At 41.6% G+C, this 72,089-nt stretch overlaps 2 protein-coding genes across 2 annotated transcripts in view; one reads left to right on the top strand and one right to left on the bottom strand.

Moving 5' to 3' along the window:
* The window catches only part of wdr46 (WD repeat domain 46), a 25,975-nt gene extending 3,005 nt beyond the window's left edge, over window positions 1-22,970 (bottom strand). The window contains exons 1-12 of the mRNA XM_034172722.1: window positions 22,885-22,970; window positions 22,514-22,666; window positions 20,460-20,540; window positions 20,238-20,350; window positions 20,071-20,158; window positions 13,949-14,010; window positions 12,029-12,133; window positions 11,781-11,931; window positions 6,585-6,820; window positions 6,070-6,223; window positions 2,304-2,451; window positions 1,366-1,556 (exon numbers count right to left, since the gene is read on the bottom strand). Coding sequence (XP_034028613.1) covers window positions 1,366-1,556; window positions 2,304-2,451; window positions 6,070-6,223; window positions 6,585-6,820; window positions 11,781-11,931; window positions 12,029-12,133; window positions 13,949-14,010; window positions 20,071-20,158; window positions 20,238-20,350; window positions 20,460-20,540; window positions 22,514-22,666; window positions 22,885-22,944 — 1,542 coding nt within the window. The 5' untranslated portion in view covers window positions 22,945-22,970. The remainder of the gene's footprint in view (window positions 1-1,365; window positions 1,557-2,303; window positions 2,452-6,069; window positions 6,224-6,584; window positions 6,821-11,780; window positions 11,932-12,028; window positions 12,134-13,948; window positions 14,011-20,070; window positions 20,159-20,237; window positions 20,351-20,459; window positions 20,541-22,513; window positions 22,667-22,884) is intronic.
* Window positions 22,971-25,797: 2,827 nt separating this feature from the next.
* LOC117511487 (cytosolic sulfotransferase 2-like) lies at window positions 25,798-65,157 on the top strand. Its single transcript, XM_034171506.1, has 9 exons — window positions 25,798-25,848; window positions 46,571-46,724; window positions 46,835-46,963; window positions 51,499-51,567; window positions 59,699-59,709; window positions 60,164-60,290; window positions 60,383-60,480; window positions 64,740-64,914; window positions 65,037-65,157. Exons 1-9 carry the CDS (start codon window positions 25,798-25,800, stop codon window positions 65,147-65,149), a joined length of 927 nt encoding a protein of 308 aa, XP_034027397.1. The 3' UTR covers window positions 65,150-65,157.
* The last annotated feature ends 6,932 nt before the right edge of the window (window positions 65,158-72,089 follow it).

Here is a 72,089-nt window from a genome sequence, read left to right as displayed (position 1 = left end):
ATTGTTCAGAAGAACAGCGCAGTTTGAGTAAAAAGTTGATTGGAGAGGGGAAAACTTATATGCAGGTGCAAAAAATTTAAGGCTGTTCATCTACATGGTGGCCAAGTGGTTAATGCGCTTGGTTTCAGTTCAGAAGGTTCAGGGTTCAAATCCCACCCCTGCCACATTTCTCCATGTAATGTGGAGTTGCGTCAGGAAGGGCATCCGGCGTAAAACTTGTGCCAATTCAACATGCAGATCCACCTTGGATTTGCTGTGGCGACCCCAAGTGCAAACAAGGGAGCAGCCGAAGGGACTTACTTTATCTACAATGATCTCCAATACTTTAAAATGGACAAAAAAAAAAAAAAAAGACACGAGGAAGCAAACGGAAAACAACCATCAAAATGGATAGAAGAATAACCAGAATGGCAAAGGCTCACCCATTGATCAGCTCCAGGATGATCAGACAGTCTGGAGTTACCTGTAAGTGCTGTGACAGTTAGAAGACGCCTGTGTGAAGCTAATTTATTTGCAAGAATCCCATCAACTGGCCTAAAGAGAAATGGAGGAATATTTTGTGGACTGATGAGAGTAAAATTGTTCTTTTTGGGTCCAGTTTGTTAGACGACCCCCAAACTCTGAATTCAAGCCACAGTTCACAGTGAAGACAGTGAAGCATGGTGGTGCAAGCATCATGATAAGGGCATGTTTCTCCTACTATGGTGTTGGGCTTATATATCGCATACCAGGTATCATGGATCAGTTTGGATATGTCAAAATACTTGAAGAGGTCATGCTGCCTTATGCTGAAGAGGACATGCCCCTGAAATGGGTGTTTCAACAAGACAATGACCCCAGGCACACTAATAAATGAGCAAAATCTTGGTTCCAAACCAACAAAATTAATGCCTCGCAGATGTGAAGAAATCATGAAAAACTGTGGTTATACAACTAAATACTAGTTTAGTGATTCACAGGATTGCTAAAAAAGCAGTTTGAACATAATAGTTTTGAGTTTGTAGTGTCAACAGCAGATACTACTATTATTGTGAACACCCGCTTTTCTACTTTTTTTTTTTACTAATAGCCCAATTTCATAGCCTTAAGAGTGTGCATATCATGAATGCTTGGTCTTGTTGGATTTGTGAGAATCTACTGGTACCTTGTTTCCCATGTAACAATAAGAAATATACTCAAAACCTGGATTAATCTTTTTAGTCACATAGCACTATTATTCTGAACACTACTATATATATATATATATATATATATATATATATATATATATATATATATATATATATATATATATATATATATATACACACACACATACATACATACATATATTTTTCCCTCAACACGATCCTTTTAGGCACTGACCAGAGCTTGGACCCTGTCTTGGTGCTTCTGTTCATAAGTTGCACAGTCAATCTGACTAAGCTGGGTTGGATCCAGGCTTATTAGCTCCGGTTGGACCTTCTCCAGCAAGGCTTTAACCTCCCATTCCTGCCTCTGTTTGGCACTGCGGTATGGATTAGCATCCAGACCATCAAAGTTAGGCTCACCCGCACCTGCCAATGGAAAGGGAGGATTCAAGTGAATAGAACAAAATCACCATTTTAGCCTTTTTAAAATTCTTCATAGACGCACTCAAAGTGCATTAGAGAACATACACAAAGGACACTGTAACTATAGCACATAAAACTAATAAAGAAAATGGACTGCATTTCTGTTGCACTTTTCCATATAGGAGATGCTCAAAGGGCTTTACAATGATGCTTGACATTTACTTTCCCAACCAAGGCAGGTACCCATAACCTTTGTATTACTTAGTACTCCATCTGTTTGGACTTTGTGGGACAGCCAGAATAGCAATAGGGATGAAATCTAGGCTAAGGTCAGGCTAAATTTAATGTTTTAAAAATGTACTTCACTTTAAAATGTTGAATTTAATTTACCGAGATGCACATTCTGTCTGTTCAGTGGCAACAAGAACCACTTTATTCTTGAGTTCTTTGTGCCTCGTACAATAACAGCAACTAGCCCATTAGCTTCTGCTTACTAACACAGTGTTTGGATTCTAAACAAATAATGCGCCCAGTAAATTTCTTTTGTTTCTTGTTGCATAAAGCAATAGTACCATGTTTCAAATCTAAATGGGACTTATAGACAGGTGTGAGATATACTTTTTTCCTCTTCATGATGCATTTTGGACGATGCATCTACTGGTAATACTCCTGTGTGACATAAAGTCCAGATAATCCAACTATTTATAGTCTCCACCTTCAAGATGTGTGTTATGTGAAATCCAGTCAGACCTGGCACCAGCATGCTGGTGAATCCTTCTCCGTGCCCCACCCCGAGGACATCCTCAAAAGGACAGAAGTGTAATCCCCACACCGCCCCATGCACTCTGTGGGCCATGTAGGGGTTCGTCACTGGAGTATTCCACACATCCCTGTACACCTGCAATCATAACACATTTTTTCAAAGCAGCACAAAAAGTTCACGGAAATGTAAACAGTCATCCTACATATCAGCATTAAAAATAAATTACAGTCTAAGACTCAGTGTTTCATCATAACACAGAGCAGATGGGAACTGTAAATGAGTAAAACTCCAAACTTGGCTAATTTAGGCAGATTCTCACTCAATACATTCCAGACCAAGGTCCAGTTATCCAAAAGAATCTTAAGGAAAAGATGATCATAGGCCACAAACTTTGAAGCCATTAAAATAATCTTGCCCTGAAACTATTTTGGGGAAATGAGGTTCAACTCCACACAACACAGCAAGTTTTATGAAAATCGGCTGATGTCTTAAGAGTAAACATGCTATACACTGGTAGGTAGTAAAAAGAAAACAACTATGGCTCCTTGTGTGGAATTGACAATTCTTCTAAGTGTAAGGTAACAATGACACAGTCAACAATAGTTTAGGCTTGTAAAAATTAGTAGAATAGTTCTTCCAGTAGTCATGAAGATCATTAACAGTCTATAGTACTGATACAGTAGTGCTGGGTTGAAAAGATCGATTCACCGGTATTAAATAGATTTTAATTCCCACAGATCGATTCACACATCCAGAGATCTATATATATATATATATATATATATATATATATATATATATATATATATATGCATGCGTCGCTGGAAAAATGACGCTGCAGTTGGGCCGTTATGTACAGAAATGATCATTTCTCCACATTGACTGTAAACATGCTGGTTCTCATTTAGAAGCAGGTCCACAATTTATTCATCAACCTCTGTCAAAGCTATTTAAAGATGTGAATCATGAAGACCGGGACTCTCGTCTGTTGCGTGCAAGAAACGAGAAAAGTCAGCCGGTTAATTCACATTGTAGTGTTTTTTTTCTTCTTCTTTCTTTCGTTCCTTGCACGAAGGTTCCCTGGTGTGGACTGACGTTTCAGTCAGTGTCCTTCCACCAGCACTCACTGTGAAGCTGTGGGAGAAGAGACTGACTGAAACGTCAGTCTGGGTGGCTGTGGTAAAAGTTCTCCTGCAGCCTGCCGCACAATGAGCACTGCAGACATGAGTGTTGGTAGTGGAGACCGGAACCATTTGCCCACGGACATTTTAAATTTATAACTCTCTGAAACACTATTGCCTGCATTCTGAAGGCCAAATTTTGTGAAGTAAAGCCATAGTTTTTTTTTTCTTTGTTACAGCTTTATATGGAAGGGTGCAGAAATGTACCTGTGACAGGCCCAATTAACCAGATACCTCTGGTGCCCTCTTTTGGCTGCCCTGGATCTGTTCAGTAATTCTACCCTTCAGTATGTTTGTAAAATAAAAACGCTACTCTATCATTCTGGGAGGGAGATGGTCCGTGTCATCAGTCTTAAAGACATCATTATTAACTACCAATACTTCATTAATTTGCTGTCAAATGTCAATATAATACTAGCATTATGTTGCTTAACTAGACAATTAGGTAACAGCTCAAAAACGGTTTTAATAACACTAACCCAAATCAATATTGGATCGAATCGAACTGAATCGAAATAATAGTTTCTGAATCTTATGAATCAGAATCGAATCGACTCTTGAAATTTGAATCGATGCCCACCTCTATGATACAGATTGTAGAATTAATGGATACCCTGAGTACAGCACTTGAGAAGCTGAGTTAGGAACTGGTGTGTCTGGGTTTGCATTTGCCCTGGATCAAGATAATATCCAGACTTTTAATGACTTCTTGGACTCAGCCATCAGCAGTACAGTATAAGAAGATCAAAGACTTCATGTACAGTTGCCACACCTGGACTCTTAACTACTGAACAAACGTGAGGACTGGACATCACTAGGTCTGAGTACACTTGGGTACCTCTGGAATGACTTTGTATCAAATGCATGGCCATGTAGTGAGTCCAAGATGAGGAGTGTCATTTCCATTGTGAGAGAAAATATCAGCTATGACATTCTGCTCAGGTGGCACATTTCTTTGTGTGTCCCAGCACACAGGTGTCTGAGTGTTAAGGACCCCAGTATTTGGAGAAGGCCAAGGGGATGTGTCCCCTTGGCCTTCACACTTCATCTGGCTGTGGGAGATTTAATTTAACCTTTAGTTAACCAGGTTAGTCCCACTGAAATCTCTTTTGCAAAGGAGACCTGAGCAAATATAAAGTTTCCAATTCACCTAACCTTCATGTCTTTAAATGTGGGAGAAATCCAGAGCACTTTGAGGAAACGCCACACAGAAAGGCCATGGGTGGGAATCGATCCCATGACGTTCTTGCTGTGAAGCAACAGTACTAACCACTAAGACACTGCGCTGCCCAATGAGATGTATGGTTACTTTCAAGAGGTGGGGATGGATTGGCTGTCTGTCTGGTTGGTTGCCATCCAGAACTCATGGCAGTTCTGTGTTGTGGTGGATGTGCAATAATAGTGCATGCTCTCGGACATGACTTCTACTGACACAAAGCTGGCAAATGCCCACCAGAAGCAGTATGTGGTCCTACATGCCAACAATTACAACTGGCTTCATTTGGTTTTATTTGTAGCCTTTTGCAGATTTATTTAACCCAATTCCAACCCATAGTTGTAACTTTCTACAGCTAACCATTTGTATGGATGGCATGATGGCTTAGTGGTTAGCACTGTTGCCTCACAGCCAGGTCATGGGATCACTATGCACCTGGTCCTTTCTGTGTGGAGTTTGCATGTTATCCCAGTGTTTGTGTGGGTTCCCTCCAGGTATTCCGGCTTCCTCCCACTTTCAAAAACATGCGGCTTAGGTGACTTGTTGACTAAGTTGACCGCAGGTGTGTATGCAAGTGTGACTGTGTTTGCCTGTCTATATTTGGCCCTGTGATAGACTGGTTTGCTGTCCACTGTGTACCACACCGCACACCCTTTGTCTGCTGGGATAGCCTTAAGCAACCCCCCTCCCCCCAATGACTAAGCAGGTATAAAAAATAATAATAATGAATGAATAATAATTTGAACATGTTTTCAGAAAGATATATATCTCAATCTTTAATAGGTGGTGTCACAGAAACAATTCTCCCTCAAGTTACTGTTTGATAGTTGACTAATTTCAAACATTAACACTGGAGAGTAAAGGCTGACCAGTACCATCATTATGAAATGTTTTTAGCTTAAAATACATTCAAGAACTGCTGAGTTAGTATGTAAAATGTCCATATAAATGCTTGACTAAAAACGAACTGAGACAGCAAATACTGGTCCTCTGTCAATGGAGCAACATTGGCCAGCAGCTTCATAACCTCCGCCAACCTTAAAAGAATAATCTCAAACATGCTGACCTGTTTAAAACTGTGCTGAATACACTATGCTGTAGCCACAGTGGTGTGTGTGTGTGTGTGTGTTGGGCAGTCACTGCTTACTTAACTGTGCAATGCAACAATGTCACCAGTATTGTGATACTAATTTTCTTGAATTAAATCGTTTAAATTCGGACTATTTTTGTTTCCCTAACAGGGGAAATGGAATCCACTGCTGCCACGTCTGGAAATGGTAAATGCATTACTTCCTGCGCTGTAGCTCATTTTTCAATGACATGTCATTAATCATGCAACATGGAGGAGAGAATGACCTGAACGACGTCTGCTGTGGCTGCGGACATCAGACCTCTTTGGCTCAGTGACAAACAAGAAGCTCCAGCAGGGAGGAAGTAAGACTTGAGAGGCTTGAAGGCTCTAATATCATACACTTTCAGTTTTTTGTCCAGGCCAGAAGTCACCATGTATCTGCAAAAAAAAAAAAAAAAAAAAAAACACAACAAAAAGTGCTTAAGTCCACAATACCCTCTTGTGGACACTGAGGGAAGTGCAGGTCTCCACTAACCAAAAGAAAAACAAAGGATATTATTCCAGCCTGTAAAGAAGTCTGCCATGTATAGATTATATCTGACAAGCTCCAAACGAAGACAGTTAGTGATTTATAGGACTTATACCTCAAAGAATGAAGGACAAAATTATAATCCATAACTCTATCCTTATTTGGAAATAACAGCCATCACACCCCACATGACATGATAGCGGCTGAAGACGAGTGAGTGAGCGAGCGCAAGCCATCATATCCTACATGGGTACGATTTTGAAAACTTACGTGCCCGTCTTGTCGACAGTGACTGAGCGCACGCTTCCCTGGTGACAGAGCATCTTGACGAGGGCCTCTTTTTGGTTGGGTGACCAGAGGCTGACTGTACCGTTTGGGTGCCCGAGGTGGATAATGGCATTGTGAGGATTCTGGCACATCACGTCAAGCCGACCAGTCTTTGTGCATGTGGCTGCCACTTCCTTTCCCACAGACACGTCTAAGTACTGCAGAAATCCTGTTGCACTCTAAACACAAGTGTGAAAACAAGACTGTTGAACCAAATGATCTCTCAGGTGAGCCACAGCCACAGAAGACCTCTAAAGTTAAAAGTAGCTCCTGGATCATTTAGGAGACACTCAATAAACAGGTGTCATTTCAAACATAAAGACCCTTTAGATTTCTGCTAAACTCTTTTTCAGGTGTCCAACATCTACATTCCCCATGCTGTGGTCCTTCTGAGGACAAAATGTGGACACTGAGCTGCTCTTCCCCAATAGATCTCGCTTTGAGGACTCAGCTTTTATTTTTGTTTAACTCCAGCATGACTGGACATTTGTTCAGCAATTTTTCCTAATTTGATGCATGTATGATGATCAACTGTACACTGTGTCTGGAATAAAGTCCACCAAGACATTCTGTGGTTCTGGGTACACAAGCAAATCAAAATATATTGGCACCAAAGGCAGCTCTCACAGTAAGTCTTAGTATTTAGGCAAAGACCAAAGGGCTCTGAAGTCACCAAGACTTAAAATCATTTATGACTGGTAGTAGGTTGTACAGATAAGCTTCAAAACACAGCAGGCATAGTCACACTCATGACATGCTGCAAAGTTAGAAATTACGAGCTCCAACACAGACAAGACTATGTGAACATACAGCTGTGGTTGCATTTTTTTTTCTCGGAAACTCGGTGCTCCAGTTTATCAGACTTTATGTCATTATCACTGTCCTTTGTCATGACTGTAAAGACAGCAAAATACTGTGAACAAATCATTTACTTTTGTACGATATGCATTCTTTTATTAGTGAAGTGCCAGGGTTACAGCTTTTTCCAAAGACGTCTGCAATAAATGATAGTCACAGAGTTGAGACTACAGACAGAAATACAGTAGTGTTCAGAATAATAGTAGTGCTATGTGACTAAAAAGATTAATCCAGGTTTTAGTATATTTCTTATTGTTACATGGGAAACAAGGTACCAGTAGATTCAGTAGATTCTCACAAATCCAACAAGACCAAGCATTCATGATATGCACACTCTTAAGGCTATGAAATTGGGTTATTAGTAAAAAAAAAAAAAAAAAAAGTAGAAAAGGGGGTGTTCACAATAATAGTAGCATCTGCTGTTGACACTACAAACTCAAAACTATTATGTTCAAACTGCTTTTTTAGCAATCCTGTGAATCACTAAACTAGTATTTAGTTGTACAACCCCTGGCAAAAATTATGGAATCACCGGCCTCGGAGGATGTTCATTCAGTTGTTTAATTTTGTAAAAAAAAAAAAAGCAGATCACAGACATGACACAAAACTAAAGTCATTTCAAATGGCAACTTTCTGGCTTTAAGAAACACTATAAGAAATCAAGAAAAAAAGATTGTGGCAGTCAGTAACGGTTACTTTTTTAGACCAAGCAGAGGAAAAAAATATGGACTCACTCAATTCGGAGGAATAAATTATGGAATCACCCTGTAAATTTCCATCCCCAAAACTAACACCTGCATCAAATCACATCTGCTCATTGACATTAACCCTATGTCATGAAATTGACCCTATGTGTCTTTTTGCAAGGAATGTTTTCAGTTTTTGCTCCATGGCAAGATGCATTATCTTCTTGACAAATGATTTCATCATCCTTAAACATCAGAAAAGTGTCCAAAATATCAACGTAAACCTGTGCATTTATTGATGATGTAATGACAGCCATCTCCCCAGTGCCTTTACATGACATGCAGCCCCATATCATCAATGACTGTGGAAATTTACATGTTGTCTTCAGGCAGTCATCTTTATAAATCTCATTGGAACGGCACCAAACAAAAGTTCCAGCATCATCACCTTGCCCAATGCAGATTCGAGATTCATCACTGAATATGACTTTCATCTAGTCATCCACAGTCCACGATTGCTTTTCTTTAGCCCATTGTAACCTTGTTTTTTTCTGTTTAGGTGTTAATGATGGCTTTCGTTTAGCTTTTCTGTATGTAAATCCCATTTCCTTTAGGCGGTTTCTTACAGTTCGGTCACAGACGTTGACTCCAGTTTCCTCCCATTCGTTCATTTGTTTTGTTGTGCATTTTCGATTTTTGAGACATATTGCTTTAAGTTTTCTGTCTTGACGCTTTGATGTCTTCCTTGGTCTACCAGTATGTTTGCCTTTAACAACCTTCCCATGTTGTTTGTATTTGGTCCAGAGTTTAGACACAGCTGACTGTGAACAACCAACATCTTTTGCAACATTGCGTGATGATTTACCCTCTTTTAAGAGTTTGATAATCCTCTCCTTTGTTTCAACTGACATCTCTTGTGTTGGAGCCATGATTCATGTCAGTCCACTTGGTGCAACAGCTCTCCAAGGTGTGATCACTCCTTTTTAGATGCAGACTAACAAGCAGATGTGATTTGATGCAGGTGTTAGTTTTGGGGATGAAAATTTACAGGGTGATTCCATAATTTATTCCTCAGAATTGAGTGAGTCCATATTTTTTTCCTCTGCTTGGTCTAAAATAGTAACCATTACTGACTGCCACAATCTTTTTTTCTTGATTTCTTATAGTGTTTCTTAAAGCCAGAAAGTTTCCATCTGAAATGACTTTAGTTTTGTGCCATGTCTGTGATCTGCTTTTTTTCTACAAAATTAAACAACTGAATGAACATCCTCCGAGGCCGGTGATTCCATAATTTTTGCCAGGGGTTGTATAACCACAGTTTTTCAGGATTTCTTCACATCTGTGCGGCATGGCGTCAACCAGCTTGTGGCACCTTTCAGCTGTTATTCCACTCCAAGATTCTTTAACAACATTCCACAATTCATTCACATTTCTTGGTTTTGCTTCAGAAACAGCTTTTTTTGATGTCACCCCACAAGTTCTCAATTGGAATTAGGTTCGGGGATTGGGCAGGCCACTCCAAAACAATTTTATTGGTTTGGAACCAAGATTTTGCTGGTTTACTAGTGTGCTTGGGGTCATTGTCTTGTTGAAACACCCATTTCAAGGGCATGTCCTCTTCAGCATAAGGCAACATGACCTCTTCAAGTATTTTGACATATCCAAACTGATCCATGATACCTGGTATGCGATATATAGGCCCAAAACCATAGTAGGAGAAACATGCCCATATCATGATGCTGCCACCACCATGCTTCACCATAGAGATGGTGCCTGGTTTACTCCAAACATGACACCTGGCATTCAGGTCAGAGTTCAATCTTTGTCCCACAGGACCAAAAAATTTTGTTTCTCATGGCCTGAAGAGTCCTTCAGGTGCCTTTTAACAAACTCCAGGTGGGCTGCCAGGTGCCTTTTACTATGGAATGGCTTCTATCTGGCCACTCTACCATACAGGCCTGATTGGTGGATTGCTGCAGAGATGGTTGTCCTCCTGGGAGGTTCTCCTCTCTCCGCAGAGGAACATTAGAGCTCTGACAGAGTGACCATCAGGTTCTTGGTCACCTCCCTGACTAAGGTCCTTCTCCCCAAACCGCTCAGTTTAGACGGGAAGCCAGCTCTAGGAAGAATCCTGGTGGATCCAAACTTCTTCCATTTATGGATGATGGAGCCCACTCTGCTCACTGGGACCTTCAAAGCAGCAGAAATGTTTTTGCACTCTTCCCCATATTTTTGCCTTGAGACAGTCAGAGGTCTACAGACAATTCCTTTGACTTGATGCTTGGTTTGTGCTCTGACATACACTTATATGTAGACAGGTGTGTGGCTTTTCAAATCATGTCCAATCAACTGATTTTACCCCAGGTGGACTCCATTTAAGATGTAGAAAGATCTCAAGGATGATTAGTGGAAACAGGATGCACCTGAGCTCAATTTTAAGCTTCATGACAAAGTCTGTGAATACTTGTGTACATGTGATTTCTTAGGTTTTTTTTTTTTTTTTTTTTTTTTTTGAGTAAATTTGCAAAAATCTCTAAAAGCCTTTTTTCCCACATCATCATATTGTGTGTAGAATTCTGAGTGGAAAAAAATGAATTTCATCCATTATGGAATAAGGCTGTATCATAAAATGTGGAAAAGTGATGTGCTGTGAATACTTTCTGGATACACTGCAAGTCTTCTTTGGCACTACTATAACTGCATTTTACTAAGCCTTTAAATAAGGGACACATAACATGACTATCAATATGATCAAAATTTGCACTGCCTGGAAAAAAATTAATTTATTCCTCTAAATGGAAGAAATTACAGCGATCAGACAGTTATGAACTACATTTGATAGCAACATCAGACTTGCACAAGCGTTGCTGTGAACCATATGGCGACAGCTAATTGGAGTAAAAAAAAAAAAAAAAAAAAAAAAGTCAGCTGACTGCTCACTCAAAACACTTCTACTGTAAATCTAAAAATGCGGTTCTTGAAACCCGATAACAGTTCTGAAGCAATTTACAAGACATCTTTCGGATGTTATCGTTCATGGGGCATGCATGCACATCACACAAGTGCGTCAGGTCAAAGGTAATCTCAAAACCTCATGCATACTCACACGCTTCCTCCTGCAGACCCCATTAGAAGGGAAAGAAAAATATTCGCTATGGAATTCCCACCAGGTGAATATGTTTGTTTGTTTTTTTTTTATTAAAATGTGATTTTGCCACATTACAAAAATAAACACATTATAATACTTGGATTTTCGTAGAAACTAAATTGTCAATTCTGTAAAATTTGAAAAGTCGCATAGCTTTAAGTACTCTTAGGCTTTATTAAAATTTGCTCTAAGCAATTTTGTAAAAAAATAAAAGTATATATATATGTATATAAAAAACCCAGGAAATTTTAGAGCTGCTTAAAATGATTTGCCGTTAGGACCACAGGATTTTTGAATGCAACCATTGAGGACAACAACAGGCTTCAGCTACAGACTCAGCATTCATTCATTCAAGGGGATGCTTTTGAATTACTAAAGCAATATTCCAACAAAACATTTGTTAAAGACAGCACTTACAATACCTAGAGCACGTCTTAGCAAACTCACCGCTGTGACGAGCAAAAAGTGGTAAGGGAGGAACTGCATACGAAGAATGTCGTTGAATTTGCGGATACAGTGAAGCTCAATTCCCTTGGAGTCATAAATGTACAACCATTTCTTCTGAGCAACTGCATACATGCTCTCACTGTGGAGCCACCTAAAAAGACAAAATTAGCATTTGATGTACAGAAGTTCTTCAGAGTTGTCAGTAGTTGATGCAGGAAGGAGACGAGATGTTTGTGATATAAGCTTACTTGACATCATTGACAGACTCCATCACGTTTATCTCGCACATTAGCTCTTTGGACTGCCAGTCTATACAAGCGACATGGCCTCTCCTGCCACCAAGCAGCAAGTGACTGAGAGGAGAGAGAGAAAACCACACACACACACACACACACACACACACACACACACACACACACACACACACACACACACACACACACAAAAACCATTGCAAACGTTTAAAATAAAGGACACTGTTCATCGTCATATCATCAGCTGCTGTGGCACTCTATCATGAACGAGTTATTTTATGAAAATACTGGTCATCTACCAGTAGGGCTGCCACAAACGACTATTTTGATATTCGACTAGTCAACGATTATTTTTGCGATTAGTCGACTAGTCGGATCATACGTAATTTCCTAAATTTAAGGCCTGCAGCATTTTCCGAGAAACGTCGGGGGATGAAAACATGAACATTTCCAAATCAATGACTATTTCTTAGACTTCATTTACATCAACAATTCAGAAATACAAACAGTGTTGTACTTTATAGTAAATCTGTGTCAGGTAGGCAGTTCTCAAAAACTAAATGTCCATTCTGGAAGGAGACAAGTGAGGGAAACCACCAAGACACAACTCTGGAAGAACTTTTGGCTTCTGTGAGTGGAGAAACTGGGAATAGTGCAACATTTTTATTTTATCTTCATTTTACATATAGTTCCAACTTTTTCTGATTTGTGGTTGTTTCTGTTGCATTTCTAAAATTACAGAACTGCTATGAAGAAAAGTGTGAACATTTTATTGTGTTTTAAAACTTTGTGGAGCAAATGCAAACACCAAACTCTTAGAAAGAAGGAAAAAATACACAGACGTGCAGGCAAACTTTGATATAAACTGAACAGAACAATGCAAGCTGATTTGACTCATATTTTTTGTATAAATAAATCAGAATAAAATAAGAGGTAACTCACTTTGAAATGAATAAAACATATTGCTGCAGCTTATAATAACTTTGAAAAATAACAAAAATCAGCAGCTTGTATTTTTATTCTGACTCCAGTTCATTTTAGTGTGATGAAGTCATTTTTAAAAGTCATTTTTTTTCTCATCAGTCATGTTTTGTGCTTGAACACTACATTAAGCTTAAGACTGAACAAATAAATACCTTCGGAAAATAACAGCTGTTAAAGTTCAGAGTTCTTACCTGCTTCATGTGATCTGTGCCTCTGAACATCACTGCACAGCTTCTCCACATCAGGGTTTTTATCTGTGTATGCGTAATTTTTGCTCCGTTCATTTATTTATTCTCATTTTTAAGGATATTTAACTGTTTATTTCATCTCATGATCTCATAAATTCAGTATACGATGCGCACATGGTGTGAACAGGACGGTGCCATCAGAACTGCACGAGTAGAGAATGTGCAGAGAGAAGTAAAGGCAGCTCCACATTTTGGTTCGTTTTTTTTTTTTTTTAACATGTTCACTCAGGTTAAAATCCTCTCTCTGCTCCGCGCTTGCTGTCTCATGTGCACTGATGGTTCTCAGCAGAATGTAACGTCTCATGCCTCCGTTCAGGAATCTTCTTCCCCCACCCCCTCCCTTGCAGTCTACAATCAGTTGACTCCGTATGCACGCACGCACAGCTCTTTCTGTAAACTGCGCATTTTAAATGGCTTTGAACAAGACGGCCACTGTTTCAATTGGCTTATCCAAATTTGAACATCCAAATGACGGCAGGACGGCTCGCTGCCTAAAACTATGAATGGAGAGAAAAACAAAGACTTAAATAAAATGAACGACTCGTCGACTACTAAATTAGTTGTTGACGGTTTCAACAGTCGATGTAGTCTCGACTAGTTGTGGCAGCCCTATCTACCAGCAAAAGTCAGTCATTACTACAAAACATGTGATACGTGTGGAAGTACAGAGTGTGAGACTGACCGCCCATTCTTGCTGTAATCTAGACGATACGGGCCAAACTGAGACAGTTTAAGGTTGAAATACTGAGGGGGAAGCACAAAGAGAACAAATAATTAGCAAAGCAAAGGTTATGAGGAACATCAGAACTTCAACACTTGTTTCTTCAATTTCTACTTTAAAATGTCACATTAAACAGATTTTTACAAAGGTGACATTATAGGTTTTAGACAAAATACTCCACAAACACTGATCCATCAAAAGAGCAAATAAAAATGCAAGTACATACAGTGCATCCAGAAAGTATTCACAGTACTTCACTTTTTCCACATTTTATTAATGTTACAGCCTTATTCAAAATGAATGGAGTTAGTTTTCCTCAAAATTCTACACATAATACATTTTTTTTGCATATATATATATATATATATATATAAAGAAATCACGTGTACATAATTATTCACAGCCTTTGCCATGAAGCTGAAAATTAAGCTCAGGTGCATCCTGTCTCCACTGATCATCCTTGAGATGTTTTTACAGTTTAATTGGTGTCCATCTGGGGTAAACTCAGTTGATTGGACATGATTTGGAAAGGTACACACCTGTCTATAAGGTGTTTGTGCACCTGTCGGAGCACAAACCAAGCATGAAGTCAAAGGAATTGTCTGTAGACCTCTGAGACAGGATTGTCTTGAGGTACAAATCTGTCCTTAATTAATAAGTCATTAATCCCTAGTTGCTCCTGGTGTGTAGTGAGCGCCTTGTGTGACAGCACCCTGACATCGTGGTGAATGTGAGGCATTATTGTAAAGTGCTTTGAGCGTCTGATTCAGATGGAAAAGCACTATATAAATGCAGTCCATTTATCTGGGGAATGGTACAGAAACATTTCTGCTGCTTTGAAGGTCCCAATGAGCACAGTGGCATCTTTGGTGTGAATGCCAGGCATCATGTTTGGAGTAAACCAGGCACCATCCCTACAGTGAAGCATGGTGGTGTCAGCATCATGCTGTGGGGATGTTTTTCAGTGGCAGGAACTAGGAGACGAGTCAGGATTGAGGAAAAGATGAATGCAGCAACGTACAGAGACATCCTGGTGGAAAACTTCCTCCAGAATGTTCTTGACCTCAGACTGGGGTGACTGTTCATCTTTCAGCAAGAAAATAACCCTAATTATTATATGGCTATGATGATACATGCGCTCTGATTGGCTGATTTCCGGTCTGGTATTTTCCCATATCAAACAGTTACACCATGACAGTCGGTCTGGATCGCGTATCAGATTTGCGGCTCCGAACAGTCAAGAACAAAGCAATTTCTGTCTGCTATTACACAAAGGTTACAACACAAACTTCTACTTCTACTGTGTTTTGGAGTGTCCTAAAGCAGCTTTCATTCACACTATGGCCCACTTTGGCTCCTTAGGGGCTTTCACTGTGGCGTATTCGTAGAGCTGCTCATTACAGCGTATCATGTACGCTGTAATGAGCAGCTCTCCGCCCACTTCACGAGGAGTTTTTTCTCAATACGCAGCAGTATGTTGAGGGCTACGTGCGTAGGATGGAAGAAATTAAACCTGTTTAATTTTCTTCGGTACAGCACAGCATGGAGCCTTCACGCGAGTCCACACAGCGCCGCGCTACTGTCCGCTATTGTGAGCCCGCCCACGCTTCAACACGGTACTGTGCGCCGCTTCACATCTCCCTGTTGTTCTTCTGGAGCTATAAATACTGCAAGATCATTACTTCACTTTATCATACTGGACTAATTATATATGAGGACTGTTTCACTGTGTCACATCGTTTCATAAAAGCACTTGCTCTCTCTCTGTGAGAGAGAGAGGTTTTATTTTGAGGAGTTAAACCCGCTCTTTCTCCTCTATCAGACTCTAAAATAAAATAAAACCGCGCTCTCGCGGGCGCGCTCTCCCTCCCCCTCTCTCTCTCTCTGTGTGTGTCTAATCAGAGCTGCGACTCTTTAAAATAAACACGCACACGCTACATGTTGGTGCGCTCATCAAACGCCCTGTTCGATCAGCCTGATCAAAGCTGAAAAGTGCTGTGACTCTTTAAAATAAACACACACTCGCTGCATGTCAGTGGGCTCATCAAACGCCCTGATCGATCAGTCTGAGCAAAGCTGAAAAGAGCTGTGACTCTAAAATAAACGCGCACTCACTGCATTAAAATATATATATATATATATATATATATATAATAATGTTAAATGACTGTTTTTGAGCCACACCACACCATGCAGTAGAGAACAGAGCGCACTTCCACAGAGGCAGAAAAAAAGCACTGAAACTGGTGCAGCATGGCACACGCGACTGTGTGCACACATTAAAACGCGCGTATTAAATACGGGCGTATTTCGGCCGTATTTAAATGAAACATAACACTGCAATGAGCAGCTCTACGAATACGCCACTGTGAAAGCCAAGAGCCCAGAGCCCTGGGCTATCCAGTAACATTCACATGCAAACTAGTGGAGCAATCCTGATAGTTACACACTCTTTGTTTGAGCATGTGAGATTGTTATCAGAGGCTCTTCACTAATCGCTGTGCGCAATGGCACAGGGCGCACTGGATGTACTCATTGGGGCACCCAGGGGGCTATTCAAATGGGCCAACTAGTAACATATCACTCCTGAAAACGATCTTTGGCTTTTCACGTGAGGTAAATCTGGCCTATGATTGGATTTTGGAAAACCATGTGACGGTGAACCAATTCCGACTGGACACTCACATTGCGCATGTCATCACACAGCTTCTATGAGGAGTACAAAGATGGCCGACGGCTGGTTCAAAAGTATGCGGCGTTAACTTTTCAGCAAAAAAAAAAAAAAAAAAAAAAGTAAGTTTCTATCTCATATCATTAAAAACATATTTATAATTTACTAAAGCTTGGTCGTAGCCATCGTATACGACGGCATCGGCCCCAGAGGGTTAATGTCATTTGATGCTATGCATAGGTCGCAAATGTTTAAAATTTTAAAAACAAATTAATATCAGCTGGATATGGCATTTTTTTTCCCCATGTTCAAAACTTACAATAACTTTAACCTAGTGAGGCATAGAGCAAGCAGGGAGCTGTTTAATTGGTGTCCACCAAATGGTGGTGGACACCAGTGATGGTTCTTGGTCCAGTGAGATATCGGCATCAATTTGACCAGTTAATGCTTAGCCTAGGTTCGTGTGTCATACATCACACTGACAAAGTGAGGAACCTTGGGGTAATTTTTGACCCTACATTGTCCTTTGACCTCCACATTAGAAATATTACGAGGACTGCTTTCTGCCACCTGTGAAATATGGCGAAGATTCGTCTCATCCTGTCTATGGCTGATGCTGAGACCCTGATTCATGCAGTTATCTCTTCTAGATTGGACTACTGCAATGTTCTATTTTCTGGTTTACCATAATCTAGCATTAGGGCTCTCCAACTGGTTCAAAACGCTGCAGCCAGACTTTTGACGCGAAGAAGAACGTTCGACCACATTACACCCATTTTGGCATCCCTTCACTGGCTTCCTGTCCCTGTGAGATCAGATTTTAAGGTTCTGCTACTAGTCTATAAAATTTTTCATGGACTGGCTCCTCCCTACCTAGCTGACCTAATTAAACCCTACGTACCGGCCTGGGCTTTGCGTTCTCAGGGTGCAGGACTACTTTGTGTCCCTAGGGTGAATAAGAAGTCTGCGGGTCATAGAGCTTTCTCTTATCGTGCCCCTGCTCTGTGGAATGATCTCCTGTGTCAATTAAACAGTCAGATTCTGTGGTGACTTTCAAGTCCAAACTTAAGACACACTTATTTTCCCTTTCGTATGGCTAGCATACTGGCATAGTTTTGTTTTACACGTTTACTCTTTTAATTCATTTTATTAGGAAACGGAGCGTGCCGCGGCCTCAACTTTACCTAAATTCTGGGTCTTTTACTGAAGCTTAGGGCTAGTGGCCGGCGATCACCTTAGTATTTCTTCTGTTTTCTTGTTTAATGCTGGCAAATTATACAGCATTTCTTGTCTTTCTGATGCCTGATTCTGTTTTTTTCTCTCTGTTTAAGGTGCAGCTCCATCCAGACGTGGGAGTTGTATTTGTGCTGGCGACCCTCCTGTCCTGTGCACCAACAGCATTTCCTGTATATTCGTTTTGTGAATTGTTCTGTAATTTATGTGTGTAGCATGGCCCAAGCAGAGGGTCACCCTTTTGAGTCTGATCTGCTTGAGGTTTCTTCCTCAGAGGGAGTTTTTCCTTACCACTGTTACTCTGGGGGTTGGTAAGGTTAGACCTTACTTGTGTGAAGCGCCTTGAGGCAACTCTGTTGTGATTTGGCGCTATATAAATGAAATTAAATTGAAAACTGAAATTTTCATAAAATGTTTTTGAATTGGATTACAACTATTAACATTTGCGTAGGATGACATTACTGTGCATACATTTTGTGCATTTTTTTTTTAACGTCCTTTGGCAGACGTCATGCCAGACCACCTTCAATATTTTGTCCATTTGAAGCTTGTTTGATTTTGCACAAGTGATTTCACATAAAACATCACTGCAGATTTAAAATTGTCATAGGCAGTGATGCTATTCAGCAAAGAAGCTCATCCATGAAATCTCACAACAAAATGCCAGCTTCTCCAGTTACAGCAGTAAGATCTCATATGAGGACAGTGATTCAATACAAAAGTGGATCAGTACGCTTTCACTTTTAGGCTCATGTTTCTGAAGAAAAATCTAAGTTAATAAATTCCTTTTATTCTTCCAAACTTTCTGGATGGAAAAATGCATTCGCCTCCCATCAGCTGGCTGACATTCTGTTGCAGCACCTCCCACACAGACAGAAGGCTGAGTGGGTTGACCTCACCTCTTGCAGAGAGCAGGAGATAAAAGGGACAGAAGCAGCGCACATCGCTGAAATGTTGGTAACTTATATTCCGTGATGAAAGTGGGCCAAAGAAAAAAAAAAAAAAACTGAATATTTTTTACAAGGGCTAAAGGAACGAAGCCCCTGGTGGGGGATCTGGCAGTTCTCCCCCAGAAAAATTTGAAATCTCAGACTCATTCCTGTGCATTTTCAGGTCTATTTACCCCCCCCCCCCCCAATCTCCAAAAAATTTAATTTTTTGTTGGGTCAGGTCAGGTTTTCTACCCCAGTCTTTTCACACAATTTGTGTTGTGCGTATTGTGCTTATACTTTAAAAATAAATAAATAAATAAAATAAAATATCCAAGTTATTTAAAGTTGAGACTTTTATTGCAGTTATGGCAGTAACAATTAAAAAACTGTGTAGCTTTAATTGGTAAAAATAAAAATAGGTCAAACACTGCAGCTAAAAGGCTAACATTAGCTGATAAACTTCAGCAGAGCATCAACGTCACGCATCATTTTCAATTACTCACCTCAGACAAATTTTTGTCCATTGCTCAAACTCAATCTTGTGGTTTTGACTTGCAGACAGAGTTAAACTCTCGTCTGAATGCTAACAACGTTAGCATTTTTAGCAGCTGGAAGCAACACCTGTTAGCTCCACTTAATATATCATTACTAGAAGAAATATGAAGCTTTCGTATTTCGCTTTTAATCTCCACAACAAAGTAAACCATTACGAAAACAACCGCGCAGTCCCCCAAAAATATGACTTTGTAAACCAATAACCCCATAGCCTTCCTCCTTCTTTGGAGATTATGTGCATCTTGCAAACCAACACAGCGCATTACTGCCACCAACTGTTTGGGAGTGGAACTGAATGAATGGATTCTGATTAATACTACCAAAAATGACCCAAAAACGTTCACCACGAGTAAAAACCCGGATTTCCTGTATTTTACGGAAGACTTTCATCACTGATATTGAGGCCAACAAAATGATCTTGTTTATCTTTCTAAATTTAACAATATGCCATTACAGTAATTGTCGAGACAAGCTGAGCAGTGCTGGCTCATTGCAGAAAGTGACTGAGCCACAGGGCCAACAAAAACCTGGTCTGAAGTCAAGCATTGAATTTTTCTGTCATTTATATGGTGTAATTGTTAAATAGTCTTACACCAGAGGGTCACCACAAAACTACACTTTGCCTGGACACAAGCATTCGCTTCAGCAATAATCATCATTCCAGCCAAAACGGTAACCAGTCGCTGTCTCACCTTTGACCCAGATGTTATATCCACAGCATTTGCAATGTCTTCCTGAGATATCATACATGTGTCCTCTTCATCATCTCCTTCAAGAAACCTGACAGTAGAGGAAAATTAGTTGACCAAGAACTCTTCTGACTCAGTATTATGAGAAACAAGCAGACAATAGAAATTACCCTGCCTCCTCTGGGAGGAGAAGGTCGACTCTGGCAGCTTGATTCTGGGCCATTTCAGAGTTGCTCTCTGACAGCGCCATCAGGTGCCTGAGCTTGTAGGAATCTCTTCGAGGCTTGTAAGAAAAGAACACAGTGAGATGTTGCTAATGCCTACAGCTAACCGCAGATACCTAAATAAATATTATTAATAAGGAGATGGAAATAACATATTTTGCTGTTTACCAGTTTACTTTTCTCTTTCCTCTTGAACTTCTGGACCCTGTCCTCTGGAACAGGAGCAGGACCCGGAAAAGGGTCAGACTCCTAAAGGACGATAAACAACAATCGCAGAATTCTCTGGATTAACCTTATTAACAATAGAATTAAAAAAAATGAAAGTAAAGGTCCAGAATTTAGGGTGTTCAATATTATGACATAGCCTATATGCCTTCAATGGCTTCTCATGCTGTTGTCATACAGTCAAAGAATAAACCAACTTTCTTCTTAGCTGGTACATCAATGCACTTTTTTCCCCCCATCTGAGACATTATTATAGAAATACAGTGGTTTTATCACAAACTGCATAAACAACTTGCTTTTCACTTTGGTTCCTCAAATTAACTGGTTGCTGTTGCGTTTACCTCACAGCAGCAACATCTGTCACCTGATTCATCAAGCACGTCTCTGGTCACTGCCAAGTCACATACAACTCCTGCCTGCATGAGTACAATTGTTTACCAGTTGCTAAATTAAAGCCACCCACTACAAAAGACATCAATGCTCACAAATGAAAAATATAACACAATGCTAAACTTCCTTCGGCTGTATGAACATGTACCTTTTAATGGCGTCTGTAGGAGGGCGTACGTGTGCATACATGAGCTTTTGAAAAGGCCAGAAGTTTCCTTTGAGCGAATACCCGATGGCCATATTTTGATGGCGTTGAGTAAAAAGAAGAAGAAGAAAAAAAAAAAAAAAAAAATCTGTGAACTTGGATTCATACTCGGTAAAACAAAAACATTCTCACACCAAGTGTACCGCTCAGGCTACTGACTGAGTGAATCAACTACTGTGAAACATTTTGTTTTGGGTTGTTCTAAGGACCCATTTTCAAATACTATCTTTATACTAAATAAATACTAAATACTTCGGCCGCCCAAAGCACCGTTTTATGTGTGCCAAAACACGCAGATACACCTAAATCTGTTCCCATGTGGACAGTGCCCAAAACAACTGCACCAGCCCAGCTGGACATTATTCTAAAAGAGACCTTCCAGAAACATTTCCAACAATGAAGATTTGTAATGATTTTATCTATTGTAAGAGCCACAACTTGAGCCAATTTAATTGAAATATGATGCCCACTTCATATTTCATTATTTTGTTTTATATAATGGCTGAGTGGATTTGATTGGAGCTTTGTATGTCACATGACATGGATTATTCATCCCATCTGTGCTGCATTGCATTTAGAGTGCAATTTGGTTCCATTCAGAGTGCAAATTTGGTTCCACCCATTTGGTACCATTGCACTCTGTACACATGCACACACACACACACACACACACACACACACACACACACACACACACACACACACACGCACCCCGGCACATACATGCGCAGACACACAATACGAGCGCGCGCACACACAATGCAAGCACACATGTGCACACACTCAAAACAAATCCACTGCACTGTAAGCCGTCTGGAGGCTGTTAGCAGGAAGTTACAATGAAAAAAAAAAAAAGTTTAAAATGTTAAAAACACATGAATATTGGATGGATGTCGTGCTTGCTGCTGAGTTCAAAAAAATCAACACACAGTATCTTTACTTTGAGCACAGAGCTGCGTCAGACACTAACACCGTGAGACAGAGTGTAAATGTAAACTTTTTTTTTTTTACATTCACTGTTTATCATTCACGTCAGATGAATTAACTCTACAGCACGTTATTTATTTTTTAACAAATTGTGTGATGTGGAATATAGTAAGGGATGTTGTCTTCTAAAATGTATGATCATCAAAAGGCAAACATTTTGGCTTTTAGGTTCCTAGTTTGTAAATTAAAATATTCATTCTTCCAAACGTTCTGGATAGAGGGGTGCACGCTGGTGTCCACTCAGGATTTCCTTTATTTTTTGTTTTGTTTGCTAGTTTTGTGAGTGCTTGACGAATCAGCTGACAGATGTTGCTGCTGTGAGGTAAACACAACAACAACCAGTGACTCTGAGGGTCAACACCAGCTTCAGTACAACCACCCAAACAAAACACAACAGTTACTCATATTCTTGTACCTTTGATGTGACTTTCATCTCATCATGTTGATCTCCTTTGTGCTTTCTTTTCTTTGCTTTCTGTGTTTGTTGTTGCAGTTTATTCCTCTTCCCCGCCTTTTCCCCATCCTTTTTCTCCTCCTTCTCCGACTCCTGCCAGTAACGGGCCGGAGGCTGGCAATAAAAATTACACAAAGACAAGTTATTGTAAAGATAGTTCATTTAATTAGCTTACTGCTTAAAGACACTAACGCACGTAAAATGTGCAAAATAATAAGCGCACTTTATTCAAAAACTAAGGAACAGCTCCCCTCGCCCCCACAAAAAAAAAAGCTCAAATGCATGATACAGCTGCAATAAGGCCATTTTATTTAGACTTTCTTATAAATTACCTTTTTCGTTTTCTTCTCCACGTGCAAACCTTCAGCCGGGGACTGAACGGCCGACGCCATTTTTGTTGTGGGTAGGGATTTTTCTTCTTCTTTCTTTCTTTCTTTCTCGCTCATATTCTTCTTCTTCTTCTTATGGATTTCCGGCAGGCTGCGCGCCGGTCAGCGCATTGCTGCCTTTCACTGGCAGACCATGACTACTGCACTCTACTCAGACTATGCTGCAAGCCAGAGCTAAACACAAAATCCATCAGGGCTTTGTAGACCTCTTGCTGACGTGCCGACGGATCAAGCAGCACTTTAATAGAAACAGACTCAAACCCAAGATCAAAAAGATGTGAGAAAAGAACTCTCCTCTGCTCAGAAAATCGTTTACACTCCATCAGAACATGAGGGATAGTCTCTTTCTTTGTGCAGGTTTCACACAGTCCATTGTGGTGTTTACCAATTAGACATAGGTCAGCCGCCAGTCCACAGTGTCCCAACCTCAGTCTTGTTAACAGTACTTGCTCCCTTCTGTTATTCCCCCGGGTTGGGCAGTCACCAAAAACAGACTTCTGCACACTATAAAAATGTCGACCCTTATTTCCATTGTCCCAATCCTTCTGCCATTGAGCCCACACTACTTTTTTAATCATGGCTTTATGTTCAGAGCTGCTATGGGCCACCTCAAGATCTACAGTGTCATGTCTTAAAGCATTCTTTGCAACCTGATCCACAATTTCATTACCCCTAACCCCCACATGTGCCGGGACCGACATGAAGCACACAGCTGACCCTCCCTTCTCCACTCTGACTTTCTCATATTGACGGTTAGCATTCATCTTAATTTACCATTACCGCCAACAACTGGACAGAAGGAGGAACAAAAAAAAAAAAAAAAAAAAAAAGGAACGAGGGAGCGACAAAGTAAAATTTTAATCGCGACTAAATTTCCTTTATCAAACCGGTATCACTTAAGATAGTTGTAATAGTGAGTTTTCGCACACGAATATAACAACAGTGCAAAGCCTAAAAGTGATTTGCTGCAGCCATTTTAGATTGTTAAAATGCCAACTGCGTGTGGCCTACCAGCTTTTATTTTTCCTCTGCTTAGCTTTTTTTGTGTGTTGTCCTCTGTAAGTTTACGTTTTATCTATTTTATGAACATGTAACTGTTATGACAACCATCTTAATAATTTATGGAAAGAAATCAGAAGAGTGAATAGTTTGTGAAACATCATTACCAACAAATATTGATGGTGTAAATGGCGTAGAGACATCTGGAGGAAAACCTCTTACTCATTTGTGGCAGAAACATTATTATGATCTGTTTTAACTGTGTTAAAAGTAACTATTTTATCATATTGATAGTAATGAACATGTGATTGTTTCCCCACAAGAAATGATGCAGTTATGATGCTAAAGGATAATAAGGCATGCGGGATATCTGCTCAGCATGTAAAACTTGCAAGTAAAAAACTCTGTCCCCTCCTTGCTATTTGTTTTACTCGCTTTCTAGTTCATGGTTTCTTAACAGACTCTATTTTATTGCTTATTTCAGTGCCTTTTATTAAAGACAAACCTGGCAAGATCAACAGCCTGGGTAATACTGGCCCACTATAGCTCTTCCCACCCAGCATTTTATCCAAGGTCTTTGAAAGGATTTTACTGAATAGGCTTTAACCTGATTAGGCTGACCTTCAATACCCAGTGTGGTCTTAAAGCAAAACACTGCACAGATACGTGTATTTTCACCTTAAAGGAGATTTTAGGCCTGTATAGCAGACATAATTCCACAATTTTTTAATGAGTTTTATTGATGTCTCTAAAGCCTTTGATCATGCACATCATGAGAAATTGTTTTAGAAGTGACACAACAAAGGAGATCCTTTGTTACTGAGACTCCTGGCTTTCTGGTATGCACATCAGTCCATGTATGTTAAATGGGGTAACTACTGCATTCAGTGCAAGCAGTGGAGTTAGGCAGGGAAGTATGTTATCTCCCTTTCTTTTTCATATTTATATGGATGATTTATCCAAACTGTTAAACAGCTGTAGAACAGACTGTAAGGCTGGGAACACCATCATCAACCACCTGATGTACGGTCCATCCAGAAAGTATTCACAGCGTTTCACTTTTTCCATGTTTTACAGCCTTATTCCAAAATGGATGAAATTAATTTTCACAATACCCCATAATGACAATGTGAATGAGATTTTTGCAATTTTATTAAAGATTAAAAAAAAAACAAAAGACTAAGAAATCATGTGTACATACAGTAAGTATTCACAGCCATTGCCTTGGAACTCAAAATTGATCTCAGGTGCATCCTGTTTCCACTGATCATCCTTTGAGATGTTTCTACAGCTTAATTGGAGTCCATCTGGGATAAATTTAGTTGATTGGACATGATTTGGAAAGACACACTCCTGTCCATATACAAGATCCCACAGTTGACAGTCATGTCAAAGCACAAACAAAGCATGAAGTCATATTTTCTGTAGACCTCTGAGACAGGATTGTCTCAAGGTACAAACCTGGGGAAGGGTACAGAAACAGTTCTGCTGCTTTGAAGGTCCCAATAAGCACAATGGGCTCCATCATCCATAAATGGAAGAAGTTTGGATCCACCAAGCCTCTTCCTAATGCTGGCTGGCCGTCTAAACTGAGCGACTGGGGGAGAAGGGCCTTAGTCATGGAGGTGACCAAGAACCTGATGGTCACTCTGTCAGAGCTCTAACATTCTTCTGTGGAAAGAGGACATCCTTCCAGAAGGACAACCATCTCTACTGCAATCCACCAATCAGGCCTGTATGGAAGAGTGATGTTAATAAATACCTTAGAAATATGTATGTCATATGATATTATTGATTTCAAATGCTCTAAACTCACATTGTTGCATTTCTGCTGGGGGTTATGTGAGGTTAAGAATGATGACGGCCAGCAAGTTTGCACTGGGTCAATGTGTTCCTGATATCTGCACAGTAAGTTACTGTACTCTTGTTAAGATATGTGTCTGCACCAAAAGTACATCTTGTAAAAGCTAGCATCTTTCATTATCTTGTTATCATGTGAAAAGATGGAACAGCAGGCAGTGGTTCCACTAACACAAGGACCTGTTTTAATGCCTTTTCAAGTTTGACCCAGTTAGCCACATGGCCTAAACATGGCATGGCATGTTTTGATCACATAAGCACACACATGGGAAGACCACTTCTTTATCAATGATGTTGATGGATGTCTATAAAAACCTTATTGTTAACTGTGTTTGGGGTCTCTTTCCTGAACGAGTTCCTGTGTGACCTCGGGACAGTGAGAACCCCAGATCTGGTATGATTAACTTCACATGAAATAAATAAATTGTCCTTTTTGTAATAACAGTCTCGTTGATCCAGGGCAGACCCAAAGAACCTAGGGTCTAAGTTTTGTTGCCGAATCCGTGGTTTGATCTTGATGCTGTCAGAGTGTTCCATGATGCAAATCACAAAATGGCCGATGCACATCCAAAATGTCCTTGTAACTATCTGATCTTAACCTAAACTGCTTTTCAAAATGGCTGATGCACATCCAAAATGTCCTTGTATTTGGCACGACTATCTGATCTTTTATAACTGTCTAACTGATAAAGCCAAAGTATTCACGTCTATTTGGAAAAGAATCAGCATGATGAAACACTGATTTGTTGCGTGACACGCAGACATACACTGTAAAATTTTTGCATAATGCTTTGAATGCAACGTGAGCACGACACCTGCCTATAACTGCCTACTTCACCTCACTTTGCAGCCAATCACATAGCCACTGAATCATGACAGGCTCAGGACCGCCCACAGGAGGCCGGGCCAGACTCAGGAATCAAAGTTAGTGTAGAGAGAAAATCTAGGCTCTTTGTTCAGATGTTGCATGTGATCTGTCTGAAGACCCCGGCGCTGTTACATGACTGTCTGTTTCAGTGTAGGCACCTTTCAATACAACATCTTGAATATGATGCCACAAGCTTGGTGCACCTATCTTTGGGCAGTTTTGCCCATTCCTCTTTGCAGCACCTCTCAAGCTCCATCAGGTTGGATGTGGAGCATCGGTGGACAGCCATTTTCAGATCTCTCCAGAGATGTTCAATCTGATTCAGGTCTGGGCTCTGGCTGGGGCACTCAAGGACATTCACAGACTTGTCCTGAAGCCACTCCTTTGATATCTTGGCTGTGTGCTTAGGGTCATTGTCCTGCTGAAAGATGAACCGTCACCCCAGTCTGAGGTCAAGAGCGCTCGTAGCAGGTTTTTATCCAGGATGTCTCTGTACATTGCTGCATTCATCTTTCCCTCAGTGCTGACTACTATCCCAATTCCTGCTGACACCATCATGCTTCACTGTAGGGATGGTGCCTGGTTTCCTCCAAACATGATGCCTGGCATTCAAGCTAAAGAGTTCAATCTTTGTCTCCTCAGACCAGAGCATTTGGTTTCTCATGCTCTGAGAGTCCTTCGGTGTCTTGTGGCAAACTCCAGGTGTGCTGCCATGTGCCTTATACAAAGGAATGGCTTCCATCTGGCCACTGTACACCACAGGCCTGATTGGTGGATTGCTGCAGATATGGTTGTCCTTCTGGAAGGTTCTCCTCTCTCTACAGAAGAATGCTGGAGCTCTGACAGTGTTCCCATCAGGTTCTTGGTCACCTTCCTGACTAAGGCCCTTCTCCCCCGATTGCTCAGTTTAGACAGGCAGCCAGCGCTAGGAAGAATCCTGGTGGATCTGAACTTCTTCCATTTACGGATGATGGATGCCACTGTGCTCATTGGGACCTTTAAAGCAGCAGAAATGCTTCTGTATCCTTCACCAGATCTGTGCCTCGAGACAATCCTGTCTCAGAGGTCTACAGACAATTTCTTTGACTTCATGCTCTGATGTGTACTGCCAACTGTGGGACCTTATATGTAGACAGGTGTGTGCCTTTCCAAATCATGTCCAATCAACTGAATTTACCCTAGGTGGACTCCAATTAAGCTGTAGAAACATCTCAAGGATAATCAGTGGAAACAGGATGCACTCGAGCTCAATTTTGAGCTCAGTAGCATGTCCGGTTGTGGTGAATTAACACTGGAGCGTTCAGAAGTCCAGATGAACCATCAGCTGCAGGAAAAAAAGATGACAAATCTCTCTGCCTGATCTCCACCTACATTCGAACGTGCACAAAACTTTCTGACGAACCCCCGGCATTAACTTACAAGGAACTCATTTTGCACTTTATAAAATGCAGTAAATTTGTAAAAAATCCTGGCACACAGCCTCGATCATTGCACACCCGTCGGGAGGCCATGGGGTGCACTGTGAGGTGTTTGTGTGGTATTTGAGCTTCCTCCAGGCTTGGCGACTCCTGTAGAAGTCAGGTGCAGCTTCAGACTTCACGGTGACCATAGTGATCATGGCGGTTTGTGAGCAGATACCTAGTGGGCCTTGTAAGGTCCTGGTGGAAACTGTGCAGCTGTTTGACATGCAGCGTGCAACCCAATTTCATGAACGCACAAAGATTGTAGAATGGACCCCATCCTTGTGTAACAGGGGTATTAGAGCATTTGCCTACCATGCCGGAGATCATGAGTTTGCATCCAGAGGGTGGAGCAACAGACAGTAAGAAACACAACACAACAACACAACACAATGCAGTGGTTACACAAACAGCCTGTCAAGTAATAAGTAAATAATCATGAAAAACAGACAGCAAACAGCTTGACAAGGAATAAATAAAGAAACAAACAAATGATGAACACTGCTAACAGCCCCCTGGCTCTTCCCCCCACCGTGCATACGGTGCTTCCAGAAACTATTCACAGCGCTTCACTTTTTTCCACATTTCATGTTACAGTCATATCAAAATGGAGCATTTTTTTCCCCTCAAAATTCTACTCACAACACCCCATAGTGACAACATGATTTTTTTTTTTTTTTTTTGCAAATTTATTAAAAATAAAAAAACCTACGAAATCAAATTTGTAATCAGAATCAAATTTATTGCTAAGTAACATACAAGGAGTTTGATTTGGTGTTATTGGTGCATAAACAACAATAATAAAAAAGAAAGAAAAAAATACTTCTGTAAGAAGTAAAAGGGTCAAATATTCAAATAGGCAAGACTATGTGTTGTGTGGGCCGCCAGAAGAGGAGGTACTGCTGGCCCACCACCAAAGGGCGCCCTGCCTGAAGTGCGGGCTTCAGGCACTAGAGGGCGCTGCCGCCTCACAGGAACAGCCGAGGTGACAGCTGTCACTCATCAACTGTGACAGCTGTCACCGATCATCTGCACTTCATCCCGGATAAAAGCAGGATGACACCTCCACCACGTCGCCGAGATATCGTTCTTCTAAGGAGGTAATATTCTCTGCCGTACTCAAGGAATTATAACTTACGTGTGTTCTGTTAGCAGCCGTTGTCCTGTGGAGCCTTGTCAGCTGATTGGTGGTTTGTGAGAGTGCCGACGTCTTCGCCTCTCACTCTTTCCAGATAAGTGCTTAAACAGGAGCTGCACGAGTGTGTGATTTGAGGTGGAGGTGGAATTCCCGCCGTTGTTGTTACTGGGTGTACACACACCCACACTTGACTGTCTTTGCTCTTCGCCAGCAGTACCAGATCCGACACGCGGAGACGGTGGCCACCTGGGGGACTCGGGACCTGGCGGCTCCAGTATCCTTCGGGTTCGGTGGCGGAGGAAATCGTGTGGTTCCGGTTCTTCTCTAGACGGACGTCTCCTATCGTCGAGCCTGCCCACACGACACCTTTATCCATTGACTTTGTATCATTCTATAATCTGCTGTGTATGGTTGTGGCATTCACAACAGTAAAGTGTTCAAATTTGACTCCTTCTATTGTCCGTTCATTTGCGCCCCCTGTTGTGGGTCTGTGTCACTACACTTTCACAATACTATGTTCACTGTTAAATAAATCTAATGTAGTGGGACGGGACTGAGCAAAAGCATATGATTGATGACTTTTCTCAATACTTTGTTGATGAACCTTATAGCATTGTTGGAAATCATGTACACAACATAAGCAAGTCCACATATTTTCAAGTTTATTTCGGCTCTAAAGTACAGCGACGAAAAAGTCGGGACTGGAAGGATGGCACTACTCTTCGATTTTGATCACAGTTTGTACCTCCACAGCAAATGTCGGGGTGATAAACAGGCAACTCAAAGTTTGAAGCGATTTTTGCTATTAAATTTCAACACATAAAACCACAGTTATTGAAATCACTTACCTAATGTGGAGTTATTTAAATTGAACTCTTGAACACTGAAACAGTGTGACTGTACGCCAGCTGTGCGCTGTTCACTTCTGCTGTTTAATTATGGTTGCTAAGTAACCCACTCCTAAAATTACGGCCGTAAATATCGCGAGATTTGGCTTCTGTTTCCTCCAGTGTGCCTTAATTGAGAGAGTGCCGCCAACTCAGAATATGGCGCTATTTTGGTTCCAATTGCACTGAACTATTGAATGAACTTTTAATGTTTTCAACATTTTTTTAAATCATTTAACCATATACAGCAACACATCCAGGTACAGGGGCTATGAAAGTAAATATAAAATAGTTAAGCTATCAAATGTACATACATTTAGAATTTATGATGATTTAATTAATTAATTAATTAATTAAAAGCCTGATTTATGCAGCTGCAGCTCTGTAACTCTGTGACGTGTGTGACAGTTTTAAAGTTCTCCGTTACTGGATTGTACTTTATTCTGGACTGACGCTCAACAAGCTTTTCTTTCGACACTCATCACCTCCAAATCAAAGGTATGCTGTACATTTTCCTCTTTTATGACTTTGTGCTGTAAAGTTGTGGACTTTTCTGATCCACTTTTAATCAGCGTGCGCACTGTAAAAACTATTATAATATGATGGGAGATGAAGGACTGAAAGCAGAAAAGTGCCAACAGCCATTTGTGTCTGATTTAACAGGTGCATGTCCAGGCTGTGGGTCCAAGTCTGAACATGGTTTGAAAAAAATACACGGTCAGACTTTTAATCAGGGAAATGACTCCGGTCCCACTTTCCTTAAATTGGTGCGTGTCAGAGTGCTGAACTTTAATTTGTACCTCTGCATATCCAGACTGCTCTGAGTTTTTAATGGAAATACATTGCGATTGGACCAGACATTTTATCTGATGTGAGTGATACGTATGTAACAGATTAGTTACAGTTAGGAGGCACCGAACATCTACGGGGAATCTTGAATCGGGACATGCATCTCATTTAATGACCAGGTCAAAATTTCTTCTGAAAATTTTTTTCTGCCAAATGTATTTAATCCATTATCAAAATGTAATCAGCATGCGCACTGCAAAAAACTATTATAATGTGATGGCAGATGAAGCAATGAAAGCAGCAGAGTGTCAAATCACAGCCTTTTGTGTCTGATTTAACAGGTGCACATCCAGGCTGCATGCTCCGAGTCTGAGCACGGTGTGAAAAAAATAAATGGACAGACTTTTAATCACGGAAATGACTCCGGTCCCACATGCAAGGGGTTTAATGGAAATACATTGTGATTGGATGGGACATTTTATCCGATGTGAGCAAAAATCTGTTGTTACAGTAGTGTTCAGAATAATAGTGCTATGTGACTAAAAAGATTAATCCAGGTTTTGAGTATATTTATATATTTTGAATATATTTCTTATTGTTACAAACTCACTGACTGAATGCCACACTACTATTATTGTGAACACCCCCTTTTCTATTTTTTTTTTTACTAATAGCCCAATTTCATAGCCTTAAGAGTGTGCATATCATGAATGCTTGGTCTTGTTGGATTTGTGAGAATCTACTGGTACCTTGTTTCCCATGTAACAATAAGAAATATACAAATCTATTTATTTGTATTTTCGATTTGTGCAGACGGATTGGCGCATCGGCAGACAGCAGGCGCGGCGCAGCGCCACAGGAAAAACACCTCCGTTGGAAGCCTTAAGGACAAGTTGGAACATGTCCAGCTGTTAAACAGTTTCTCAGATACTCACTCAACTGAAAGCCATCAAAAGCCGCCTGGTTTTTACAAATGGTTATCAACACGGAGGTGTTTTTCCTGTGGCAGCGCACCGCGCCGGCTGCCTGCCGACGCGCCAATCTGTCCGCACGTCTTTCATTACAAAATCTCCTTTAACAGTGGAATGTCCGGAAAACTGCTGATCCCGACCTCTTCTGAAAGTTCTCTGTTCTCTCACGACATCCTGGGTCAACAGAGGCTTAAATTTGGAGGTTTTCAGCTCGAAACAGGCTGACGACAGCGCCTCCGAGTGCGGCGCGACGTCCCGCTCCATGGGAAGTCCTTACGGCGACAGTAACACTCCATAATCTCTCATCAGCCTTTAAAATTTTCACCGAAAACCAGCTGAATTTCTCGAATGGTGTCCACTTCGATGTGCCTCACAGGTTCTGAAAAAATTTTGATCAAGCAAAGCGCCAGTCCCTCTGGAAGAAGTCAGACAAAGGAATTCCGACGAGGGGGGTGGACCACTCCTCACTCAAAGCCTGCCCACAGGCGAATGACGTAACCGACAGGCGTGAAAAAACTCACGCATGCGCACGAGGGTTCAAGGTTGGCTGATGTAATCGCACGTGATTCAAATCCAAATATTTTTATAAAAAAATAAAAAGGTCGGTTTCTTTTCTAATAGACCTCGTACACTTTGTCTTACCAAAATGAAGTGACAATTCATTAGAATCAAACCAATATTTAAAATTTAGTAATTTAGCAATTCCCTCTCCGTCATTTCCAAAAGTTGTCCAAAATTGTCCCCACTACAGAACACAGGTGTGTCATCGGCAAACAAAATACAACGCACAGACTTTGACATCAAACCTATATCATTAACATACAACAACAAAAAAAAAAAAAAAAAAAAAAGAGAATCATCCTCCGTTCGCACAGCTCCAAATGCTGCAGGGCTCTCTGCCGAGTCAAGGTAGAAAGATAGAGTCTGCTCAGAATTAATAACTTCAAAGCCAAATGCCGTTTAAATCAAATGACACCTCTTTCCAAACGTCATACAAACAATAAACTGCAATCAATCAAAATGTTTGTTTTTTTTTCCCAAAATGAGACGTCTTTTGCTGACGTGCAGCAGCTGGCTGAGCTCAGCTCAGAGGTATTGGAGAGACATTCATGCCAAAATGTCTGAAAGCAAATGCTTTTGACAAAAACTACACATTTTGTTTATTTTTATTTATGTCCAGGGATCAAGGATCCAGTGACTAATTTCATATTTATTTACTTTAAGACTCAATAAAATGTTGTTGGCATAGAAAACCTGTAAAGCCTACTTTTCGTATACAGAAAATTCCCAAGAGGTATCAGCAAGGGAATTGATAAGGAATCTGATCAGTAAGTGCACAGGAAATTTTGCTGAGTAAACTTTACTCTGCTGGGATAGCATTGGATCCCAGTCTAAATAGAGTAAATTTCACTTTGTCATGGAATGAATCAGCTCGACAGTTGTCGCAGACTGAACGGCCGGCCCCCTAAATATTGGTCCGCCCTGCCTCCACTGCGCATGTGTAATGATGGAGCCCAGCCGCCTGTGTGACAGTCTTTCCACCCAAAGTGATCAAATGGATTAATAACCATCAGATGACAAAGTAAAACCTTGAATCATTCTAAAGTCAGTTTTAAGCAGAAACGAGTCCGTTTTAAGCAGAAACGAGGCTTTAAACGGTGACACATTGAAATGTCCGACGTGAAATGAACGCATCAGCTTGTGCAGCCGTGCCGCTCTGATCGCTTCCTCTGTCTTTTATTAAGGAATAATGCTGAATTTATGCGGACAGGATTGTTGTACAAAAGCTTCAGATATCTTTCACAGAAATGAGGCGGAGTTGGAACAGTACACAAGGATGAACGACGTTATTATTACAGGAATTCATATTAAACCTCGATCCTACGCACGGGCGGTGTCAGAAGACAGTGGAGGGGAGGCCAGTGAGCAGGAGGCCAGCTCAGTGGAACAACAGGTGGCAGACTTCCTGCAATCTAAAGGTATTCAAATGGACTGTAATAACATTGAAGCGTGCCACCCCCTGCACAGGAGAGAGGATGGAGACAAGCGAGCAGTTATAATGAGGTTTGTCAACAGAAAACATAAAATGGCATTGTTAAAACAGGGACGGAAACTTAAAGGAACAAACGTATTCATCAATGAACATCTAACCAAAAGAAACGCAGACATCGTCAGGAAAGCTCGTTTCTTAAAAAAGCAGGGAAAAATTCAACAGACATGGACATCCAACTGCAAAACATTTATCAAATTGAATGGAACACCAGAACAAGCGAAGGTTATGGTAATCAGGAACATCGAGGATCTGGACAAATATGACCAATAAGGTATGAGGACACAAACACATCACAACACCATGACACAGACCAGAGGAACCTATTCATCTACTACATCATCTACATCTGGAGACAAGAAGGATATAACTCAAAGGATTGCTGATCATGGAAAAGTAGAACTGAGAACATTTAAATACACAGACCACAATGTACTGGACTTGGAGCACGATATAGACCCGGACAATAATTTCTTCTCAAATATCAATGACAGTTGTTGCTATTATACAGATGAACAGTTTAATCGGATCATTAAAATGGATAACAAATTATCAATAATCCATTTCAACAGCAGAAGTCTATATGCAAACTTTAACAACATTAAAGAATATTTAAGTCAATTTAAAAAAATATTTAACATAATTGCTATATCAGAAACATGGATCAATGAAGATAAAGGAATGGATTTTGAACTGGATGGATATGAATTTAACTGTGTAAACAGAAAGAATAAGAGTGGAGGAGGAGTGGCTGTGTATGTGGATAAGAACATGGATTATAAAATAGTAGACAATATGACAACTGTGATTGATAACTTATTAGAATGTATAACTATTGAAATATATGAAGAAAAAAGCAAAAATGTATTAGTCAGCTGTATATATAGAGCACCAGGATCTAGTATTGAAACATTCACTGACTGTATGGGAAAAATGTTCTCAAAAACTAATCAAAAAACTGTGTTCATTTGTGGTGACTTAAATATTGATCTGCTCAATCCAAATAAGCATAAAATAACAGATGAATTTATCAGTATAATGTACAGTATGAAAATCACCAGGCCAAGCAGAATTACATCCCATAGTGCTACCTTAATTGATAATATATTCAGCAATGATATTGAGAATAACACTGTGAGTGGATTATTAATCAATGACATTAGTGATCATCTACCAGTTTTCATCGTTTATAATAGAAACCATCGGCGGAATCAGCCAGAGGAGAAAATAAAATACAGGCGAGTGTGGACAGAGGAAAACATGAACACACTAAAGAAGGATTTACAGGAGCAAAACTGGGAAAAGGTATACAGTGAAAGTGATGTTGATAGTGCATATGAAACTTTTTTTTACAAATAGTTACATCATTATATGATAAAAATTGTCCAATTAAACAAGACTACAGAAAACAAAAAATCCAAGCTCGACCATGGATGACGAAAGGGTTACGAAATGCATGTAATAAGAAAAATACACTGTATAGAGAATTCATAAAACTAAAGACTAAAGAGGCAGAAAATAGATATAAGAAATACAAAAATAGATTAACTAATATTATACGGGTATGTAGGAAGGAATATTATAGTAACATATTATATAATAACAAAAACAATATTAAAGGAATATGGGATATATTAAATAGCATTATCAAAAATGGTAATAAAAAACAGAGTTACCCTCAGTATTTCATTGATAATAATGTCAAGAAGGAAAATAAGGATGAGGTAGTCAACGGTTTTAATAATTTTTTTGTAAATATTGGACCAAGCTTGGCAGAAAAAATTCCCGATTCCCAATCTGAGGATTGGGATAATAATCTTATAGAAAGAAATCCCTGTTCAATGTTCCTCACAGCAGCGGATGGAAAATAAATTATAGACATTGTGAATAATTGTAAATATAAAACATCTACCGATTTAAATGAAATTGATATGGTGGTGGTAAAACAGGTCATTGAATGGATTGTAGAACCATTAACATACATCTGTAACTTATCATTTCAAAACGGTAAATTTCCCAATCAAATGAAAATAGCTAAGGTTGTGCCGCTGTATAAGACTGGGGATAGACACCACTTCACAAATTATAGACCTGTTTCTTTGCTTCCACAATTTTCCAAATTATTAGAAAAGTTATTCAATAATAGAGTAGACAAATTCATAAATAAACATAAATTACTTACTGATAGTCAATATGGATTCAGAGCACATAGTTCAACATCACTTGCATTAATAGAATCAGTTGAGGAGATTACAAACGCCATAGACCACAAATTACATTCAGTTGGAATATTTATAGACCTTAAAAAGGCTTTTGATACAATCAATCATGACATATTAATCAATAAACTTGAACAGTATGGGATTAGGGGGTTGGTGTTGCACTGGGTGAGAAGCTACTTAAGTAACAGAAAACAGTTTGTGAAGTTGGGGGAATATACATCATCATGCTTGGACAATGCTTGTGGCGTCCCACAGGGGTCAGTATTGGGTCCGAAACTGTTTCTAATTTATATAAATGATATTGTCAATGTTTCCAAAATATTAAAATTAGTATTATTTGCAGATGACACAAGCATTTTTTGTTCAGGGGGGGATTTGCAGGAGTTACTGAGGAGGATCAGTATAGAAATGGGAAAATTGAAAATATGGTTTGACAGAAACAAATTATCATTAAACTTAAGTAAAACAAAATACATGTTATTTGGCTATTGTAATACAGACAAACAGGTTCAGTTACAAGTCGAGGGGGTAGATATTGAAAGGGTACATGAAAATAAGTTTCTGGGGGTGATAATAGATGATAAGATAAACTGGAAGACTCATATAAAACATATACAAAGTAAACTGTCAAGAAGCATTTCAGTTCTAAACAAAGCGAAACATATTCTGGACCACAACTCACTCCGCATTCTTTACTGCTCACTGGTTTTACCATATTTACAGTACTGTGCAGAGGTATGGGGTAATACTTATAAAGGTACAACACAATCACTATCAGTAATGCAGAAAAGAGCTATAAGAATTATTCATAATACTGGCTATAGAGATCATACAAATCCACTATTTTTACAATCCAGATTCTTAAAATTCACAGACTTGGTTCATTTTCAAACAGTACAAATCGTGTATAAAGCAATAAACAATTTACTTCCAGCAAATATTAAAAATATGTTTTTTAACAGATCAGGGGATTGCAGTCTGAGGGGGAAATTTAATTTAAAGCATCAGTGGGCACGAACAACATTAAAAGGTTTCTGTATTTCTGTCTGTGGGGTGAGGATGTGGAACAGATTGGGAGTGGGGCTCAAGCAATGTCCAAGCATGAACCAGTTCAAACAGCGGTACAAAAATATGTTTTTTTCTAGGTATAGGGAGGAGGAAGGGTAATGAGGGTTAGGGTGTTTTTATTTTTTGCTTCGGCTAAATATATAGTATTTTGTATGTAAGTAGGTATGTGTAGGTGTATATTTATGTTTGTGTATATATATGTATATATGTATATATATGTGTATGTATGTTGATATATATATATATTGATATTGGTTTAGGTGTGTAGGAATCTATGTGTATATGTGGCAAAGGGTATTACTGGTTGTGGGGAAGAAGGGGTAGGGATAAATAAGCTGATGCTTCACCCTACCCCTTTTCGGACATGTTGGGTACACAGTAGGAACTTTTTTGTTGTTGTCTTTACTGATCTATCTTGTAATTGTTGTTGTATCAAATGTTCGAAATAAACAGTTTTCATTCATTCATTCATTTTCAGTGAACTGTGGCTGATGACGTAAGCGAAGTGAAAGCGGGGCTGAAAGAGGACCGTTCAGTCTGTGACACCATCTGTTCAATGCAAGTGAGTGGTTTTACTCCAATAAGAGTTTATTTTACACTGTTTTGAGTTGATTTAGCTCGGTTGTAGAGTGTAATTCACTGGGATTAAATGCTATCCCAGCAGAGTAAATTTTACTCTGCAAAATTTCCTGTGTGGAATCAATAATGGCATCGATATTGATAAAATCTTATTGATACCCATCCCGAGACGTGATCTTTTATTAATCTTATTAATCCAGACATTTGTAAGTAAGTAAGTAATGTTTATTTATATAACACCTTTCACAGACAAAGAAAGTCACAAAGTGCTTTACAAAAGGCCCACATAGATAAAAATTCTGTGAAAAATACAATTTACATCACAATAAAATAACATTAAAAACACACAATTTCATAAAACAGCCCTTTCACTGCTATGGTTTAAATGCCTGGAGAAACAGAATAGTTTTAAGGTTGCTCTTAAAAACATCAATGGAGTCCAGTGAACGAAGAGACAAAGGGAGATCATTCCAGAGCCTCGGCGCAGCAGCCTGGAAGGAGCGATCACATTGGGTCTTAAAGTGGGTACGAAGGAGCATTAGAAGGTTCTGATCAACTGACCTCTAAAAGCACTGATTTTTGCTTTTATTAAACCGGACATTTGGTATGATATGAAACCGTATGTTTTATGATATGTGACGTGAGCTTTTATTTTGAAATGTAAGCATGCAGGGGGCGTGGCTGATGTTCACCACAAGAGCGCCATGAAACGAAAGTTCATCCTCTGTCGCTCGCCACTGCTCAGAAACTGAAGTGGTCTCTCTTGGTTAGGCCGAACCACCATTAAGACTTTTAATTTTCTGAGTGCATCCGCACTCTGGCCTCATCACCAAGAAGCGATCACTACACCTAAAGTAGTTCCACAACAAATGAATAAATGCACTGCAAAACAACGCATGACTTGCCAATGTATTAATTTGACAATGTTTTAAGTCACAAAAATGGCAAAAATTCCAACGAAATCATAATTACTTATCCTCTCACTGATGCATGCGTGTGGCTTCGCAGAGGTCTACTTTATTCTTGTACTCAATTTTTGCCTTAAATATATTCCCTCTCAGCAGTCTCCTTTTTTCCTGCATTAATTGCACATTAACAGAGCAGGAGGCTGCCTTCTTTTCATTAAGACAGATTTTCAATTTGTTTGGACACCCAGGGTTTGTTATTTGGGAATATTTTCACAGTTTTAGTCTCTGACACGTTATCCTCACAGAACTTAATGTAAGATGTGATGGTGTCAGTGAGTTCATCTCCATCCTGACAGGATTCAAGGAAAATGTCCCAGTTTGTTTCATCAAAACAGTCTCTGAGTTGCTCTTTGCTTTCCTCAGACCACACCTGTACCTGCTTATTAACTGTTTTAATTCTTTTGACCACAGCTTTGTATTTAGGCAAAAGATGAATCACACTGTTGTCAGATTTTCCAAGAGGTGGTCTGCATACCGCTTTATAAGCCTCTGGGATGTTGCCATAGCAACGGTCAAGCGTCCGATGCAGACGTGTGGGACAGTCTACATATTGCTGTAGAGTGGGCAAGCGGTCAGACAGATTGCAGGTCTAGCATACAGTCTTGAAAAAGCCCTGTACTTCAACTTTGAACAGAAGTGGACAAACTACATACAGTGAAAAAAATAAGTATTTGAACACCCTGTGATTTTGCAAGTTCTCCCACTTAGAAATCATGGAGGGGTCTGAAATTTTCATCTTAGGTGCATGTCCACTGTGAGAGACATAATCTAAAAAAAAATATCGGGAAATCACAATGTATGATTTTTCAATAATTTATTTATATGTTACTGCTGCAAATAAGTATTTGAACACCTGTGAAAATCAATGTTAATATTTGGTACAGTAGCCTTTGTTTGCAATTACAGAGGTCAAACGTTTCCTGTAGTTTTTCACCAGGTTTTCACACACTGCAACAGGGACTTTGGTCCACTCATCCATACAGATCTTCTCCAAATCTTTCAGATTTGGAGTTTCAGCTCCCTCCAAAGATTTTCAATTGAGTTCAGGTCTGGAGACTGGCCAGGCCACTCCAGGACCTTGAAATGTTTCTTATGGAGCCCCTCCTTAGTTGCCCTGGCTGTGTGTTTGGGGTCATTGTCATGCTGGAAGACCCAGCCATGACCCATCTTCAATGCTCTTACTGAGGGAAGGAGGTTGTTTGCCAAAATCTCACAAAACATGACCCCATCCATCCTCCCTTCAGTACGGTGCAGTCGTCCTGTCCCCTTTGCAGAAGAGCACCCCCAGAGTATGATGTTTCCATCCTCATGCTTCACGGTTGGGATGGTTTTCTTGGGGTTGTTCTCATCCTCTAAACATGGTAAGTGGAGTTGATTCCAAAAAGCTCTATTCTGGTCTCATCTGACCACATGACCTTATCCCATGCCTCCTCTGGATCATCCAGATGGTCACTGGTGAACTTCATACGGGCCTGGACATGCGCTGGCTTGAGCAGGGGGACCTTGCTGCCCTGCAGGATTTTAAACCATGACAGCGTCATGTGTTACTAATGTAATCTTTGTGACTGTGGTCCCAGCTCTTTTCAGGTCATTGACCAGGTCCTCCTGTGTAGTTCTGAGCTTTCTCAGAATCATCCTTACCCCACAAAGGGAGATCTTGCATGGAATCTGTTTTGAAACACAAGGTTCGGTCAGATCGGCACACAGAAATGATCACACAGACTGCATTTTGCTAGAATAAAAAGGCGTATATTTATTCCCCACAAAAGCAGTTACATCAAACACAAGTGGTTGCAGCGCATTTTTCTCTTACCGTGACGCCTTTAAGGTGGAGAGCCAACACCTTCAGCAGAGTGCGCCTGTCAACCGGCTGGGCGTTCGTACGTTAACCCGCAGCAGACTCTGTTGAAGCATGGTTCTACTCCCTCTTTTCTAGTGTGTCCGCGAAGGGAGGGTGAGTGGCCAACTCAACCTCCCTGGCGCACATAATTTCTTTAATCAACAGGCATCTGAAAGTTATTTCAAAGATATAATAAAAGCAGTTCTTCACTCCCAGTTCAGAATGATCCCAGCATGCTTCACTCCCAGTCGTTAGTGGCTACGAAAACAAAGTCGTGCTATCAGTGTAATAATAACAAGTACATCCAGCTCTTCGCTCCCAGTTCAGACTGACCCCAGAGTGCTAAAACAAAATTAAACAACAAATACATTCTCAGGGTTACGTTAAGACAGGTGCAAAACAGCACAACAACATTTATTATACATTCCACTCTTGGTGTTTTGCACCAGTCAATTTATGTAACCACCAACAGATTCAGGTAAGGCTGGGCTCCAGCCTATTCCAACGATTATGTCCTGCCATAGCATTTCCCACATGTCTTCCCACAATTCTCTTCCCCAAACTTCTTTAGAATGTATTTTCCAATTAGTGGCATGCCATGTAGGCATCCAGGTAAGTAGTCCTTGGGTCACTGACCATGAATCTGTATAAATATGGAGGCCCTGTGGTCCTCCCTGCATGACCACCATATGCACGGCCTTCAACTCCGCCCACTGACTGCTTTTTCCTTCTCCTAATTCTTCCAGAGACTGACCTAATTGTGGATTAAAAGCTCCTGCTTTCCATCGCCTTTTTCCTGCTTGATATTGACAGGAACCATCAGTGAACCATGCTCGACTTTTCTCATCATCTGACAAATCATCCCACCTTTTTCCTGCTTTAACAGGAGATTCCTCCAATGGTTGAACTTCAAAAGGTTCCTCATCTTCCTCAGGAGCATCAGCTACTTGTTCATGCAGCAATGACACCCCTTTTTCACCTGGTTTTACACGCTCTGACACATACCATTTCCATTTTATCACACTAGCCTCCTGAGCTGTCCCTATTCGGTGAGTGGTGGGATTACTCATCACCCATGAGAGAATAGGTATCTGTGTCCTCATCATTACTTCATGTCCCACCGTTTGTGATTCAGTTTCAATCAACGCCCAATAGCATGCTAAAAGCTGTTTTTCAAAAGGTGTATAACGCATACCTGCGTCCGGGAGTTTTCTCGACCAGAATCCTAAAGGTTTTCGTATCCTGTTTTGTTTTTGCCATAAGCTCCAATTGGCATAATCATTTAGAGCAGACACTTGAAGTTCTACTGGTCCTGATTGCATTTTTCCTAAGGACACAGCCTGCTGTATGGCTTCCTTTGCCATATCAAATGAGCATTGTTGTTCCTCTCCCCATACAAACTCTTCTTTCTTTCTAGTGCATCGATATAAAGGCTGCAAAATCTGTCCTAAATGTGGAATATGATGTCTCCAAAATCCAAATAAACCAATATATCGTTGTGCATCTGTCTTACTGTGAGGTACTGGAAAGTTAGCTATTCTCTCTTTAGCTTTTTGTGTGATTTCCCTCTCTCCTTTATTCCAAACTATTCCTAAGAATTTCACTGTTTGAGCTGGTCCCTGAATCTTTGCTGGATTAATTTCCCAGCCAAATGATTTCATATGAGTCACTAATTTCGGTAGATATTCCACTACTTCTGCTTCTGTATCTCCTTGAAGCATAATGTCATCAATGTAATGTGAGATCATCATTCTCATTGGAACCTGGAACTGTTCCAAATGCTCCGCCACCACTCTATGACAAATAGTGGGACTGTGTAAATATCCTTGTGGCAATCTTGTGAATGTATATTGCCGTCCTTCCCACGTAAATGCAAACTGTTCCATCCTATCCTCTGGGATTGGTATGGTAAAGAATGCATTGGCCAAATCTATAACAGCATACCACGTACCACTATGATGTTGCACTCGTTCAATTATACTCACAGCATCAGGTACAGCTGAAGTCAAAGCCGGTGTATGTTTATTTAGACCTCTAAAGTCTACAGTCATTCTCCATGTACCATCCGATTTACGAACTGGCCACAATGGATTATTCCATTTTGTTGTCACTGGTTTCAAAACTCCTGCCTCCAAGTAGTCTTTTATGGTTGCAGTAATTTCTGCTTGTCCTCCAGGAATACGATATTGTTTCTGATTAATCACACATGTAGCCTCTGGAATGGGAAAAGGTTTCATTTTTACTTTTCCCACCAGAATCATTCTTATGTTTGCTATCCCAAATTGAAATTTACCCTGTTCTAAATGCAAAGTCATTCCAGCTAAAATATCCATGCCAATTATCCATTCATTAATTGGAGTCACTATTACAGTGTACACTTTAATTGGCATATTTCCAATTTTAAGCGGTATCGATATATTTTTTCCATACACCAATTGTCCGCCTAATCCAGTTAAGGGAACTATAGGTCCCTGCATTTTCTCTGGATTTCCATGAATCAGTGAGGCCTCCGCTCCTGTGTCCACTAAAGCCGAGGTGACTTGAACTGATTTTTTTTTCCAAAATATTTCCAATCACACATGGGGTCTAATATCACTTGTGAACCATTGTTTTAATTCTCGGCGGGCCACAAGAGTTTGACCATCATCCTAATCTTCCTCGCAAGGGTCAAAGCTCCAAGAACGCCTTTCTTTATTTTTCCCCTTCTTTTTGTCTTTCTTTCCTTCCCGGACTGCAGCTATTTGCACCAGATCATCATCAGAGTCCTCCTCCTCCTCCTCACATTCTGATGAGCGGACTGTATCTAAAGTTAAAACCCGCTCTTTCCAGGCTTCTGCACAAATCCACATCATTTCACTAATTCCTCCCAATGGAGCTTTATCTTTAACCTCCACCTGTTTCAACATTTCACATAAAACTGGCGGAGTCGCGGTGGGAATTGCTCCAGTCCACGACCCAGGGCGTCCCCCACGTCGCCGTAGAAGCTGGCCTATTTCCTTAAAAGTGATCCCATCCCACCCCGGGACCACTTCTTCCTGCTGAGATGCCACCTCCGCATCTCTCTTTCCCAATCTAAAGCAAGACATTTCTGTGTGTAGTCTGAGCGTAACCATATCCTGCCGACAACGCCAAAAATGTTTTGAAACACAAGGTTCGGTCAGATCGGCACACAGAAATGATCACACAGACTGCATTTTGCTAGAATAAAAAGGCGTATATTTATTCCCCACAAAAGCAGTTACATCAAACACAAGTGGTTGCAGCGCATTTTTCTCTTACCGTGACGCCTTTAAGGTGGAGAGCCAACACCTTCAGCAGAGTGCGCCTGTCAACCGGCTGGGCGTTCGTACGTTAACCCGCAGCAGACTCTGTTGAAGCATGGTTCTACTCCCTCTTTTCTAGTGTGTCCGCGAAGGGAGGGTGAGTGGCCAACTCAACCTCCCTGGCGCACATAATTTCTTTAATCAACAGGCATCTGAAGTTATTTCAAAGATATAATAAAAGCAGTTCTTCACTCCCAGTTCAGAATGATCCCAGCATGCTTCACTCCCAGTCGTTAGTGGCTACGAAAACAAAGTCGTGCTATCAGTGTAATAATAACAAGTACATCCAGCTCTTCGCTCCCAGTTCAGACTGACCCCAGAGTGCTAAAACAAAATTAAATTCTCAGGGTTACGTTAAGACAGGTGCAAAACAGCACAATAACATTTATTATACAGAATCCCAGACCGAGGGAGATTGACAGTCATCTTGTGTTTCTTCCACTTTCTAATAAATAATCATAACAGTTGTCTTCTACCAAGCTGCTTGCCTGTTGTCCTGTAGTCCATCCCAGCCTTGTGCAGGTCTACAGTTTTGTCCCTGGTGTCCTTAGACAGCTCTTTGGTCTTGGCTATGGTGGACAGGTTGGAGTGTGACTGATTGAGTGTGTGAACAGGTGTCTTTTATACAGGTAACAAGTTCAAACAGGTGCAATTAATACAGGTAAAGAGTGCAGAATAAGAGGGCTTCTTAAAGAAAAATTAATAGGTCTGTGAGAGCCAGAATTCTTGCTGGTTAGTAGGTGTTCAAATACTTATTTGCAGCAGTAACATACAAATAAATTATTTAAAAAATCATACATTGTGATTTCCAGATTTTTTTTATGTCTCTCACAGTGGACATGCACCTAAGATGAAAATTTCAGAGCCCCTCCATGATTTCTAAGTGGGAGAACTTGCAAAATCGCAGGGTGTTCAAATGCTTATTTTCCTCACTGTATTCTTGTGGGAGTGTTGCAGACATACAGTCTTGAAAACACCCTGTACTTCAACTTTGAACAGAAGTGGACAAACTATATATTCTTGTGGGGATGGATTATGGAAATAAACTCAAACAAATTATAAGTATATCTGTGAAATTTGGGTGGTGGCCAAGTGGTTAATGCGCTTGGTTTCAGTTCAGAAGGTTCTGGGTTCAAATCCCACCCCTGCCACATTTCTCCGTGTAATGTGGAGTTGTGTCAGGAAGGGCATCCGGCGTAAAACTTGTGCCAATTCAACATGCAGATCCACTTTGGATTTGCTGTGGTGACCCTGAGTGCAAACAAGGCAGCAGCCGAAGGGACTTACTTTTACTATCTGTGAAAACAACTGAATAACTTTTTACTTTGAGTTGGTTCTACATATGAACAGTGAGTTAAGGTTCTTCGGATGAATAGGGACTAAATACATCCGCCAAGGATGTAATACAATCATCGGTGTGTATTTATTTGTCTGTCTGTCTGTCAGCAGGATTACATCAAAACTACTGCACGGATTTTGCTGAAATTTTCACCACAGACAGATATTAAGCCATGAAAGTACCCATTAAATTTTGGAGGTGATCCGGATTCTGGATCAAGTTCCACTTTATATAGGCTTTAAAGTGTTACTGTTAGCAGGATTATGTCAAAACTGCAGTAGTTTTGACATAATCCTGCTAACAGTAACCCAACCCATTAAATTTGTTGAGAGTCTCAACAAATTTTCACCATCGATACATATTAGGCCATGGAAGACTCCATTAAATTTTGGAGGTGATTTGGATCCGAATCGGGATTCTGAATCAACATTCACTTCATATAGGCTTTGAAGGATGTCAAAACTACTTCACAGATTCTCACCAAATTTTCAACACGGATACATACTACGCCAGGGAAGATTCCAATAAATGTTGGAGGTGATCCGGATCCAAATTCAGATTCTGGATCAAGATTTCTCTTTATATGCACTTTGAAGGATTATGTCAAAACTAGTTCATGGATTCTCACTAGATTTGCACAGCAGATAGATATTAGGGCATGGAAGACTCCACTGAATTTTTGAGGTGATCCAGATCCACACTCTATGCGAAGGAGATGTGTTGCACTGCATGAGGCAAATGGTGGTCACACCAGATACTGACTGGTATCCCCCCCCAATAAAACAAAACTGCACCTTTCAGAGTGGCCTTTTATTGTGGACAGTCTAAGGCACACCTGTGCACTAATCATGGTGTCTAATCAGCATCTTGATATGGCACACCTGTGAGGTGGGATGGATTATCTCAGCAAAGGAGAAGTGCTCACTATCACAGATTTAGACTGGTTTGTGAACAATATTTGAGGGAAATGGTGATATTGTGTATGTGGAAAAAGTTTTAGATCTTTGAGTTCATCTCATACAAAATGGGAGCAAAACCAAAAGTGTTGCGTTTATATTTTTGTTGAGTGTATATATATATATATATATATATATAAATTTGCACCACAGATAGATATTAGGGCATGGAAGACTCCACTGAATTTTTGAGGTGATCCGGATCTGGATTGGCAGACATCAGAAACCTCTGACTGCTCTTGTTATCCTTTGTTATTTTCAGTTTGTAGTCTTTTGCAGCTTGGACTGAATTTGAATCATTTATTCTCACAGATGGAGCAGCCCATACCTGTGGAGGCAGATCGGCCAACAATCATTGACTTCCATGGACTCCCTTTGACCAAATATTTCACTGACAACTGGGACGATGTCCAGAGCTTCAAAGCAAGACAAGATGACATTCTCATTGTTTCTTACCCTAAATCTGGTAAAACAGTGGGAATCAAAAAAAGGACATTCCTTGGTTATTATTGCGCTGGGATGTTTTTGATGTCAAATCACTGATGACTGTGCATTCATCATGTGTTTTCATTTCAGGAAGCACATGGCTTGCTTACATTCTGGACCTTCTATATTTTGGCCAGACATGTCCAGAGCGTCAGACATCCATCCCTATTTATTTGCGGGTGCCTGTACTGGGCCTGCAGATACCTTCTTTTTTTTCAGGTAGGACCATATGTTCACATTCGCTCCCATATGTTAATAATATGTATATGTCACGGACATCAATCAATCAATCAATTTTATTTATATAGCGCCAAATCACAACAAACAGTTGCCCCAAGCGCTTTATATTGTAAGGCAAGGCCATACAATAATTACGTAAAAAACCCCAATGGTCAAAACGACCCCCTGTGAGCAAGCACTTGGCAACAGTGGGAAGGAAAAACTCCCTTTTAACAGGAAGAAACCTCCAGCAGAACCAGGCTCAGGGAGGGGCAGTCTTCTGCTGGGACTGGTTGGGGCTGAGGGAGAGAACCAGGAAAAAGACATGCTGTGGAGGGGAGCAGAGATCAATCACTAATGATTAAATGCAGAACAAGCAACATGAACAAGCGAAGCTCTTCAGCTGGGGTGCCCAACCTTTTTCGAACTGAGATCTACTTTTAAAGTTGACAGTGCATTGAGCTCTACAAAGCTATATTGAATGCCATAGTGTAGCTGCAATTTATTGGGCACCAAAATAATAACACAATTTTCTGGCACAAATATAAAATTTTAACAGTAATAATACATTCTTGCAGTAAATATACGTGGTGCAAAGAATAAGCACAAGTAGGCCTCGGACTTTCCTGTAACAAAACAACAAACAACTCAAATAATACAATCCTTATGAGTGCCAGTCATAAGCAGGCCACAAGGTGGTCATCAGTCATGGTGGATCTGTATTTTGACTTGATGATTTTCATGTGTGAAAAGTAGGGTTGAGTCGGATACTCGTTTCAGACGAGTATCCAGTACGGATAAAGCATTTTTGATGAGTACGAGCATGATACGAGTAAAACTCATTAATATCTGTGCTCATGCTGAAGCAAAATACTCATTGGCTAACTGACTGTCTTCAAGCTCTGTGACTGGCCAGTCACACACACAGCGCCCACCCCTCCCTACATAGACATCTCTCTGCAGCCAGACCTGTAGCTTTCTCTCTCACACACACAGACAGGATCTCGCTCTCTGTTCTTGGCTTGATTCTACCTCACATTGCTCTCTCAGTTCTCCTTAAGTTTTCTTCAGCTTGCCACTTTTTCGGTTTGCATGATATTTAAAGTTACTTGGTGAACTTGTTTCGTATCGTACGCGGTGCGTTTGACAAGACAGAGCTGAAAACGGCTTGTGTCGCATCTGTCACTGCCTCCACTCCAGTCAGGTTATTTATTTATTTATTTTTTAACCCTTTGCTTGCTCTTCGTTTGGTTGGGTGATATAAAGTCAGTTGGAAAACTTTGCTCCTACTGAACGGGGTGCTTTTGAGAAGAATACAGTGAACAAGGCTGACATATTATTTCCCTGTTTGCCATCACTGGATGTTTGCATGAATCACCAAGTTCACATAGATCATGAAAAAATAAGCAGTATTACAGACCACTTACACACATATGAGGTCTGTTAGAAAGGTATCTGACCTTTTTATTTTTTTCAAAAACCTGATGGATTTGAATCATGTGTGCTTGCATGAGCCAACCTTGAACCTTCGTGCGCATGCGTGAATTTTTTCACGCCTGTCAATTGCGTCATTTGCTTGTAAGCAGCCTTTGTGTGAGGACGGGTGTAGTCTCTCTTCGTTTTTTTTTTTTTTTTTTTGCAAGGAAATGGCGGAACGACTGGAGCAGCGCGACTGCATCAAATTTTGCCAGAAACTGGGCGACAGCCAGGTGGAAACCATTTGGATTATTCAGACGGCTTTCTGTGACGATCCTATGGGCATCACACAGATTAAGGAGCGGTACAACCGGTTTAAAGATGGCGACACAACGGTGGAGAGCGCGCCACGCTCCGGTCGGCCTTCAACATGCTGAAATAACCAGATCATTTCCAAAGTGAATGCTGTGGTGATGTGTGACCGTCGTGTGATTATCCGAGAAATTGTGGAAGAGGTGGACATCAGCACTTTTTCGGCACATTCCACTGTGACAGAAGATTTTGCCATGACAAGAGTTGCAGCAAAATTCATGCCGATGGCTTTGGCACGAACCTGATGGCGCAGCAAAAGCGCCACCGTGTTGAAGCCTCACAGGACATGTTGTGACATGCCCAGCTCTTCCACAATTTCTCGGATAGTCACACGACTGAAAAGCCACTGAAAGCCATCTGAATCTTCCGAATGGTGGACGAGGTGAGCATGTCACAACATGTCCTGTGAGACTTCAACGCGGTGGCGCTTTTGCTCCGTCAGCTTCGTGCCAAAGCCATCGGCATGAATTTCGCTGCAACTCTTTTCATGGCAAAATCTTCTGTCACAGTGGAATGTGCCGAAAAAGCCCTGATGTCCACCTCTTCCACAATTTCTCGGATAGTCACACGACGGTCCCACATCACCACAGCGTTCACTTTGGAAATGATCCGGTCATTTCAGCATGTTGATGGCCGCCCGGAGCGCGGCTCGCTGTCCACTATTGTGCGGCCGTCTTTAAACCAGTTGTACCGCTCCTTAATCTGTGTGATGCCCAGAGGATCGTCACCGAAAGCCGTCTGAATAATCCGAATGGTTTCCACCTGGCTGTCGCCCAGTTTCTGGCAAAATTTGATGCAGTCGCGCTGCTCCAGTCGTTCCACCATTTCCTTGCAAAGAAAAAACGATGAGAGACTACACCCATCCTCACACAAAGGCTGCTTACAAGCAAATGACGCAATCGACAGGCGTGAAAAAATTCACTCATGTGCACGAAGGTTCAAGGTTGCCTCATGCAAGCACACGTGATTCAAATCCATCAGGTTTTTGGAAAAAAATAAAAAGGTCGGATATTTTTCACACATATAGCTGAACACACAAAGTAGTATATATTAATATTTTTATTGAATATGGCTGCATGCACTGTCTGACACTTTCTCAATACAGTTCATAAAAATAAATTGGTCAGTCGAACAACCTCTCTCTAACACAGTCACTCAGTCACACACATGCACACACAGACACACACCTTAATCAATATTGTTTTACTTTGTGTGGAAAAAAATGCCAAGAACGTTAGGTAGTATAAATAAATAAATAATTAAAAAAAAAGTTTGATCATAAAATTGAAAAAAAGAAAAAAGAAAGTTGTGTTGAGTATGACAACTCTTGTTCACGCATACTTAGTAGTTCATAATTTCCTACTACATTGAATCTCAATTCTGAGGCTGTTCTGTTATTCATTCATACACTTAAGAATATTCATGTTCTGAGTTTATAAAAAACTTGTTCTGTAAATAGTTCTTACTTTTGTGATTAAAAACATTGATTTGAATCTTAATTTTGAGGCTGTTCTGTAAATCGTTTTCAAATAAACAATAAATATTCCACTTTAGGCCCCGCCCACTATGAGTACAGATACAGATACAGATGGCTGAACAGATCCAGATCCAGATAGTGGTGTACTCACTCATCCCTTCTGAAAAGGCAGATTTACACAGATAAGTTGATCCAAAAAGCGCAGTCAAATTCTGTGCAGTTTGTCTGAGGTTGGGGTATTTCTCTTTCTCCATTAGATTCCAAAATTGGACGTTTAAGCCAGGTGTTGCTCTGGATTTCCCCTCAATGTCATTTTTCAGTGTTAGGATCTCATTCTCAACAGTACAGCTATCCAGGTTGATGATTGATGCTATTTTGGAAGTTATACAGTCCACATCAATATTTCCCCAAATGGAAACAGAGAAAAGTGAGAACAGGCTTAATGGAAGCAAAGTCAGTAAAGCGCCTGTCAAATTCTGACAAGATGCTCTGCACTTGCTCAGCATAACGTTCACTCACAAGCTCCACACAGTCTTTGCCTTGACGCTTAAGTTCTGCGTCCATGTGTGGAAACTTCCGTAGATCACACTGTTGCAATCTGCTTGATAGCAAGTGTAACTTGCATTTAAATGTGTTCATGGAGCTGATCATGTTGATGATGTGTTTGTCTTCACCCTGCAGTTCAAGATTCAAGTTATTGAGCTTGTCAGTCAGATCAGTAAGAAAGGCTAAATCCAAGAGCCACTGACTGTCTTCAAGCTGTGCATATTCAGCATAAGTTCAATGTTTCAGAAATTCTTTAATTTCAGGCAACAACTGAGAAAACCGTTCCAGAAATTCTACTCGGCTGAGCCATTGAACAACTTTGTTCAGCAGCAGATCTGTGTGTTCTGCACCTTATACCATGGCTGTGTGTGTTTTCAGTGGAACACAGGCCGTTGAATATTGCGGTGAATATTCAATGGCTTGAGCAGCCGGACTTCTTTCGATCTACTTCACAGGCTGGACAATTTGTTTGTTGGTATCTTTTAACAAATGTTTTTGGAAAAAAATAAAATTAATGTATGTGTCTTGTATTTTCACCCTTATTTTCAATTTCTGGGGTTATTTATGCTTTTTATGAAGGGTTAAAATGGAACTATTTTCAGGAAATGCGTAGGGGGCGTTGTTTGTTTACATTTTTTGACAGCTCCACCCAGCAAATGTGTGCTGCACCAGTTAATCTACTTTGCATATGCCATCAGTCACTGATTGTTTTCTCTTCATGAAGGAAAAGAAGTGGCAGACGAGCTCCCTACAACTCCTCGTATTATGAAATCTCACAGACCAGAACTGCAAGGTACGGAAGATGAACTTTCCAAAGACACAGCATACATGTACAACCCCAAATTGAAAAAAGTTGAGAAAAAAGTACATTTAAAAAATACATAAACAACAATTTAAAACCCATTGTTTCTCATACTGACTTTGACTTCTGTTTTATTGCAGACAATATGAACCCCACATAATATTTCATGTTTTTAGTTTATGTGTGAATACAGTGCATCCAGAAAATATTTACAATACTTCTCAATACACATAAATCTCAAATAAGTAATTGAATAAAAACCTTTTTCACATTGTCATTATAGGCATACTTTTGTGTAGAATTTTGAGGGAAAAAAAGAATTTTGTTCATTTTGGAATAAGGCTGTAACATAACAAAATGTGAAAAAACTGAAGTACTGTGAATACTTTCCAAATGCACTGACTGATTACAGCTATTCCTGCACTGAAAGCCAGCAACACATTCAAAAAGCTAGGATGGGGCAATTTTGCACTCATAATGATGTTAAAAAAAGAAAGAAAAAGTAATGATGTTTAAAATGTGATTCAACAGGTGATTATAATCATGATTTGTTAAAAAAGCAGTATGGACCAAAAGCCGAGTCTTTGAGGAGCAACAAATTTTTTTTAAAATATTTAAAAAAATATGTTCTCCAAAGAAAGACTGGAAAAGATTTCTCCCCAACAGTGTATTAAATCATTAAACAATTGAATGGATCTGAAGGAATTTTAGTGCATAAAGTGCAAGGCCACAAGCCTATGATGGACACCGGTGATCTCTGATCCTTCAGATGGCACTGCATCAAAAGCTGATATAACCGCGACGGCTTATGACATACTTTGGTAAACCTGTTGGGAAGGTGTCGTAGCATGGACCCACAACAGGGGGCGCAAATGAACGGACAATGAGTAAGCCAAAAGGTAACAATTTAATGTTGTGATATTACACAACGAAACGTGTCTTAATCTCACAGTCAATAAACACCAGGTGAAGTGTGGGCAGGCTCGAAGATAGAAGACGCCCGACGAGAGAGAAGCCGCGTCCCACACGGCTTCCACCACCAACGGCCTGAAGAACACCGGAGCCGCCAAGTCCCGAGTCCCCAGGTGGCCTCTGTCTTCGACTGTCGACCCTGGTACTGCTGGCAGAAAGCAGAAATATGATGTGTGAGTGTGAGTCCGCACACTCAGTAATACATAGTCCAGATACCGTTAGGAGGGAGCACCTCCACCTCCAAATCACACACACTCGTGCAGCTCCTGTTTGTCCCTCTTCTGGGTCTTCACAGGATTACGGCTGCAAACAGATGTAAGTCACAGTTTAAATTCAGCAGAGAAATTACCTTGGTTCTGGTAGTCGATTTCTCGGCGGGGAGGTGGAGTTGCAGTCCGGCTTATATAGTAGTGTAGATGAGTGACAGCTGGAGTGATGAGTGACAGCTGTCACTTCCTCTGGCGCCCTCTCGTGCTTGGAGCCCGCACTCCAAGCAGGGCGCCCTCTGGTGGTAGTGGGCCAGCAGTACCTCCTCTTCAGCGGCCCACACAACAGGACCCCCCCCTCAACGGGCGCCTCCTGGCGCCCGACCGGGCTTGTCCGGGTGTCGTCTGTAGAAATCGGCCAGGAGGGCCGGGTCCAGGATGAAGCTCCTCTTCACCCAGGAGCGTTCCTCAGGACCATACCCCTCCCAGTCCACCAGATATTGGAACCCCCGGCCCTTACGACGGACGTCCAGGAGCCTGCGGACCGTCCAAGCAGGCTCCCCGTCGATGAGCCGGGCAGGAGGCGGCGTAGGTCCAGGTGCACAGAGGGGCGAGGTGTGGTGTGGCTTGATACGGGATCTGGAAGTCAAAGCGCCCGAAGAACAGAGACCAGCGGGCTTGCCTGGGGTTCAGCCGCTTGGCGGTCCGGATGTACTCCAGGTTCCGATGGTCCGTGAAAACCGTGAAGGGCAACGATGCCCCCTCCAGCAGGTGTCTCCACTCTTCAAGAGCCTCCTTCACCGCAAGAAGTTCCCGATTGCCGACGTCATAGTTCCGTTCAGCTGGGGTCAACCTGCGGGAATAAAAGGCACAAGGATGGAGGACTTTATCAGCCTCCACGCTCTGGGACAGCACGGCTCCTATCCCTGAGTCAGAGGCGTCCACCTCTACTATGTACTGGCGATCAGGATCAGGCTGCACCAGAACTGGTGCAGTCGAGAACCGGCGTTTCAACTCCTGGAACGCGGCTTTGCACCGATCCGACCAGGCGAAGGGGACCTTGGTGGAGGTCAGGGCAGTCAGGGGGCTAACTACCTGACTGTAACCTTTAATGAACCTCCTGTAGAAATTTGCAAAGCCTAGGAACTGCTGTAGTTTCCTGCGGCTTGTTGGTTGGGGCCAATCTCTCACCGCCGCAACCTTAGCCGGATCAGGGGCGACGGAGTTGGAGGAGATGATGAACCCCAGGAAGGACAAAGAAGTGCGGTGGAACTCGCACTTCTCGCCCTTCACAAACAGCCGGTTCTCCAACAACCGCTGTAGGACCTGACGTACATGCTGGACATGGGTCTCAGGGTCCGGGGAAAAGATGAGTATATCGTCCAGATATACGAAGACGAACCGATGCAGGAAGTCCCGCAAGACGTCATTTACCAAAGCTTGGAACGTCGCGGGGGCGTTAGTGAGGCCGAACGGCATGACCAGGTACTCAAAATGACCTAACGGGGTGTTGAATGCCGTCTTCCATTCGTCTCCCTTCCGGATCCGAACCAGGTGGTACGCGTTTCTAAGATCCAATTTTGTGAAAATTTGGGCTCCATGCAGGGGCGTGAACACTGAATCTAACAGAGGTAACGGGTATCGGTTGCGAACCGTGATCTCGTTCAGCCCTCTGTAATCAATGCATGGACGGAGTCCGCCGTCTTTCTTGCCCACAAAAAAGAAACCAGCACCCATCGGGGAGGTGGAGTTCCGGATCAGCCCGGCAGCTAAGGAGTCCCGGATGTAGGTCTCCATTGATTCGCGTTCCGGACGTGAGAGGTTGTACAGCCTGCTGGACGGGTACTCAGCGCCCGGGACCAAATCGATGGCACAATCATACGGTCGGTGCGGGGGAAGAGTGAGTGCCAGATCTTTGCTGAAAACGTCAGCAAGATCGTGGTACTCCTTTGGCACCGCCGATAGATTGGGGGGAACTTTGACCTCCTCATTAGCCGTAGTGCCGGGAGGAACCGAGGATCCTAAGCACTCCCGGTGGCAGGTTTCGCTCCACTGCGTCACAACCCCAGACGGCCAATCAATCCGGGGATTGTGCTTCACCATCCATGGAAAGCCCAAAATCACTCGGGAGGTAGAAGGTGTTACATGGAACACTATCTCCTCCCTGTGATTCCCAGACACAACCAAAGTCACTGGTTGTGTCTGATGTGTGATTAATGGAAGCAGGGTGCCATCTAGTGCTCGCACCTGCAATGGTGCCGGCAGAGCCACCAGAGGGAGCCCTACTTCCTTTACCCATCTGCTGTCCAGCAGATTCCCTTCAGACCCTGTGTCTATCAGTGCTGGGGCATGAAGGGTTAAATCCCCACAAAGGATTGTTACTGGGATTCGTGCAGATTTGCGGGGTTTTCCCGCGTGCGTGTTATGACCCACCCTTAGCCCAGTTTCTAAGGACGGGCGTTGTAGTTTGACCGTTTTAGGGCAGTCCTTCTGCATGTGCTCGCAAGAGCCGCAGACGAAACACTCCCCGTGGGCCAGCCTCCTTTGTCTGATGTTTGACTTTAATTTGGCCCTACTCGTGTCCCTAGCCTCCTCAGCAGGGGGAGCTGTAGCCACACGGAGCTCTCTGGCAGTGAAGCGTGGGGACGACGTCACCTTGTCGGAACCGGAAGGGGGAGGGACGATTAGTGCCCGGTCATGCCTCCCGGCCTGCTCCCGACGATGCTCGCTTAAACGGTTGTCTAAACGTATAACCAAATCGATCAGCCCGTCAAATTCCCGCGGTTCCTCCTTGGCCAGTAGGTGCTCCTTGAGGACCGGGGACAGTCCATTTACAAAGGCGGCGCGGAGCACAACGTTATTCCAGCCGGACCTCGCTGCCGCGATGCGGAAGCCGACTGCATACTCGGCTGCGCTACGGCGCCCCTGTCTCATCGACAGTAGCACGTTCGAAGCGGTCTCGCCTCTGTTGGGATGATCAAACACTTGTTTGAATTCCCGTACAAACCCAGCATAAGACGTTAGGAGCCGTGAATTCTGCTCCCAAAGCGCCGTAGCCCATGCGCGTGCCTCTCCTCGAAGCAAATTAATAACATAAGCCACCCGGCTAGCGTCTGATGCGTACATGACGGGGCGCTGTGAAAAGACGAGCGAACACTGCATGAGGAAGTCCGCGCACGTCTCGACACAGCCCCCGTACGGTTCCGGAGGGCTTATGTATGCTTCAGGGGACGGTGGGGGGGTTCGTTGAACGACCAGTGGAACGTCTAATACGGGCCCAGGACCAGCCAGAGGAGTGGCTGCAGCAGCGCCCTGATCGCGCGCTTCCACCCTGGCGGTGAGAGCCTCCACCCTCCGATTAAGGAGGACACTCTGCTCGGTCACTAATTCTAACCGGGCCTTGAAGGCGGTTAAGATCTGCTGCAGCTCACTCAACCCGCCTCCCGCTGACGCCTGCGCTCCTGGCTCTTCCATTGGCCGTTCAAGCTGGAGTTGACGCCCCTCGGAGTCCATGACGTTGGCCGAGAAATCCTGTTGGGAAGGTGTCGTAGCACGGACCCACAACAGGGGGCGCAAATGAACGGACAATGAGTAAGCCAAAAGGTAACAATTTAATGTTGTGATATTACACAACGAAACGTGTCTTAATCTCACAGTCAATAAACACCAGGTGAAGTGTGGGCAGGCTCGAAGATAGAAGACGCCCGACGAGAGAGAAGCCGCGTCCCACACGGCTTCCACCACCAACGGCCTTAAGAACACCGGAGCCGCCAAGTCCCGAGTCCCCAGGTGGCCTCTGTCTTCGACTGTCGACCCTGGTACTGCTGGCAGAAAGCAGAAATATGATGTGTGAGTGTGAGTCCGCACACTCAGTAATATATAGTCCAGATACCGTTAGGAGGGAGCACCTCCACCTCCAAATCACACACACTCGTGCAGCTCCTGTTTGTCCCTCTTCTGGGTCTTCACAGGATTACGGCTGCAAACAGACGTAAGTCACAGTTTAAATTCAGCAGAGAAATTACCTTGGTTCTGGTAGTCGATTTCTCGGCGGGGAGGTGGAGTTGCAGTCCGGCTTATATAGTAGTGTAGATGAGTGACAGCTGGAGTGATGAGTGACAGCTGTCACTTCCTCTGGGTCTGGCGCCCTCTCGTGCTTGGAGCCCGCACTCCAAGCAGGGCGCCCTCTGGTGGTAGTGGGCCAGCAGTACCTCCTCTTCAGCGGCCCACACAACAAAACCTTTCTCAAGCACTAAAATATGGTGTTACATTACAAATATACTTAAAACTTTAGTTCAAAAAGAAACAGCCTTATGGTAGTGTTTACCAATCCTAGTCTTTGGGACCAAATGCAGTTTGCATTTGTTAATGAACTAATAGAGCAGATCAGCTCAGTCAGAGGTGTTCCATTACTCAGTCAGTTGTTAATTAGCTGAACGCACCTGACTATGCTGATCTACTTTGATTACTTCAGGGACAAATGGAAAATGTGCAGTACTTTGGGTCCAGAAGACCAGCATTGGGAAACCCTGCCTTATGATAAACTTATCCAGAAGTGACGTGTTTGGACTCAGAGGCATCTGGGTTTGACCATCACACCATTGAAAGGTGTACTGTGGTCACAGACATCAGTGTTTGTGATTGGTGTGTTTTTTTAAGAAATGGACACTATGTCTTCCAAATCAATGACAAAAAGGACCATCCATACTGTTCTCAGCAACAAGTCCAGTGGTGGGCACAGATAACCAAAAAATTAACTTCGATAACAGATAATCAGATAACTGAAAAGTTATCTTTGATAAAGATAAACCGGTAAACCACCCAAAAATGTATCAAAAGTTACAGATAACTGATAAATTCCAGTATTGTCTCTGGTACATTTGCAACTACTAACAAGTTGAATTTGAGTTTTAACACCACGATCGCTTTTGGAAGCATCAAAAGCGACGACAGACCCAAACAATGAGCCCGCACTTTTATGTTTGAACATCCTGCCCCCTGCTGAAAGCTGTTGTTTACTACACAGCTTCCAGCACAGATGCACCCTGAGAGCAGCCACAAAGCCACCTCTCTACCAATCACAATGCTCCGGTCAGGCGGAGGTCTTGAAAAATAAAGGCATGCTGACTTATGGTTTGGTGTGAATACTGATAGAATAACTCCATTAATGTCAATTCTGTCATTTGTACAAAGTTAAAATATAACATATATCTTTTAATGTTGAATAATGCACTAATTCTGAGGTTTTGTAACAAACACAGACAGATCGTAAAGGATTCTGGGTAAAAGTGCCTCTGCTAAACACTGATTGGTTCAGTCATTCATTATGTAAACCAACACGTTAATGTGATGTGTGTCGTGTGTTAGTGTTTACAGATAAATGTGCTTTTGTAAAATATTCCATTTTTTATTTGTAAAAACAGGCATTTTTACGGAGCGCGGGAAGTGTCATTGCAAAATGTTTTGCATGTGGAAAGAATGTGCGCTCATTTTATTAGTGCTGTGTGCATGTTTTATGATATTGTAAAACGTGCACTCAATATTGTCTTGACACATAAATGTTGGCTTTACACTGTGCGAGTTTTGGCCCTTTTTCAGATGATTTTTCATTCGTGCGAGAATTTTTTGGACCGCGTCCTGCATCGTGTAGTGTACATGGAGTAACAAGCTGCATGTAACATCTCATGACCACCTCCTGATCGCCGATCGTATGGTCGAATGAAAATCACACCTGTTTGATATTATTCTGGTCGGCCGTCATGAGGGTATCCTGCTGCCGATGAGCTACAAGCATCCAACCGCTCGCACTGTGCATGTGCAAACACGGCAGAGCTGTCTTGTAATGTTCTTTTTTTGTTGTTTTGTTTTTAAACTTTGATGTCTCCCATCGAGAGTTTTTGTAAATTAAGTTTGAAAAAAACCTTACGTTTTGCTTCTGGAAACACAAGTTCGATGTGTGGTTTTTGAACATACAATGTGTGTGAAAACATAAATCGTGCACTCTGAACTTTTACAGTACAGTGATTAAAAATATCATACAGTGTCTGCTCAGCTTCAGGACAAATACTGCCATGAACTGCCATGAACACTACTGGCCAGTAGATGGCAGTAGAGACCGTGAAAACTTGCCAAAACAAAATTCCAGATAATCCGTGTTTGCTACATTTAAGATGTGTGGAATTTAACAAACGCAAACACAATAACAACGTCTATAAACCCAGAGAATATATTCACAAGAGTTTTAGGCACTAGAGTTTAATGCTGCTGTCCGTGGAGCCTGAACAGAGTGTCTGAAATGCATTTGTCCTGTTGTGAACGCACTGAGATTACCCTATCCTACCCATAATGCACTGCTGGGCACAGCATGTGCTCACTACAACCTTAAAAATTAGCACATTACTTTAAAACTAAAACATATATCTGATATTTTCACTTTATAAAACTTCAGACAAATGAAAATTTGAACCATAAGTTAAAAATGTATGCCTCTGGATGACTTGGGTGATATTGCCAATGTATCAGTATGGCGTTAAAGGAAATGAGTTTTTTTTGTGTGTGTGACCAGTTCTCCTTTGCTTGTCGAGGATAGAGCAGTTTCTCCTAGAAGCAGCTCTCTTATGTTTGCAGAGGGTAGAACTATACATCTGCTATGAAACTTTTAACAGGAAGGTGCTCAACTGATTTTAAATTTTTAAAAATGTTTGTCATTGTTCAGCTTTGTTTCCTATGTTATCGGTCTAAAAATTATCGGGCAAAAATTTATCGGAAGATAATTAGTCTGATAACAGTTTTTAAAGTTATCTAAAAAGATAATCTGATAATGAAAACATTATCTTCGATAATTATCTGTTATCGGATTATCGGAACTGTGCCCACTACTGCCTATTGTTATACAGTTCAATTACCCTTTCTTTGACAATTCTTTTGCTTTCCCTATGACTCAGAAACCAAAAAGGTCAGTGCAGCATGAAAGATGATGGTCTGTCAGGAGCCCAGAAACTCAATGAACTTTTATAGAGACACACTGATTACAAGAAAATAGATCACAGGTGAGGATGGTTACCTTTTGTAGCCATTCAAACCCATTTGTGTCAAACTTGTGTGCATGTTATCAGGCCAAAATCACCAGGGTATGTAAACCTTTGATCAGGGTCATTTGGTTAGTTTCTGTTGTCATTTTGAATTAAAAAGAGTAAACACAGTTGTTTGACAACAAATGGCTTCATATTCTCTGAAAAATGGCCAAAAAAATCAGAAATTCTACCAGGATATGAAAACTTTTGAGCACAACTGTATTACATTTTCCATACCATCCAAACATTTTCTGATTTAGAGTTGTGCATTATAAACCTCTCTTGGTTGCAAAAGTGACACAGAATAATTAAATATTGTCTTTTATTTTTGTAAAGATCATCTATGTGGCCCGTAATGCCAAAGACACTGCAGTATCCTATTTCCACTATATGAGGGTGAGCAGTCTCCAACCAGCGTCAGGAGACTGGAGCACCTATTTAAACAGGTTCATGGAAGGAAGAGGTGAGTTCAAAAAGACTGAAAAGATTTACAGTGAGTGTTTATTTGTCTGTCATTAACTTACTGTATTGCTGTTTGATGATTTGTGCCTTCAGTGGTACAGGGATCCTGGTACAACCATGTGAATAACTGGTGGGAAAAGAAACAGACTTACTCAAATCTACATTACATGTTCTATGAAGATATAATTGAGGTGAGCATGAAATGTATTTGGATGTTTGGCATTTGAGACCCTCAGTCTGCCTGAAGAAATATAAATGTCCTTCACTGTGTTAACTGGTTTTGCCAATGTGCTTACATTAAGATCTCCATCTTCCACCCAGAGTAAAGCAGCACACAGTCCAATGAAAGTGTTCATGGTAGTTTCGACTCAGCACGGTCGTCATTTTCATACAGAATGCGCTTGCCTTACAAACACTGCGACAAACACTGTGCTGGACTTCAAATGAGGTGCACAATGTTGATGCATTGATATCATGAGGCAACATAAAGCATTTGTGAAATGTCACTTGAGCATCACTCGAAACAGCTGACAAGGAATTGTTTCAATCGGTTGAGAAAAATACGAGGTCTATTAGAAAAGAAACCGACAGTTTTATTTTTGAAAAAAACTATATGGATTTGAATCACGTGTGATTACATCAGCCAAGCTTGAACCCTCATGTGCATGCGTGAGTTTTTTCACGCCTGTCGGTGACGTCATTCGCCTGTGAGCATGCCTTGTGGAAGGAGTGGTCCAGCCCCCTCGTCGGCTTTTCATTGTCTGAGAAGTTGCTGAGAGACTGGCGCTGTGCTTCATCAAAAAATTTTCAATAACTGTGAGGCACATCCCAGTGGACACCATTTGAGAAATTCAGCTGGTTTTCTGTGAAAATTTTAACAGCTGATGAGAGATTTTGGATTATTTCTATCGCTGTAAGGACTTCCCACTGAGCGGGACGTCGCGCAGCGCTCCGAGGCGATGTCGTCATCCTGTTTCAAGCTGAAAACCTCCAAATTTAAGCCTCTGTAGACCCAGGACATTGTGAGAGAACAGAGAACTTTCAGAAGAGGTCGGAATCAGCAGTTTATCCGGACATTCCACTGTTAAAGGAGATTTTTTTAATGAAAGACGTGTGGACGGATTGGCGCATCGGCTCGCAGCCGGCGCGGCATGCCCGCCACAGGAAAAACACCTCCGTGTTGATAACCATTTGTAAAATCCAGGTGGCTTTTGGTGGCTTTCAGTTGAGTGAGTATCTGAGATATTGTTTAACAGCAGGGCATGTTCCAACTTGTCCTTAAGGCTTCCAACGGAGGTGTTTTTCCTGTGTGGGACATGCCTTTCAGTGCTTACCAGTCGAGTGAGTATGAGAGAAATTGTAGAGAGGCGTCGCGGGTGCCGCGACACGCAAAGCAACGCCGTGATGAAGTGTCACACAACATATTCTGGCATGTCCAGGCTCGTCCACAATTTCTTGGATAATCACTCGACTGAAAAACCACCGACAGCTGTCTGAACGCCATCTCAAAGCCGTCCTGTGAGACCAAAACGGAGGTGGTTTTGTGTCGGTCCAGCAGCGAATCCATCGTGATGCGCGAAGCCTCCGCTCAGCTTTCCATGACAAAATCTCTTGTTAAAAGTGAAATCTGCAGGAAAATAGTTGATGTCCAGCTCTTGTGATAACCAGAGAAATTGCACACGATGGTCACGGATCCACAGAGCGATCCATTTAGAAATGAAATGGTCGCTCAGCCTGTCGATGGCAGCTGGAGCGCGGCGCGCCCCACAGCTGCTGTGGGCCGTCCTTAAAGGGACAGTAACATCCTTTAATGTCTTTGAAGCCCATAAAATTTTCACCAAAAACCACCTGAATTTCTCAAATGGTGTCCACATGGATGTGCCTCACAGTTTCTAAAAAAAATTTGATCAAGCAAAGCGGCAGTCTCTCAGCCATTTCCCTGACAATGAAAATCCGCCGAGAGGGCTGGACTGCTCCTCACTCAAAGCCTGCTCACAGGCGAATGACGCAACCGACAGGCGTGAAAAAAATCACACATGCGCACGAAGGTTCAAGGTTGGCTCACGCAAGCACACGTGATTCAAATCCATATTTTTTTTTTTTAAATAAGGTCGGATACTTTTCTAATACCTCGTAGACCCTCGGTCAAGTGATCTCCTGCATACCACAAAACCAAACCCACAACTGATCTGAGAAATGACACGAGACAGTAGATTAACCCCACATAAACCTTTCATGTAGATATACAGTGGTCCCGCGCCCGCAATAGGCGAAATCCGTGAAGTAGTCAGCGTTATTTTTTACAATTATTATAGACGTTTTAAGGCTGTAAAACCCCTCACTACACACTATACACTTTCTCAAACAGGCATTAACATTTTCTCACTTTTCTCTCGTGTGTAAACACTCTCAAAGTTCAAACCTTAGTAGAAAAATAAGACCAACCTGTTTCAGGCCCAAACGTTTGTTTGAGAAATAAAAACAGAACATTTTCCTATAAATAATTATGATGGCTTTTAGAACTAACGAATTTAATTTAACGATCAACCTACGAGGGTTAGGGACACATAAGAAATTATTAATAGTGACTGACCAGTATTTCACAGTTCCTCTGATCGCACCTCTTCGTCCCTGGCGCCTCGCCACTGTCGCGCCTTTTTTCCACTCATACCTCGTTGCAGGTGTCTTTTGCAGGTGTCCGAGTGAAGAACACAGTTATGGGTAGTTGTTGGCGCTCTTTTTTCTACTGGGTGAGAAGATTCTTATAAACAGACATGCAGAACACAATGCGCATGCTCTCCCGTCACAGTGCCGCAACAGGTGTCCCGTCATCTCGACAGAACACTGGCCTGCTTGATTAGGACACAGAGCACAATGCGCTGTTAAAAAAAAGAAAAGAAAAAAAAGCATGCAAAATTGGACTAAAAAAATCTGCGAAACTGCGAGGCGCTATATTTTCCAGTATTTCTTTTTCTTTCTTTTTTATTTTTATTTTTGATAACTCTCATATCCGAGGGGGCGAGGTTGATGACGTGAGGGGGCGTCACCCCCAAACGCCCCCTTGTGGCGCTTGGTCCGCTGAGGTCATTAGACCTGAACCTCCTTGTGGTCCCTGGTACCCGTTACAAGATCAGAGATCACTCTTTCCAGGCCATTGCGCAGAGGCTCTGGAATGATCTCCCACTCTCTATTCTCACTATTCTCTAGACTCTCTAGACTCAAGAGAATAGTTACTTACTTACTCAGTGCCACTGACTACCAAAAACCTGAAATGTAACTGAATGACAAATCCTTGTGGCTGTGTAGGGGGTCGAACACCAGACTTCCTGCTACATATCTCCCCACAATTTTTGTTCTAGTTCTGTGGGCACAGGTGCATGTAATCCATTGATTGGACATGATTTGGAAAGGCACACACCTGTCTACATATAAGATCCCACAGTTGACAGTTCATGTCAGAGCACAAACCTGTCTGTAGACCTCTGAGACAGGATTGTCTCAAGGTACAAATCTGGGGAAGGGTACAGAAACATTTCTGCTGCTTTGAAGGTCCCAATGAGCACAGCGGAAATGAAGTTCAGATCCACCAGGACTCTTCCTAGAGCTGGCCACCTGTCTAAACTGAGCGATTGAGGGAGAAGGGTCTTTGTCAGGGAGGTGACCAAGAACCCAATGGTCATTCTGTCAGAGCTCCAACATTCCTCTGTGGAGAGAGAACCTTCCATTAAGGACAACCATCTCTGCAGCAATCCACCAATCAGGCCTGTAGTAGAGTGCACAGATGGAAGCCACTCCTTAGTAAAAGGCAGCCCACCTGGAGTTTGCCAAAAGGCACCTGAGGGACTCTCAGTCCATGAGAAACAAAATTCTTTGGTATCTGAATGTCAAAGGCTGAGGACCCAGAGACATGCATGTCATGGCCGAGATAAGTGAATATCTCTACAAGTTCAAGACTGACAACATACAGATGCACTTATGATGACTGAGTCCTGGAAATTATAGAAAACCTGGATCATAGTTTTGATCCAGCACAATCACAAATCCAGACACTTCAATTTCTTGCTCACCATCTGAAGTACTGAAATCAGAGCGTCCATTGACCATAAAAAAATTAAACTGAAACTTAAACAAAAAAAGAGTAAATTGGAAAGGGAATGCTATCTGACACTCTGAGCACTAATAATGGCTTTCAGCAAAATGGAAGTGTAGCCAGAAGATGCACCAACTGAGATTCATCCTATCAGTTGCACTTTTTGAACCTTTATCTGAAAGAGCCTAATGTCCTCTGGAATTATTTTGAGAGGTCCTTCACATCAGTCTTGCAAGAATGCAATCACTCATACTGATGTTTTGTCACAGTATAGCTTTTGTACACATTATAGGGGAAGTTCCGTGTCCTCACTAAGTGATGATGTTCTGCATAAAGTTGATATGTCTTCAATTTCTGTAGGACCCTGAGCGAGAGATCAACCAACTCTGTTCCTTTCTTGGATTGTGCCCTTCTGCTGAGGAGAAGGAAAAAGTCTTGACTGACATGAAGTTTGACACGATGGCTCAAAACAAAATGGCAAACTATTTCATGATGTCCGCTTTCAATCAGAATGTTTCAGCATTTTTGAGAAAAGGTGAAAATGGGATTAAAAAGTGATACTACATATTATCCTGCATGAGCTAATGAAATTTTTTACTGATCACATTTAATATGATCAGATTTAATATGATTGTTTATTATTCTCTTCTTCTCCAGGGAAAGTTGGTGACTGGAAAAGCCATTTTACTGTGAGCCAGAATGAGATGTTTGATGAAGACTACAAGCAGAAAATGACGAATCCTTCACTGCATTTCCGTACTGAGATTTAAAGAAAATCAGACATACTAAACATAATGAATGAATGTGTGAATGAAAGTTTTATTTCGGACATGAAAAACAAAACAAAGAACAACAACCATAGAAAACCAACAAATCATAAAAAACAAATCCTAAATAATATGTACATATTGTTGGTGTCACGTCAAAAACTGAGCTAAAGTAATGCTTCACTGGGAGCGCGCGTTGCTGCATGTCCGCAGGTTTCTGCCGCAGTGAACTTGACCCCCCACCCACGTAAAAAAAAATCCAAGCAAACACACTGAGTGGTTAGTGCTTCTTTTGTTCAGTTTTGTTATTATAGATATTAAGAGTTTTATTGCAATGAAACTCTTAATATCTATAATAACAAAACTAAGCGGTAGAAGATGAATGAATGAATGAATGAATTTTTGTGCAATGATGTCATCATCCCCCCAGACTGCTCTAAAATGAACCAATCTGGTCTACTTTTTTAGTGCTTCGTTTGTGCTGATTTGTGCCATTAAAATGTTTGTTTGTGTTGCTTCAGTTTCTGAGATATAATAAGGTTTATTTTTGCGCACACGCATAGCGCGAGCAGGCGAGTGCACTGCTGCTGCGATCAAGTACCGTTGGAAATTACAGGGGTATTTGTTGTTTCGAACTCAGTGGATCGTGGCAGGAGCGTGGTTTTACTTTTGATTTTAACTTTGGCAAAATAATTGAAACTAGAGCAGCACAACTGAAAATTTTTCATGGCACAAATCTGCACAAACGAAGCACTAAAACAGTAGACCATTTTGGTTAATTTTGGAGCAAGCTGCAGGGATGGTGACCTCTGAATGACCTAAAAAAAAAAATATATATTTAATATCTCAAAAACCATAGTAGCACAAATAAAATTTTAACAGCACAAATCTGCACAAACGAAGCACTAAACCAGTGTGTTTGCTTGGATTTTTACGTGGGTGGGGCAGTCAACTTCACTGAGCTCCCTTAAAGTTCTCTGCTGCGGAGACGCCACGCAACACTGTGTGCGTGCACTGGATGACCTGCTCATCAGAAAAAAAAGGCATTTACGGTACGTATTTAATTAAAAGTTAAACAATCTTTCTGTCTAACACCTTTCTGTGTAAATATCTCATGTTACAAGATGGAGACCCATGACTTCTAGACAAATGTGGCCTATTTATGTACAATTTCTTTTTTTCTTTTTAAAATTGGTGGGTGCGGGTGATCGCCGGCCACTAGCCCTAAGCTTCACTAAAAGACCCAGAATTTAGGTGAAGTTGAGGCCGCGACACGCTCTGTTTACTAATAAAATGAATTAAAAGAGTAAAAAGTGTAAAACAAAACTATACCAGTATGCTAGCCATACGAAAGAGAAAACGAAAGTATGGATTTGAAAGTCTCCACAGAATCTGACTGTTTTATTGACACAAAAACATAGTATTCATTTCCACAGTACAGGGGCACGATCAGGAAAGCTCTATGACTTCAGACTTCTATTCACCCTAGGGACACAAAGTACTCCTGCACCTGATAACGCAAAGCCAGGGCCGGTACATAAGGTTTTAATTAGGTCAGCTAAGTAGGGAGGTGCCAGTCCATGAACAATTTTATAGACTAGTAGCAGGACTTTAAAATCTGATCTCACTGGGACAGGAAGCCAGTAAAGGGATGCCAAAATGGGTGTAATGTGGTCAAACTTTCTGCTTCGTGTTAAAGTCTGGCTGCAGCATTTTGAACCAATTGGAGAGGCCTAATGCTAGACTGCGGTAAACCAGAAAACAGAACATTGCAGTAGTCAAATCTAAAAGAGATAACGCATGGATTCAGGCTCTCAGCATCAGCCATAGACAGATGGACGAATCTTCGATATATTTTGCAGGTGGAAGAAAAGCAGCCCTCATAATATTTCTAATGTGGAGGTCAAAGCACAATGTAGGATCAAAAATACCTCAAGGTTCCTCACTTTGTCAGTGTGATGTATGACACACGAGCCTAGGTCTGAGTGTTAAACTGGTCAAATTGATGCCGATGTCTCACTGAACCAAGAACCATCATTTCAGTCTGATCAGAGTTTAAAAGTAGGACGTGTTTCTTGACATCCCACTTCTCACTGATGCAAGGCAATCTTCTAAGGATTTTATGGTGAATGAGATTCCAGCAGTTATCGCATGTATAACTGAGTATCATCAGCACAGCAGTGAAGGTAATCCCAAATGCTGTAAATATGTGCCCAAGGGTTGCTATATAAAGGGAGAAAAGCAGGGGGCCTAAGACGGAGCCCTGTGGAACCACAAATTTCATGTCACTAAGGTTAGAGGTAGTGTTACTATACAGAACACAGTGAGAATGACTGGTCAAGTATGACGTCAGCCATGCAAGGACACTCCCAGTAATCCCAAAATGATTTTCCAGCCTATCAAGTAGAATACGATGATCCACGTTATTAAATGCAGCACTGAGATCTAACAGCAGCAGAACCGTAGTGGTGTCCAAATCCATTCTAAGCAGAAGATCATTCACCACTTTAGTGAGAGCCATCTCTGTGGAATGATATTTTCTAAAAGCAGACTGCAGTGGCTCATAGAGATTATTCTCAGTAAGATAGTCCACGAGCTGTCTGGACACCACTTTTTCCACAATTTTAGAGCAAAATGATAGACTTGATATTGGCCGATAGTTTTTCAATACACTAGGGTCAAGATTAGGTATCTTAAGTAATGGTTTCTTAAGTAATGGTAAATCACTGCAGATTTGAAACATTTAGGAACAGATCCAGAAGTAAAGAAGATTAATAATTTCCAGCACAGTCGGCCCAAGAGTGGGCCACAGGTCCTTAAACAGGTTTGTTAGTATAGGATCAAATAAAAAGGTTGTGCTTTTTGTTGACGTTACAAGTTTCGTCAGCATGCCTAGAGAGATACTATCAAATTCTGTAAATCTAGGTAATACCTCAGTAATGGCGCCAACCTCAACAGCAGGGTGCAGTGGCTGGGTTAAGGCATGCCAGGATATTGTTAACCTAATGTCTTCTATTTTCTTCTCAAAGTAATCCAGGAAATCTTGTGCTGTAAAGGAGACCGAACAACAGGTGGTTGGTCCTTAATAAGTGTTGCGACCGTGTCGAAAAAGAACTTTGAGTTATGCTTGTTTTTGTTGATCAAATCAGAGTAATAGGTCCGCTTTGTAGCCAATAATGCATGCTTGTAGTCTAAGATAGCATCACACCACGCAAGGTGGTTGTTGTTTAATGCTGGCAAATTATACTGTATTTCTTGTCTTTCTGATGCCTGATTCTGTTTTTTTCTCTCTGTCTAAGGTGCAGCTCCATCTAGAGATGGGTGTGGTAGTTGTGCTGGAGACCCTCCTGTCCTGTGCACCAACAGCATTTCCTGAATTTGGTTTTGTGCATTGTTCTATAATTTATGTCTGTAGCATGGCCCAAGCAGAGGGTCACCCCTTTGAGTCTGGTCTGCTTGACGTTTCTTCCTCAGAGGGAGTTTTTCCTTACCACTGCTGCTCTGGGGGTTTAGTAAGGTTAGACATTACTTGTGTGAAGCGCCTTGAGGCAACTCTTTTGTGATTTGGCGCTATATAATGAAATAAATAAATAATAAATAAATAAAAATAAACACTGGTAGGTGATCAGGATTAATCACTCATTAAACCCACTCACTGTATTATTCTCAATGTATTAGTACAATAACATGCTTTTGGAGGGGCGGTTAGCATTTTCAGAGGCCCGAAGTTCATGCCCAGTCACCCAAAAATGACGGATATTCGCCCGAGGTTAGACGAGGGCGAATATCGGTCATTTTGGGATACCCGCCAGACAGGTAGCGTAAATGTAAATCTACGCTACCGGCCCAGCAATGCCTCAGTAAGTGATAATAATGGTGAATATGTTATTGATTAAGGTGGCACAATGGGATGTTATTCTGCTGGATCTAGTGATTTTGTTGTGTGTTGGGGGGTGTGGCTGGACATTTTGGTGTTCTTTTCTTTTATTTGCTCTCCAGGTGGTATGCAAACGGATTTATTGTCTGTGGAGAAGGTGCTGGCAGAAGAGTCCTTCACCCTCATCAACGTTATGTGCAGCACCTGTGGATGGTGCTCACGTGCAACCTTAAAGACTTTCAGCTGAAGCAGATTGTTATGTGTCGGACGCAGCTCGGAGAACCGACCAGCGTTTGAAGGACCCAGTATGAAATAAGCAGAGCACGGTACAAAGGCTAACTGAATTTAATACATAACAGTGATCATAATAATAATAAAAGGTGCGGTCTGGCGTGGTGCGCTCCCAGCAGCGCTAATGGTCCGGAGCCAGAAGCTGTTTCGGACCCAAGGACCCCGCCGACACCCCCCAGGTGGCCGCAACAACCGAGTCTGTGAAAGAAGGAACCATTATGTGAGTCCACACTCTACACACAGAACACTTAAAGGTGTACAAACAGCAAACACTTCCTGGCTTGATTACTGATCAGCTTCCAACCTGCAGGCATGGAACATCCCGTTCACAAATCACCACCGCAGTGGAAGCTGATACATGACTAACATACAGCTCAATACAATAAGGTGTGAGGGACACCACATTTACTGACTGTATAACTGTTAGTCACAAAATCCAACGTACCTCAGGAAGTGTGCTGACGAGCGTGAGACCTCACCCTCTCGTCTTTCACAGACCGTGCATCAAACCTGGACATTCTCAGCGTCCGCTGCTGATGAGATGGCTCCCAAGACGACGATCTCACCCGTCTGGTCACAAGGTCGAGTCTCTGGCAAATGCACACTGTGCACTTCAGTCTTAAATGCCAACATACTCCAATCCCTCCAGATGCACCTCAGCTGTGAGTCCTGACGAGTCGCAGGTGATCAGGGTGAAGTCCTAACAGCCTCAGCAACACAGCCACTCAGTCCCAAATGCATGCCACCTGGGAGGAAACACAAAAGGCAAACAAACCGGCAGCCAGGCCCCCCCAGCCATACAACACAGATAATGAGATGGCGTTCTGCATTTAAGCCATGTGTGATTCAAGCAGAATTGCCGGGAACTCGACCTTGTGATGTTCGTTTGTGAGACGCTGAGGACCACGCCTGGGTTTGACACATCGTGCCTGTGAAGGAAGACGGGTGAGGGACACATGCTGTCAGCACACATCAGAGGTGATTTGATTGTCTGAATGATTGTTAACAGTAACTTGGTATTTTGTTACGCAGTATATGTGAATATTGATGAGAATTGTGCAGTTTGCTTCTCACTGCCATGGTGTGCGGACTGATGATCCTCCACCTGTTGTGAGAAGCTGCTCATTTACATAAAGCTTAAATTCAGACCTGAATGTGTTGCTGATAGTGTGTGCCTTTGAAGGATATTGGTTGTAGCTGCTGACTTACCTCACCTTTTCTATCCTTCGCAGAGTCGGTTTGTCGTGTCCACCTGGGGGGTGTTTGGCAGTGAACGTGGGTCCAGAAGCGCCGGGGTTCAATCCTTTTGGGCGCTGGAGAGCGCGCCGTCCTTCACTCCGCCAGACAGACGCATTTTTCGTTTGTACACTTTGTTATGCACCAAAGGGGGAAAATAAATTGTTTTGTTATTGGAACCGCTTTCTGGTTGTTTTGGCGCTGGGTTCCGTCAGACGCAGGTCCGCTCCTCAACCCGCGTCGACACATAACAGATTTTTTGATATAAGCTCATACTGTACATTGTGTTAATAAACTCGTTAAAAATAAATTTTTGATTAGTTTTTGAAAACCTTTCTTCAATCCAGTTCCTAAATATATCAATATTACAGCCTGGTGATCTATATACACAGCTAATTATCACATTTTTGTTTTTTCTTTTCAGATTTCAATTGTTATGCATTATAATAAGTTATCAATCACAGTTGTCATACTATCTCCAACCTTATAATTCAAGTTTTTATGAGTTTTCATGCTAAAATAATTTTTTGAATAATTCCAAACTGATCAGTGATTAATTACGGAAGTGTTGATGCCCCAAGGCTTTGGAAAAGCCTAGACATGTATCCTCTAAAATTCAATGAGTAAAGAAAATAAAAGAGTCCAACCTCAACACTTTTTTAATCACTGTAACTCAAAAACAAGGCGATCACCGTGGAAACACGTGATCTTAGATCCCTCAAGATGGCACTCCATCAAGAACTGTCATTCATCAATAGCTGATTTAAACACATGGGCTGGGAATTACGATGGTAAACCTTTGTCAAGCACTAAAATATGGAGTTACATTCACATATTAAGCCCCTTCGGCTGCTCCCTTGATTGCAATCGGGGTCGCCACAGCAAATCCAAGGTGGATCTGCATGTTGAATTGGCACAGGTTTTACGCCGGATGCCCTTCCTGACGCAACTCCACATTACATGGAGAAATGTGGCAGGGGCGGGATTTGAACCCGGAGCCTTCTGAACTGAAACCAAGCACATTAATATATATATATTAATGTGTTAGTTATGTGTTATTAATATAGTTATGTGTTATTAATGTATTAGTTTTATATACTTAAAACTTGAGTTTGCATGAAAAAACAAACATGGATTTGTTCCTGAATGAACAGAGTAGATCAGCTCAGTCAGGTGTGTTCAGCTAATCAACAGCTGACTGAGTTGATCTGCTCTGAAGACTTCGGCGACAAAAGGAAGATGTGCAGTAAATCAAGTCCTGAGGACCAGGATTTGGAAGCACTGGCTACGTTTACATGCCGTTACTATTCAGGATAAGGTCAATATTCCGGTTTCTGAATAATTTGGAATAACCCCTTTACATGCTTAAGCAGACAGAGTTACTCCTGTATACATGGTCATTGGTATCATTTGTAATATCCCCATCTGAACAGCGACGCACGTCTTCCACCGGTGCTTGATTTGGTCTGGTATTCATGCAAATCCTGCTTCGGGTAACTTTTCGGCCACCTTCTTGTTAATGTCGCTATCTTGGTACTT

Source organism: Thalassophryne amazonica, chromosome 6, assembly GCF_902500255.1.
Source record: "Thalassophryne amazonica chromosome 6, fThaAma1.1, whole genome shotgun sequence".
Lineage (NCBI taxonomy): Eukaryota > Metazoa > Chordata > Actinopteri > Batrachoidiformes > Batrachoididae > Thalassophryne > Thalassophryne amazonica.
This window is presented reverse-complemented; position numbering and strand designations above follow the sequence as displayed.

Bases quoted from the DNA above. Each gene is read 5' to 3' on its own strand.
- LOC117511487 (XM_034171506.1), top strand. From the start codon at position 25,798: ATGACGGCCAGCAAGTTTGCACTGGGTCAATGTGTTCCTGATATCTGC. The intron at 46,964-51,498 runs GTAGGACCATAT...CTCTTCATGAAG, and splicing joins GATACCTTCTTTTTTTTCAG to GAAAAGAAGTGGCAGACGAG. The intron at 60,291-60,382 runs GTGAGTTCAAAA...TTGTGCCTTCAG, and splicing joins CAGGTTCATGGAAGGAAGAG to TGGTACAGGGATCCTGGTAC.